Consider the following 72,089-nt stretch of genomic DNA (forward strand, 5'->3'; position numbering starts at 1 on the left):
CGAAATCAGAGGGCAGCACACGGTGCGATCGCGCGACCCTGCCCGTGAGCAATCTCCCAACTCATCTCTGCTATATTATTTTCTATGGGAGCCTTTCTCGGGACTGCCCGGGACGGCCGGGACGACCGCCATATCTTACCGTTTCCTAGCGTGGTGCGTTGCCGGTGTATTATAGGCGAATCTGAATTTCCTCCGGAAAAAGAGTTTCATTCGGATGCGCTGATGCGTGTGTTCCGGGGATAAAGAGATTGAGATGTCGCCACAACAATTGGTCTTGTTCACACTTTTACATTTGACAATCATTCACGTATTTACAATTCACATTAACAAAATTTTACTTACGATTTTGTCACCTAAAAGCGATATAAAAATCCCCTTAGTTACTTTTATATTATACATTTTGGAATGAGATTTTATTTAAGATCAGTTGTGGTTCGTTGTAACGTCCATTATTGTAAGAAATATGGCAAATATTCTGGAATGTTTACTGTACCTTTTTCAAAGTATTCTACATGAATATTCTCGCATGGATATTGTACTGGAGATGGCTGGAATAATGGTGAAATGTGCGAGATGTATTAGGTATTGAAAAAGTACTACTGATGTATATTTTAATCTTTTAAAGAAACATTTAACATACAGTATCACCCAATCATGTATTCACTGAAACTATAAAATATTAAATAAAAACAAAGCATAGCGTGATAACATTTTATTCCATATATCACACCTCGCTGTCGCATGAACTCCCGCTCTTTGCTATCGATATACATAACTACTGCACTGTGCTAAATGTTTAATTACAAGATTTATACAATTGTCGGAAAATTCGTTCGTTCGAATTTATTATGAAACATTCAGGTTCCTCGTAAATTCGGAACTTTCGTGCAATTTTCTTCTCCACGTCGTTCTTTTCTCGCCGATATGTTGAATTTTCGTACGTTGGGACGAAATACTCGTTTCACTTGGAAAACAGCAAGTTAATTAAAAAATACCGCGGTTGAGTTATCAGACTAAACAATTAATGTCTTTAAAAAGGTCTCAGGAAATTTATTATCAGTTCATCTTAAAACGTTCACCCTTACAGACGTTCTATATTCTGCTGAAATATAAAAAAATACTATTTTCGCAAAGTAACGACTGCTAAAGGTTCGAATTAAATATCCTTCTTGTAAAAAACGAATGTCTTCATAATCGAATTATTTCCGATGTCTATAGGCGCGCACACACCTGAACGCGACACGTACAGTGGCGGACATGAATGCCTCCCCTGCAAATACGGCATCGCCTGTGCAGGATGGGAGGGCATTGATGTCACTCACAAGGAAACATTCCCAAGTGACCGTCTCCGATCTTATTGATTTTCATATATGTTGAAGAACACAAAAATCTAAGAGACACGTGTATTTTTTATATCTGCAATCGTCCACATTTAAGGGGTGAAACATCCCCCTAAAGTTTGTCGAAAATTCGATTTTTATAATAATTTTCGTAGAAGCAGTTGAGGGATTTCGACGAAACTTGGTATAAACGTATTCTGTATAAGGACGGTGAAAACACAATATTTTTCAGCAATGCTACACCCCCCCAAGAGGGTGAACTACCCTTCAGGCGACATTTTTTTGTAATATCTATTAAACAAGCACTTCTACTTAAGTTCCACTTACGCGATGTGATTGCTCACAAAAAAATGAAGAAATACCCCTTAAATGTGGACCATTGCAGATATAAAAAAAACACGTGTCTCTTAGATTTTTGTGTTCTTCAACGTATATGAAAATCAATAAGATTGGGGGCGGACACTTGGGAATGTTTCCTTGTCAGTGTACGAGGTAAGGCGAGGCAGAACGAGCATACAAATGTGGATGAGCAATCGAGGCGCGGCAAATTGCCTCGGATTGGTTCGACTTATGATCCGGCAGTACAAATGTCATCTACAAAAATGCCTCGATTGTTGCCTCAAATAATCTAATTCGCAACCAAAAATCCAGGTACACATCAGAACACGAACCCGTACGAGGCATTCGTTTTGCCTCCCCTTGCCTCGTACGCGTTCACGTTCAGATGTGTACGCGCCTTACAAATTTAGGAAATGTTATCAACAGAGGAACGGTACGAACGTTTTATTACAATACAATCACAGCGTTTTATACATAAACGATTGAAGATGCGATTGATTCTGTGTAAGATTGATTTCGACCGGGCTCTATTGTTGAACGGAGTTCAGATAATTGTTACCTAGAAATCCATTCCTTGGAAGCAATATCAGAAGCGTATTAAATATGTATATGTATACCTACATGAATATGTACATAACATCATATAACTATGCGTATTTAAGTAACAAAGAGAAAGAATGCATTAATTTGGTTCTGTGACATTTTATGCACAATGTTATTGGCTATTAAATGAACCTTTTCCCACGAAGGAATTCTTTTCCCTCCGTACGAAGGGGTAAGAGTGTACTTGTACAATTGCCACCGAAAGCTTCAGTTTCGCTTAATCGATGTAAGAGAAGAAAATACTGCATGGGCGGCTAGTACTTTTGTCAAACCAACAATAAACAACATAAATTAATGCAAACTCTTCTCACATCATGCGTTGGTTCGACGACACAGAAGATAACCTTTTGATGACAACGGTACGCTATTAGATGTAATTGGGAACAATAAAAGTTGAAACGTTCCCACCGGTTGACCGGAGCGTAGATAATGATTGATTCATTGGCCTCGTAAATGTTGACAAAGTCGATGAAGAATTTGCTTCTATTTGAGTATAATGGTGCGTCTGCGGGAGTGTATGCCAGATTTCTTAATCCTGAAGTACATAAGATCTATTGGTATCGAAAAAAATCCGGAAGTGAAACCGTAATTCCGTTGTATCAAACCTATGGCTATATTATAATCGATCAGATCCTTTTACATCAAACCAAACTGAACCTGATCAGATCCGACTGAAACATGTTACTTCTTAGGCTGTGGCTATACTACAGGTGATCAGACCAGACCAGACCAGACCAGGTCAATTACAACAGAAACAAACGTATTACTTCTTATGACCATGGCTACATTAGGTCCATTAGATCAGATTACATTCGGGTGCAGTATAGCCACACCCATAAAAAGTAATACGTTTGTTCTGTCTGAAGTGATCTGGTCTGGTCTGGCATGATCTGCTCGGCTATAGCGTAGACTTTATATCTAGATGCGGCTACACTTTGTCTATCAGATTAAATCGGAAGCGAGATTCTGTACATCGCCGTCAATAGTATCGTTAGCCCATTGAAATAATAAAAATGATAAAAATACTACCGATAGCACATTTACAATCCTGTCCCAGATATGGTCAAAATGTAGCCACGTTTATAAGAAGTGTTTTTTTTTTTCCGGTAGAATCTAGGTTCGGTAGAATCGGGTTTAAGCTGAACAGATCTGATCGGCTGCGGTATAGCCATAGCCTTAGGTGTGCACTCATATTTAAAACTGTGTACTTGATTCCACCGACATTTGTTCGAGCCTGTTCGGTTGATGAGCCTTTCAATCTTTAATGACGTACATTTTGTCGTAGATTTATGAAATAGTAGTACATTATGTACTAGGAAGGTAAAATGAGTCCTTTTGCAATCAGCGTGAGCGAGCCGAAGACGAGCACTACGAGCACGTGATGCGCATGCGTGAATACAATTTCACGATGCCGGTTCAAAATCGAGTTCTAGCATCGTAGACACGAGCTCTAGAGGACTCGTGGTCCATGACATCGTATGAACTATGAACTGAAGAGTATGAACATCTCCCCGCTCATTTCTGCATAAAGTAATACAATACACAGCCTACACTCCGCAGACGTGGCACCGTGAGCTAAATAAAATAGAAAAAAAAAAAACAAAAAATGACAAATAATGCCACCAAAACGTATCTACAGCTCAACTTAAAGGATTGAGATTGACGATTGCACAGAGCTCTTCCGGCGAACGAAAGAACGTAGACGAGGCGCGAACGTGTCGGCACGCCAGACGCCTAATAAAAAGCCTAATCCTCCCAGACTCGGGAAGTGCCTCTCACAACGTGTGTAATTATAATACAAAATCGTGAGCCCCGCGTTGGCACTCTTCCGACTGGCCAAAGCCACCGTGTCGGCGACAAGTCCTGGCCAGAATCCGCGGGTAGCCTACGACAGTCGTGTGCGGCATTTCCTTGGAGGAGCGCCTCTGCCGTTTGACGGCGGCCGAAGGCGCCGATTCGTTTATATTACAAGGGGCGCTCGACTCGGGGTCGACGGGAACGAGGGCGACGCTCGAAGAGCGCGGGAAGCCCCGCACGCAGAAGACGAGGAGGCGTAGGAGAGGCTGATATGCACGGGTGGGGGGAGGGGGACTTTGGGTTCGTTTCCAGCAAGTTAAGTACGCGCCGCCACGCGCCGCTTCTTCCCCAGGCCGTACTACTAGGAGGCCGAGCTGTACCAGCCATTGGTGGCGGATTTGTTGGCGGTGGGGTGGTATAGGTGGAACCCGGGTCCAGCGGCCGGGTGGTGATAGAACTGGGCCTGCTCGCCGAGGCTGCTCGCGGCGTAGGCCGCGGCGGCGTCGAGGGCGCTGGGGTGGACCGCCGCCGAGTAGACCTGTGGCTTCAGAGGCAGGGGCTGGGCCGGCTCGTACTGATGGCGCAGCACCGGCTCGCCGTAAACGGAGCTCTCGTAGCTGCTGACCACGCTGGCCGAGTGCAACTGCTGCTGGTGCTGCTGCTTGTCGCGCGGCGACACGGACGAAGGCGGCGTCATGGCCGAGTGGTAGTCGACCGCGTAGCCGCCCGCAGCCGAGTAGGAGGAGACCAGGCTGGTGAAGGCGTCGGGCCCACTGCTGGCCGCGGGCCCGCCGCCTCCACCGGCGGCACCTTTCTGGTTATGTCCCGAAAGCACAAACTGATGCTCGCCGTAGGTCGAGGAACCCTCCGAGCCCGGAGGCGTCGGCAGGGGGCCGCTTTGCGCCCCCGTGTCTCCCCCGTAGTAGGTCCCGGTCCCCCCGGAAGTCCGTGCACCACTGGTTGCGATCCCGTGCACGTTAGCCCTGATGACGCTCTCGCGGTTCGCGTAGAGCTGCCGCAACAGCGCCGACGCCGGCAGAGGTGCACTCGCCGCCGACGACTGCTGCGGGTTCAAATGACCCAGGTGGTGGTGGGCGCCTATCCACTGGATAGTGCTCCGTTGTTGTTGCTGCTTCAGCAACGCGTCCGTGCTGAAGTCGGTCGGTTGATGCAGCACGGGGGAGTCGGGCTTGTTCATCGCGGCGCCCGGTAGGTGCTTCGACATCGCCTGCTCCAGGTCCTTCACGGAGGCCCCGGATACCTTGGACCCATCCGCGTTTCCTCCGTCGGCTTGATGCACCTTCGGGCTGGCCCTTAATACCTGTTCCGCCGGGGGTACGGAGTGGCTCGAAGACGCGGGACTCAGGGCGTGGCTTTTGCCCGAGGGAGCCTTCCCCGTTGTCTCTTCTTCGTCTTCCTCCTCCCCGGAACTGCTCTCATCTTCGGCCGCGAGCTTTCTCTTGTGACCCCGCAACTTTAGCGATAAAGAGTTGCCCGTTATCGCCGCGGATTGGGATTCCTGCTGCAGTTGCACTGCATTGTCGTGATGTCTACCCCCGCGAGGCTCGCCTTCCGATCCTGAGGTATCTTCTCTTTCCTCCGGTGGGGACCGATGAGGATGCTCTGGGTGCTGATTCGTCGGGCCGGAACTGCCTTGACCTTCTAAAATGTACAGAAACGTATCCAATTAAGAAGGTTTTCACCGAGAGAACCATTGATCATATTTTCCACTTGTAAACAAAGATAAATGAACTATGTATTATTATTAACCCTTTTAGTGCCGGAGGCCGATATATCGGCCCTCTGCGCCATCTGTGATCTCCAGGTCAACTAAATTTTCACTCCGAGACCTCGTATTACCATCGTTTTAGCATAGAAGCGCATACAACACTTTTTTTGCCTTTATTCCGTTCAAATGCGAGTTTATCGATTACCAGAGTGTTCTAAATGATCGTGAAATTGTCCGGACTCTTTCGTTTCTCATATCAGAGCCTTCGAAAATTGTATATTGATCGAAATATGAGAGCTCGACGCCATTTTGTTTCTGGTCTGGGCTGTGTTAAACATTTTTTTCCAATAATCCAAATTTTGATTGTGTCAGGACAATTCTTAGATGATCAGGTGTGTCAGATGTGTCAAAGTTTCGGACAGTTTGGTCTAATACCCTTGAAAAAAAGTGTTATATTCGAATCGACTGATTTGAAGGGGGTTTCACTTCACCATCAATTCATTTAAAGAGGAAGCATAAATAATTAGTTGTTCACGACGTTCCTCTAATAAAAATAAAAGTACGACCTACTTTTAATCTATTTGTATGGTGCACGTAGGTGCGGTCTAGTAACAATCCTTACCTCCTCTGTCAGCGTCCGGCGAGCCATTTTCAGGATCGTTGCCAGCGGTCTCTTCCCGCTTTACACCTGTCACCCCGTCCTCGAGTTGGCAGCAATCCATGATGAGGTTCTCGTATTCTCGGCCGCTATAAATAAACGAGTAGTGTAATAACTCCGTAAAGTCTGCGTTCGGGCGGAGAAAACTCCGTAACTACATTCTAACCGTTTGTCCAGATTAAATCCGCTGTCAAGCATTTCAAACGTGATAATCGGAAAGAACCTTGAGTCGAATATCCATAAAACTTATCCAGATATCCTCTGATACATGGCGTGTAAATTACATTTCTCATTGTCAGTCAAATATAGTACGGGTTCTTGACAGATACGTCTTATAAGTTGGTATTGCCATATAAGATAGTTAAAAATGTTGCGACCAACTTTGACGCACCTGATCACATAGTTGACGCAAATTATGTTCTGCTCTTCCGCATTCTTTGAAGTGCACACTACGGTGGCACAGGTCTGCATCCACGTGTACCCTCCGCTTTTGTTCATAAGCCGATAATAGTGCGTCAGTACTTGGCCCTTGTTAATTACTGCAACAGATTCGCAAAGATCAAATTAAATACTGCATGAAAATTAATTTGGAGAATTAGATTTCCACTCGTAAAAAGGGAACGCTAATAGAAGTAAACCTTGAGGATCTTCGATGACCGATATTTAAAAAGATGCAACTGTAAAGAGGAGCTGCGACACAATTTACGTTATTTAATGCACGCAATCTACATGTCTGGCAGTGAAATATCTGTCTAGCCTAGCGAATCAATTGCACCTGTTAAATGAATTCAGTTAAGCATTAATGTTTCTTGTATGGAACAAAAAAATCCGGGTGAGCGTTTCAGAGGGTGCAATTTCCGAAACCGGAAGACTCGAAGGAGTCATCGAGTACTCTTCAGCTTTTCCATTCTATTAGATCCTGGAAACGGTCTCGCGACCGCCAGACGAGTTTCCGAGGGACACCTAGGCAGAAAGAGGGTGGAGAATCCACACCCTTTCCGTTCTCTCCCCTGCTTCTGGCCGCCGCTCCGTGAAGGATGGAAGGAGTAAAGTACGGTGATGCGGAGTGGGAATGGGAGAGAAGGTAATAACTCGCTGGAGATGCCGCATCCGGCATTCCGTGTTCCTCTCTGCATACCAATTACCTAATCCTGGGGCTGTAAGCGTACCGTCACGCCGAATGCAAAGGCGCAGCACGTGACTAGTCAGATGCGGGAAACGACTCTCTCCCTCTCTCTCTTCTTTCTTTTTCTTCTTATATATATATCACCGTTCCTCGTCTCCTTCCTTGGATCTTAACGAGAAAACATTTTGCAGCGTACCGTATTTTCAAATCTCGCCCCAGGGAGAAGAAACCTCGTCGGGTACATCGGTTTAACGAAGCGTTAAGGTGAAGTGAAACCCCCTCCAAATCAGTCGATTCGAATACAACACTTTTTTTTAAGGGTATTAGACCAAACTGTCCGAAACTTTGACACATCTGACACACCTGATCATCTAAGAATTGTCCTGACACAATCAAAATTTGGATTATTGGAAAAAAAATGTTTAACACAGCCCAGACCAGAAACAAAATGGCGTCGAGCTCTCATATTTCGATCAATATACAATTTTCGAAGGCTCTCATATGAGAAACGAAAGGGTCAGGACAATTTCACGATCATTTAGAACACTCTGGTAATCGATAAACTCGCATTTGAACGGGATAAAGGCAAAAAAAGTGTTGTATGCGCTTCTATGCCAAAACGATGATAATGCGAGGTCTCGGAGTGAAAAATTAATCGACCTGGAAATCACAGATGGCGCAGGGGGTCCCTCTGCAGTCAATTAGGGCCCCAGAAAGCATGAAACCAGGGGATTTCTGAGGTTTCACTTCGATTTCTTTATAATTAATATACGAAAATGACAGGTGGAGTATGCCATTTGGTACAATACCCAATATAATTCGATACAGCTGTCAATATAAAAAAGAACTTCGGCAACGTAGGCATTTAGAAAAATCTTCTTTATCGATGTCGATGAAGTTCCTCGACGTGTTTCACTTCACCTTAAGCTGCAATCGAAAGGCACTCGCTGCGGACTTGTCATCGTGTAAATCATTGAGATTTGGACAGACTTCCGGCAATTAAAAACGGCAATTAAAGTTTAAATTATTTTGGACGCTGTTTTGAACTTCGGTTTGCTGACATTTCGAGGTTGCCGTACTGCGGGTCCTGTCCACGGCGCGTAACATTATGGGCTTTACATTTTTATTGTGCTGTTTAAGAGAAGATTTTAAACTTACGGTCGACGTGGGACTTTCGAAGGCGATGTGCATCTTCACCATGGCACAGCGCGTAAAGATTTTTCCCTGTTAACTCCTCTGCTGTGTAGTCCAGTAGTTCGGACACCCTGACAAATAAGAAATTTTATCATAACCATTACGATTGGTGATAGTTCAAGTAAATTGCGTATTTATAATTTACGAATTGAGAATATCTTAGGAATGTTTGTTGCCCTACAAAAACGTACGATTGAGTTGTGATATTTTGTGCTCGTTGGGCCATAATTTGAATAAGTGACTAGATGTGTGGTTACAAATTTTGTCATTACTTGTAGAATGGTCGATATGCAACATAAATATTCGACGTTTTTACTTACTTTGGCTCGCAGTAGGATATCCGGAAGTCAAAGCTGATGCGAGTGACGAACATGTCTGTTTCTAAACGGATTTCGTGGACGCTGGGCGGTGGAAGAGCTATCGCCAGGCCAACCATGCCCATCAAAGGGGGTGCAGACTTCCTCGTATGGTTAAACATGTACTGTGGCCTCAGTCGGCAAAGTAGTAGCACAACCTGTATTTGTTAAGAATACATTAACACAATTAATACTATAATAACCTAACAGTCTTAAGGAACTAATGAAAAAAAAAGGGAGTATCCTTAATTTACTTTTTACTCCTTTAGTTGCAATGAGTTTTTACAATGGTTCAACTGACATCCCCGTATATAAATTAGAGAAATATTATTTTAGAACACGCAGGGAAGAGTTGCCGATATCATACCGCCGCCTAAATATGAAACTTTTCGCCAAACTGGGTGTACCGAATCGTTTAAAGCTTCACAACGTAAATACGAAGGCTATAAGGAAGGTCCCAACACCCCTGAAATTTTAATTTTTGTTTATTTGTCTATCGATATTGCAAACATTACAAAAAATATTAAATTTCGTGGGTGTCAGGACCTCCCTTGTAGCCTTCATATTCACATTATAAAGTTTGAAGCGATTTGGTATATCCAGTTCAGAGAAAAATTTCATGAATAATTGATCTCGGGTGCCACTTTTACATCTCCTTAAGGTGAAGTGAAATCCCCTTCACATCAGTCGATTCGAATACAACACTTTTTTTTAAGGTTATTAGACCAAACTGTCCGAAACTTTGACACATCACTCCTGATCGTCTAAGAATTGTCCTGACACATTCAAAATTTGGATTTTTTGAAAAAATTGTTTAACTCAGCCCAGACCAGAACCAAAATGGCGTCGAACTCTCATATTTCGATCAATATTGATTGATATTGATACAAATGAATAAGAAATGATATTTTGTTGTTTAGGACTGATAACAATAATACTGTAAAAAGCGGTATGATATAGGCAACTCTTCCCTGTACACGTGTGATTATATATTGCATAAACCAGGATTTAATTAATTTTTGAGTAGGGTATTTTTCTTCATTTGCGTATGCCAGAGGTTGCCAAAGAGGGGCCAAGTAACTTCGTAAACTATTGAAGGAAATTTCCGTGACTGAATTACCATCTATTTGAACTTACTCGGTAGCCGGAAGACTTGAAATGGCAACCCCTCTTCGTTAATGTCGACTTCATGCGCACGCAAAACGCTCGGTCGTATCCCTTGTACAGAGCACTTGAAGTCAGAGACATTACCGATGAGACTAAAAAAAGGATAATGATTGAATTAAACATATGAGCTGCTTCAAAACTGTGAGCATACTTAAATATAACCTGTTGAACTTGCACACATATTTGGTAATACTTTCGCGTCCTTACGTTTTACCAACCCATCTGCAATTCCGCTTACATACAATTCATGTGGAAACAATTAAGTAATGATTCTTTAAACAGGACATAATTAGAATAATAATCCATGCCGATTTAGAAGCGAGTAACTAATTCCGTCTCGTAAACTTGGCTATTAAACTTCATTTCAAGTTTCCAAGGAACAAATATAAGTTCCTTAGACTGACAGGTGTTTTTAGAGCAAACATCGAGTCACAGATGGCGACGTTGGTCCTAAACAGTCGTTAGAATAATGAATTCGCGGGATTTCAACAGTTTTACATCGATCGCTTCATCATTACTTTACCGAAATGACATATGAAACGCTTCAGTTCGCATAATTATCAACGCCGACTGTAAATGACTTCGACATAAATATAAATGTCGGTAAGGTGACGCGCCAGTGTATGTTACAGCTTGAGTATTCAAAATGGCGTTACCACCAAAACAGGGGTGCAGATGAATTTTAATTGATCGACCTCGATTAAATTTCTCATTTCCTTCATAACATCTTAACGAATTGATTAGCCTCCAAGCAGGGAGACACCCATGCACAGTATTTCGTAACAAAGTTCATTACTCATAAAGTGGATTACGTTCTTAAACATTCTCCGAAAACGGGGTATGAGCCCGAACGGAGTACCCGCCGACATTTCTTTCCCGCTTTCCCCATACCCACCAGCTAAGCATCCACTTCCAAGCCAGGGTCACCGTCCACGTCGCCACGTTGCCGGGCGGCCGGCAACCGGAGGGAAAAGAATAGGTCAAGAACGAAGAGGGAGGAGCGTTCGCGGAAAGTGGCCGCGTGGACTCGGCCGGCGGGCGGGAGTTAGCGGCGGTGGCCGCTAGCGGTCGCGTCGAGCGGGCCGCCACCGCGCCTGGGCCGAATGCGGAACGCGCCGAGCGCCAGCGGCGGGTGCGGGTACGTGCCGCTTGGGCGCTGCCGTCGCGGAATAACAATCGGGAAGTCGCGGGCGCGCTGCATACCGTATGCGCCGCACGGCGCCTCCGCGGCAATTCCGGCGGCCCGGCCGTGAACTAACCGGTAGTAAGACGAGCTACCACCCTCTTTCGAGGAGTCGCGCTCCCCGTCACGGCCGCCCTCGCCTGGCGATGGCCCGCGGTGGTGGCCACGTGGGCCGCCCGACGCTCACGTCCGTCGACCACCTCACGTCCACCGTCTCGCGTGATCATACGCCACCTACCACCGCCTTCTTCCTTCCGCTTTCGGACTCGATCCCGACCGAGTGGAACACCCACGCGCTCCACTTCGAGCCTGGTCACGGTTTCCAGGTTACGCGTTCATTCAAGCCCGGCCCGGTGCCGCCGATTGCGTGCCCCCGGAGGGCGGCCTCGCGATATCAAGAGTCCGGGCTCCCTTGATCACCGGAACCTCTTACGCGGCCACGAGCTAGGGATTTACGTGAACCGACGCGCATACCCCTCGCCGAAGCGAACATGACGGACGTTGAGATTTCCCAGATAATGAACATATCAGCGCGATGCGGTGCTCGCGGCGGCTTGGCGAGAATTAACCTCTTCACCTACAATATCGCGTGAGAGACGTGGTATATCAATCGGGCCGAACGTGAACAAAACGTGTGAGAGACGTGGTATATCAATCGGGCTAAACGTATGAGACTTTGAACGTTCAGTCAAATCGTGAAATGGCCCGATGTATGACCGACATTTTTCTTGTCTATGGCACGCGCTATTGGAATTTAAATCCTAAAGCAAGGGGTTAAGGCGGGTTGAAACTGAATTGTTAACGGGTGAAGTTACCGTCTTCTTGGTTGTTCACTTTTGCGAAGCTATTGCAGGCAGTAGTTCAAATCTCGATATAGGATAACATGGTTGGTAAACACGATGGCGGTGTAGACTCTCGTGCATGTCTGAATTGTCCAAGTTTTATACGTATACCAATTAAATTACTATTTCCGTAGTCCATATGTGAGATATTCACGTGTAAGAGTGCTTTTGTGTACTCACATTGAGGTATAATGAAACGCTTACTTTATTGGTATATTTCCACAGTAAACGTTTTCACATGACGGGGAGACCAACTAAAACGGTTACTTAGGGTCTTAAGGGGATGTGAAAGTGACGAGAAGAGGAATTTATGAAACTTTTCTACGAATAGAATCTACCGAATGGTTTCAAACTTGAAAATGTGATTATAGAAGCCATAAAGATGGTCCTGACACCCATACAATTTTAATTCGTTAAAAATTTGTTTATAGATGTTTTCGAAATTTATTATTATAAAAAATGAAATTTCATGAGTTTCAGCACCTACCTTAGGCCTTCCATATTCACGTTGTAAAGTTTGAAACGATTCGATACACCCAGTTCGGAGTAAAGTTTCATGAACGATTGAGCTTTCGGATACCACTTTCATATTCCTTTTAGATCTGAAATTATAGTTTAGGGCAAATTTGCGATTTTTCTTTCCTCTCCTTCATGTATGGTATTTTAACCATTGTATGTTTCTAAGAACTCGCTAACTCTCTTTAGTAACAATAAATTGCAGTACTGCAGTTTTCGATTTTTACTCAAGTGTCAATTATAGCTCGCGTTTACAGTGAATGAAATTATTAATTTATGATAATTGCGATGTTCTCATTTAACGGTATAAGATATTTAAGAAGTTAACTATTCACAACGAGAAGAGTAAAATCTGTATTCAATCGGATCTCTATAACTCGCAATAATTTCCGGTCGACGATGGTTACGAATTTGGAGCAATAGCTCACGAATTGTAGGCAATTTTAGTTGCTTGCAACCGCCTCCGGAAGTTGTATGCAAATTCGATGTCCAACTATGGGCAGCCTGAATGCGCGAGGACGGTTGCGATCTGTTAATGTTCACGGTGACCATCGAATTGTCATACATACATGCTAGTTTCTCCCGATTGTGCGACCATCATGAATAATAACGAGGTTTCAGTGGCTACGAGATAACCCTTAACATAATAAACCAGAATATAGGATAAATTATTATTAAAAAAGAAAATACACAATGAAATCTAAATATGCCATTAAGCTTTCCATCATTTGTTGTAGAACATGCGATTTAAAAATAATAATTAAAGCCGAAAGTTAACCCGTCACGGCGGATTCGGTCGTGGAGCTGTATTACTTATACGGATAGCTCAGGCACCGTGTGCTAATACTTTATACGAATACATTTAATGCATGGTAATGAACGGGGCCATTATAGTTGCACGTTGTAAAAAAACCTTGGTCAGACGGAAGCCATTAAGGTGAAGTGAAACACCTTTCAAATCAGTCGATTTGAATACAACACTTTTTTGTAAGGGTGTTAGACCAAATTGTTCGAAACTTTGACACACCACTCCTGATCATCTAAGAATTGTCCTGACACATTCAAAATTTGGATTTTTCAAAAAAATGTTATAACTCAGCCCAGACCAGAACCAAAATGGCATCGAGCTCTTATATTTCGATCAATATACACTTATCGAAGGGTCTGATATAAGAATCGAAAGGGTCAGGACAATTTAGAACTCTTTGGTAATCAATAAACTCGCATTTGAACGGGATAAAGGCAAATAAAAGTGTTGTATGCGCTTGTATGCTAAAACGATGGTAGTACGAGGTCTCGGAGTGAAAATTTAATTGACCTGGAAATCACAGATGGCGCAGGGGGTCCCTCTGCAGTCAATTAGGGCGCCAGAAAGCATGAATCCAGAGGATTTCTGGAGTTTTACTTCGATTTCTTTATAATTATTGTATGAAAGCGACCGGTGGAGTATGCCATTTGGTACAATATCCAATATAACTCGATATAGCTGTCAATATAAAATCGAACGTCGACACGTAGGCATTTAGAAAAATCTTCTTTATCGACGTCGACCAAGTTCCTCGACGTGTTTCACTTCACCTTAAAGTGACGCTTCGAAACTAGCGTTAATAATAAACCTCGTTCATAAAGGGGAAAAGCGTTTTAGCGGGACAACGTTGTTGTATGAAAAATCGATATTTAATCATTAACATTAACGGGACATTACCGTCAGGATTTGCCGTGGAAGACGATCCGTGCTCTTCCGACGCAGCGGAACTAGGCGATGCGAGGCCGGAACTCGAAGATTGAGGACCGGAAGAACTGGTGGCTGAAGATAGTCCGAGGCCCAACTGTTCGGCAACCTCGGCGTGGTCTTGGTGGTGAACGTAGTCGAACACACTCGATCCAGTCATTTCTACCTGAAATGATTCAACATTGAACGGGTGCATCCTTCGGTTCAAACGTGCCATTCCTTCTTCCCCGTTCGAAAAAACCCCGGAATTTAATTTAAGGGATTTTTATTTAAGTACTAAGAGATTACACCGATTTTAAACAATACGGAAAGGTAATTCTTTTTCTAAGGCGATTAACTTGTAACTTACTAGACTGACTAGCGACTTACTTACTTAAGTACTAAGAGATTGCAACCATTCTAAACAATACAGAAAGTTAATTCTTTTTCTAAGGCGATTAACTTGTAACCATCAGTCAAAGATGAAACATTTCATTGAATGTAGATATTTCGTTCCGGGAATGGAGAACATATTTGAATTTTCTCTTTAAGTAAATTATTGTTTTACCTTATATGGTATACAATTTAATCCAGGGGGGGGGGGGCGGAGCTTATGGAAATTCCATCATTTTGCATAATCATTTGCGGTTGGGTTTTCGCATTCAAAAGGCGACTCGTCATTTAAGTACGGTCCACCTTTAATCTTAACACCCTGTACACCGTACTGCCCTCGTTTAATTAATTCAGCGATCACTTAGCAATTGTGATGCGTGCATTCTGATGTACGCCCTAATAATGCGCACACTCGGCAAAAGCAGGCATCGCCGAGGACGCTAGACTTCAAAACGGAAAACAATAGTTAGTCAATAACACGAGCGAAGGTTCTGAATACTCAATCGAAGCGGCTCAATCGGGAACAGAAAATGGTGCAAGAGAATCTCGAGCTATGTCATTTTGAGCGGCAGGATTAGCGACATTTTCATTGCATCCTTGCTGTCGTCCTTTCCCTCCCCCCCCCCAAAAAAAAAAAAACAATAGTCCATATATCCAGATAGTGTTTAACAGTAACAGAGAAATATACTTCATCCATATGTATCATCTAACCATTCTTAAAATTCTTCTTGAATAGAAGGCTCCGTTTATGAAAATTATATCTTTCGGGTCTGGGCTCAATTTCTCGTCCCGGAAATAGAATTACGGCCGAAAGATACAGTTCCTTGTAATTCCTGAACGTATTTTCGCAAATCTTAAGGTTCGGCAAATTCAAGCTGCTCTAGCAAGAGATATCGCAACTTACTTGCCCGTGGATCCGAGCTTTAACATTTTCCATCGCAACAACTACGCGGATACCATTCGGTATCCATATGAACGGATTTCGGAGTCACTAAATTCAATCCATACGCTAAGTACGAGCATATCCGTGGGAGCTGTAGGTATACCGACCGCCGACATTATTCTTGCATCGAGAAGTAACCGCGACACCTTAGTTACAAATGCCCGGTTAATTTCCAACAAAAGAACCTCCCTCCGTGATGTCTCATCATCCCTTCAAAAGTGAACTTTCGGCCGGCTCTCGAAACCTCGCGGAAAAGGTAGAGAGCGCATCCGTCTATCCGCCATGTTTGGGGCAGCGACGGCAGCAGTTTCCAGAATCTCCGAAACATCCTTCCAGAATCTCCATCATCATCCCTTCAAAAGTCAACTTTCGGCGGCTCTCGAAACCTCGCGGAAAAGGTAGAGAGCGCATCCGTCTATCCGCCATGTTTGTGGCAGCGACGGCAGCAGTTTCCAGAATCTCCGAAACATCCTTCCAGAATCTCCATCATCATCCCTTCAAAAGTCAATTTTCGGCCGGCTCTCGAAACCTCGCGGAAAAGGTGGAAAGCGCATCCAGTCTATCCGCCATGTTTGTGGCAGCGACGGCAGCAGTTTCCAGAATCTCCGAAACATCCTTCCAGAATCTCCATCATCATCCCTTCAAAAGTCAATTTTCGGCCGGCTCTCGAAACCTCGCGGAAAAGGTGGAAAGCGCATCCATCTATCCGTCATGTTTGTGGCAGCGACGGCAGCAGTTACCATAATCTCCGAAACACCCTTCCAGAATCTCCATCATCATCCCTTCAAAAGTGAACTTTCGGCGGCTCTCGAAACCTCGCGGAAAAGGTAGAGAGCGCATCCATCTATCCGCCATGTTTGTGGCAGCGACGGCAGCAGTTACCATAATCTCCGAAACACCCTTCCAGAATCTCCATGATCATCCCTTCAAAAGTCAACTTCCGGCCGGCCCTCGAAACCTGGCGGAAAAGGTAGAGAGCGCATCCATCTATCCGCCATGTTTGTGGCAGCGACGGCAGCAGTTTCCAGAATCTCCGAAACACCCTATTGATTGCCCCGAGGGTCTCGCGGAACCGAGTCGGTACCGGGCCCCCCGCCCCGCGTCCCGTCCCGCTCGGTGCCCGTCCACCTTCGGCGGGCTCGGCATTAGGAATGGCGAACACGCCGCCGTGCAGAGGCTACGTGAGCGGCATGCAACCACCCCCTCCCCTCCGCCCCCGCGCCCCGCGGCCGCCGGTCGTGCCGATGCCAGCAGCCAGTATGGCCGCCAACTCACCCAACCTTTTCCTCTTTTCCTCCCTTGACCTCCCCCCGTCGTCGCCGCCGCGACTCTCCTTGCCCTTCTGCGCCGCCTCCGCCCACACCTCCGGCTACCGATCCCCTCGCCTCCGCCCCAACGGCGGCGACCGGAGGGAGAGGGGGAGGGCTCGCATACGTGCCACCCCCTCGCGTGCACGCTGTCTTATGCGCCTCTCTCTCTCCCTGCACCCGGATCCGCACGGCTTCCGCGCCTCTGCGCATTCCCGCCCCTCCCGGCACTCCCACTCTCGCTCGGGGGTGGGACCGCGGATGACGTATAGAGAGACTCACCTGGGAGAGACCGAGGTAGATGGAGACCGTCTCGGAAATGTACAGGAATCGCCCGTCCGCCGCCACGGCCATCGCGAACCCGTCCAGAGACTGCAACAGGAAAGAGGTTGCTGGTCAGACCTCAGGGCTTGGCGGGGTCGCGGGTGACCAAGGGTATCTTTGGGAGATGGATGAAGTGGCGTGGGTCTTTTTGGCGGGTTGGGAGTCGAGGAGTAACGTATCGCCGAGATCGGGAGGCTTTGAAGATGGAACGGTAGAGTTATGTGGTACGGGGTGTACGTCGGCTGCGTTGTTTTATCAGTAAGACCGGAGACAATGCAGTTTAAAATGGTAGGAATAATACCTGGGATGTATTTTCTTGGAATTGAAATGATCTTATTGCCTGTGCGATGATTTTATGAAGTCGATTGCACGAAGTAACGCAAGAAAATGTAACGCCTGTGATCGATCCCATAAAAAGTTGCCGCAGAATTTGAAATCAGGGATCTTGGATCTTTTCTGATTTATCTAGGGAAGAGCTACTTGCGAAAATTATGATTCCGATCCTACGTGACCGAAACATCTCCTGTCGGTACAAATAACCTAAAACGCTTTTAATTTTGTGACTTAGGTACACAACGTGCAACGACAATCTAATGCGCGTGTTATACGGAATATGACGGTTTTTACGTGATACCGAGCAGCGGATGCGCCAGCAGATGATCATTTTTCATTGCAAAGTTTCACCGAAGAGATCTCTCGGCATTACATAAGAGAAAATCCCAGGATCGTACATCCCTAAAGTAGGACCGACTTCGATACGTGGCGTATCTCCTTGTACTACTTCGTGGTTTATAGTAGGGTCTCAAAATGGAACGAGATGCTTCGTTAGTTCAGACGTATGCACTAAATGAATGAACAAGAACGAGAGGTAAATGATTAGTTATATATTTGTTATAAAATGCGTTTTGATTGGTTATACGAAATAATAGGAACCAATTCCATAATGAATGGTAGAATGAATATTAGCTGCAATGGCGTGAAAGGCGAGATGACGGGCGCGTTTAGGCACACAGGGTACTCACCTGAAGAATGTGGGTACCTTGGTACTGCTCGAACATGTCCACGGCCAAGGATGCCGGGGACCTCACTCGGTTCGAACCTGCAATAAAATATACGCGTACGTCAGGGTCCATCGATTGAAATACACTTCCTAAGCATTAGACCATGTTCCGTAATGTATCATAGCCATCAATAAATGTATGCAAATCATAATGCATCGACCGCGTTTCATTATTTCAGACTCAATTACCGTTCATTATGACATTGCTAGATTAACAAGCCGCAAATGTACGATACTTTCGAAGCAAAAAGATCTTGAACATTAGATTCTATACCGCTCACGATATGGTTTCCCTTACGTTACATAATTGTATTGGAAACATTGTATGCAATTGTTTGATCTATGTCCAGAACGATCACACATAAAAGAAGAATCGGTGATTACGTCGTCTAACATGGGACATTGGTCTCGAGAACTCTAACCAGTTATAACTTCACAATTACTCTGCAAAGTATCTTATAAAGAGAGTACGTTCCGAATCAGTTCCAAAATATCCCACCAATCGCATAATTCTTTTCATTGTATATTTTCCCTTATATTGTAGATATATTTGCCCTGGGCATTGTACATCCAACTGTCCGATATTTCGCCCTACATCTAGGACACCCTGGACCAATAGAAATCGAAGACCACGTTTTCCACCGGCCATGGTCCTCCGAAATGTCCATCTTTCCTGTTTATCCTATTCCGACATGAATCACTCCGATCGGAAACAACCCCTTCGACCCTTTTCGGGGCATCTCGCCCCTTGCTTGGCAAACAAGACGGACTCCTTCGACCCCATAATAATAATCCCCCTACCTCGGATTCCCTTAATGAAAGACTTAGAAGATTCGATCGAACTCCGCGCTCCTCCTAATCTGGTAAGTCCGCCCGGATGAGGCTAAGGCCCCGGTCGCGGCCTTGGGGGTGCTGCGCCCCCGCAACGCCTTTCGGTCAACAAGTTTCGGATTCTGATATTTCTGCCATATACCGACCTAATCCCGCGTAATCTCATTCGAAACTCGGACCTTGACGAACCTTTGTTCCAGCACCAGTCCGAAGTGTGCCGAATGCGACACACCCCTGCACTGCTGGACCCATTGGAATCTATGCGACCTCTAAGCCCCATATGGATAGGATATTTGGGCACCGCTATTGATCCTTCAACCTTTCCCCCTTCGGGATGATAAACAAAATGTGACAGCACGCTAGTAGATTTTCAACCACCAGTTCACCATTTTCCTATAGGTCATCAGTAAAATCTACTTTTATGTCGCATATTGACTATAAATGTTTTAGCTTCGAAATAACGACTGAGTATATCTCCAAACAGTGCACCCTTATAGGTATCTAACTGGTCTGAAGAAGAATTTAAATTTCCTATCGAGGCTATATTTCTACAACTGTAGTAAAGATAAAGGCTCCTGGAATTTGACAAAGACCAATTCTTTAGGTCCTTCGTCAGGTTTGGGACCTGTACACGAAACAGAACGTGCTCTTCACGTTAAGGCGATATGAAATCATCAAAGTAGTTGACAAAATGAATAAAATGAAACGTCAAAATATTTATTAAACTTTTCTCCAAACTGGGCGCACCGAAACATTAGAAACTTTAACGCGTGATTATGGAGGCTCTAAGGAAAAACGCAATGCGCATAAAATTTCATTTTTCCGAAAAAAAAATGTGATTTTGGTACTAGTCTAGGCTAAAGAAAAAAAACATTTTTTGAGAAATGAAATTTCACGAGCGTTCTTCCTTAGAGCCTTCATAATGACGTACTAAAGTTTCAAATGATTCGGTGCACCCAGTTTGAAGAAAAATTTTATAAATATTTTGAGGTTTTACGTATATAAAATGACCCTTTCATATCAGCTTAAGATACTGTATTAATTTGGATTTGTAATTTCATAATGGTGAATTCATCTACTTTTAATCGGGAACTCACCCATGGCGGTTCATTTGACCCTTATATAACAATATAGGTTACTTAGTTGAACATCGAAGGTTTTTTTCTACATTTGTCTATCGATTTGGTTTTTAGAATTCGTTACGTTTTTTTTTTAAATTGTGATAAAAACAGTTAATAGAATTCTAATAAAATTAATGTATTGTGGAAAAGAAGTGTCTTGTAGCAGGATTCAATTTATAGACCTTAAAAAGGGTCTCGATTATTTAGCGATATTATTCAATGCCTTGTGAAATGAAGTGTAATTTTATTAATTAGACTGAAAAGAAATGTTTATTGTACGTAAGGTGTTTTTCTTATATATATATATGGGTTAAGCCATCAAATTTTCGATAAAACATAATTCGAAGCACCAACTGCTCCTGCTTCCCTTCGGGACCGATCGAGGGGGCTTTCCTTCTTACGAGGAAACAATGAGACGAAGGAAGGACCTGCGAAAGTTACTCGTGTCGTCCTGAAATTTGTATGTGTTTCGTCGGTCAGCTGCCCCCGTCCATAAATCCTCCCCTAACATCTCACACCCTCCCGCTGGCTATCACAATATTTTGATAAATATATAAAACATGTTTTATGGCGCGAGCTGCGACCCGTAACTCAGCGATATTTATTTTGGAAGGATAGAAAAATACCGGTGGTTAACTATTGGAGAGTCAGTCCATCCGAGGCCTTCGGTTATTACCCGAAAATCAATATAGATAACTATTCGGGACAACAAATTACAGGTATTTTATCTCGCAACCTCAAAGAAGATGTTTCATTTGATCGATTCATTTAGCTAGCACGTAACACGAACAAAATAGGACTTGCAAAAAACCCATAAATTCTCTATTCACCAACGCAATTGCTTAACTTAGAAAGTTGAAGTTATAAAATTAAATATCAGAAACAAAAAAAGCTCTTGTTCTATCCTTTACCATTGTCGTCGAAAAGAAATCTTTCCTTCGATCGTCTAAATAAATGGCTAAGGTAGCCAGAAATGGTAATTCGTCCAAGCACCCACTTCCTATTCGGGTCACTGACAAGACAAAGAAAGCAGTAAATATTATCAGGCAGGTTGCACCCTTAGCCTGATTTTGTCTATCGCCATCGTAGATAAGTAATTCTGCGCAAGTGATAACTTGGCCGTAAACCATAAGAAATGTCAGGTGCCGCATCTTCACCTTCGAAGGTTCGACGAGAGAGAACGAGAGAGGGCCGTATCATGGTCCATTATCACGCGGCCGTAACTCGGGACCCTCCTGGCGTGAACACTGTCCCGCCTCCGGCGGAGACAACAAATTCGGCCATTTTTCATTAAATCCTAGTCCCCGGAGTCCGTTATAGGGGCGCGGGAAGGCGCGATATTATATTATACTTCTCATATGTTGCAGCCGTCTCGCTTCCTCTTTTTCGGGAGGCCAGGAGAACGCGGGCAGATGGAGTCGAATCTTCCGACGGCCAGGGGTGACGTCGTGACGTCGCACCCTAGTAATCCCCGGGTGCGGGACTCCTGTGTGGCTGGCTTTCAACGATTTACGAGCCGGCACCCCACCTCGCAGCTTGCAACTTGTTTCGTCTTCCTTGCGAGGTCCGAGGTGTTCCGGAAGTGAGGACAAACCGGCCGGATACGTTCCGCTTCCGGCCGCGCCTTGGTCGCTCATTGCGAGGACCGAAGGAGGTAAGGAGAATAACCGATTCCAGACACTGAGAAAAAAAGCTCATTGAACCAAAGAAATATTTTGCTACTCCAAACAATTATTTCACTCGAATAAACTCAAATAAGTGGTCGTCATTCCAAAGAAACGTTGCATCCAATTCAGTCGAATTTATTTCAGCCAAATAATTATTCCTCAAAGTAAGGAAATATTTCTTTGGTTTAATGATTATTTCTTTTCAAGGTAATTGTCGTGAGTATCGTGTTTCGCGGTACCTAAATGAGAATAGGGTCTCCAACGACTTGATTCCTACATCGAACGCGCTTTAAGAATATTTAGAGGAAATTGTAATTGTAACGAATTGTAATCATAATCAACTAATGTTTTGGATTGTAACATATAAATCATATAAATCATTTCATTGCGATTGGATATAATCGCGTCTTTTTTTTTGTACTCGTTTCGTCTGAGGGTAACAGTGGAAGGAAAATAGGTATGTGTTACATAATGTCTAATTGCTTGGGCACATAGATAACAGTAATTGCAAGGTAATCCAGGGTGCTAATGCACGTTAAAATGGCGTCATTCGCGTAAATCCATCGGTTCCAACCTTCGTCACTACAATCAGAGTGAAACGTTATTGCACGTCCCAAAGGGATGGGGATCGAATTCCCGAATGTAATACTCGTATCTTCGATATGAAGATTAATCGTTCGGGATCATAAAGCTATATCGGTAGGGTAGGTGTAACACAATAGGTACACTCGTTTAGCAAGAGTCCTTCGTTACGAGGAACGTCAACGCCATGATTACGAAGCTCTCATGGGAAGAAAGAAATATTTTTAGAAGTAGAAACGTATATTTATTTCCCCTATTTACGTACGAAGTATATCACAAACAGCCCTTCAATACGATTGGATACGGGCAAAGGGTTTTTATTAATTTTCTTGTATGTCGTTTCTTTCCTTTCAGAAGAAAGTGCACGTTTCCTTTTTCTCTTACTCCTTCGTGAATGTTACGCTGTTTTACATTGATGGTCTATCAAATGGGCACTCAGGATTCTCAAAAGCCCATTCCAGGCCTCCATCATCCCCATGATAGCCACCCTCTCTTTAGTCCACCCCTTTTCCTGTCCCGCCGCGACATGGACGCGCGACATATGTTCCTCGGTCGTGCACTTTCATCGTCAACTCGATTTTAACGAGGATTTAAAACTTTCACGCCTTCTCTCAGGCATATCTCTGAAAAACGATTGAATTAAGTAAGTAATTAACATTTTTTTATCGTTTTAAGAGGATATGAAAGAGTCAGCTTATATATATCTGAGAAGTCAAATCCTTGGTGAAAGTGTTCTCCGAATTGGGTGTACCGATTCGTTTCAAATTTTTCACGGGAATATGGAGGCACTAAAGTAAAACCTGAAATTCATAAAATTTCATTTTACATGAGAAATTGATTTACTTATCATGGATTAGAACCAACATGGCGTGGTCCGTGCACGTTTTCGATGTTTTACACTTCTTGGAGGCTTAAAATCGAAAACGAAGAGTTTCAGGACCTAGCTCGAACAATTTAGAATACCGTTCACTTCACCTTAAAGCGGGTTTTTTGTGGCAATCATTTTTATGTCTCCAAACTCTTTGTCATACTGTTGCAAGGACATAAAAATGTTCTTTGCCCTAAAGTGATTCTTCGTTAACATTAACATTATTCGTGGATTTCGTTGTCCTACTCGTAACGGGGAATTCATTTTAAGCGCTCATTTAATTCATGTTTGCAGTTATGTTTCGAAAATATGTTGCCTGTAGTTTGGATAACATTTTATTTTTTTAACGCCGTACAGCTACTTACTCATTCAGGCCGAAAACTGGACGACGCGGGTTTGACGCAACGGTCTCATAATTCAGTCGATTAGTTCTTCAGAGCGAGCACGGAAGAATTATGTTAAATTTCGGCGAGTAAGTTGGAAGCCAGTTGTACAGAAGTGGGACAAGTTCCGTCACATTTATCCGGGGCGAGATCTACAAGGATCTCTACATTTCTTGACTCGTGTCCTTTTACTTTCCATGGATAATTCTCCGCCAAGACAAAAAACGTGAGAATTGCCCCGTACGAATGACTTTTGCGGACAAACATCGTATACTTCATGTTAATTATATGATTACACAAAAAGGGAAAGTGTAATAAATTCATGAAACATCAACTAGAGGTTTTATTCAACAACGGAATAAATACTAAATTTATAATATATTCACAGATGTATTTAATGTACATCCTCTTTAATTTCACAAGTTAGTTTAGAAAGTGTCCTATTGTGTGTCATAAAATTCTAAACTTGATCGCACATTTACAAACATTGCATACCAATGTTAATCTTCATGTCAAATTTATAATTTTAATAGAGAGAAATTTAACTGTTATCAATGAAAACAAATGTTTCTAATGTACCACCTGAAACGACGCGTCACGATACCGACATTTATATTTATAACAACAGCTGTGTTGTACTACATTGAGTATTTTACAGAGTGGCATGTTTCATATGTCATTTCAGTGGAACGGTTACAAAGGAATCGAAGGAAAACTCAAGAAATCCCCAAAAGTCCGAAAAACTCATGAATTCCTTGGATTCATGACTTTAATACTGTAATCGACTACAGCGCCATCTGCTGTACTTTCTCACGGAATATGCAAGAATTTTATTACACGCATTTATGAAACTTCTCTCACATAAATCTGCAATGTCCGATTACCCTAGTATTCTAAATTGTTATACCTAGGTCCTGAAAATCTTCGTTTTTTATTATGACCTTTCAAAAGGCATAAAATATGTTTTGATAACGCCGTTTTGGTTCTGACTTGAGATAAATGAAAAAAAAATTTGTTTAATTCAAATTCAGGACTTCCACATTCACGCGGTAAAGTCTTCAAGAATTCGATATACCCAGTTTGGAGAAAAGTATTATAAGTACTATAACGCCTCTGAGGCCATTTTCACCGCACCTTAAATTGTAAAAGATTCAAAAACATTTCTAAGATCGTGTGATATCATTTAAACGGTAAAAAATTATTCGTGGTTGTTAACCTTTTAATATAGTTACATTGGTAATATTATCATACTATAATACGTTGTACTCTCATTGTAGTTACAGTCCTTGTTTACATATATTGTTTCAATGCTGTTTTTCTCGGATGTATATATTATTATATATCAAATTGAAATTATTTATGAATGAGTTTATGAATAAATATGAATATATGAATATATTTATAAATACCCATGAACAGCAACCTCCTCGTGGTGGGCCTAGGGAATTGGTAGTTCGACTTGCATGGAAGTGCAAGAGAAACATCAATTCGGGAATGGCTGCTCGAAAGATTCTTTTAACTGCATATAATTTTTGTTAAATACATATTTTATTGATGACAATTGATTTAATACAAATAATTCGATCACAAAAATATGTGAAATATATATTTGGCGCGAAACTCTACCGAGTTTCTTAACATATAGCTCAATGTAATCTCCTCGATTCTAATACTCGACTGTAAACCACGGCATAGATCATATAAAATTCAAGAACCTACTCGTCCTTTGCTTAAACAAATTGAATGATACTAAAGGGACGATAATTAGAGTATTGGTAACAGTGATCCAGTTAAGCGTTGCTTAATTAATCAGGTATGTTTAGTTAATCCCGGTATTTCATTTGGCAGTCGAGTTGCCGAGGGGTGTCAGTGGTTCTCGCATCCTAACTTGAGAATTTCTGACATCGTCTCATAACATATACATGGAACAATGTATAACATATATAAATATATTAAATTCTGTTATTTCAGCAAAACGTTTTTCCTTTCATATCACATCAATGAGACAAAGTCAATCTATCTAGACATTAATCCGATTTTAATATATTTTGTTAAGATTGATAAAACCGAACGTTTGCGCACACTTAAGGTGTAGAGTATAGTCAATAATTTTCCTAATCACAACTTGTGTCGTGGAATTTTTTTACAAAGTGAATCGAGGGATGCTGGAGAATTGAGAACCACAGTTTGTAACCCTCGCTTTCGGTCCCCTCGTCGTTAACTAGCCTCCAACTATGTTAAACACTGGTTTAAAGTCCGTGCTTTCTCGTCTCGGCCCTTCCCAGGATTTCGAAAATCCCACACGTAGCCATTGGCGAAAAACTCGGATTTCCACCTGTGCATCGAAACAAACGAGACGGAAAAATATTCCTTGATCTCTGTCCACAACCCTTATTTCGTAATTTCCATTCACTTATGAAAAAAGGTATTCCATTCAAATGCATTTACCTTTACACGTGGCTTGCTTCGTAGACCGGAAATAAATTTTCATCGAATTTTGTTTACAATGGTATTACATGATCAAATAAAAATCAATAAAAATCAAATAACAATAAAAATAAAAAGAAACAAAAATATACATTTCGTACCGATGCTTAAATATACGTTCATTAAATTGGCAGGATAAAAAAGAATACGTATCTGGTAATGGCTATTACAGTAGTTTCTTCAATTTAATATGGAGGGTTTGTTTCTTAGCGAAATGCTGATCATCTCGCGGATTTACGAGTTATTTGCATTAATGGCAGGACGCTTGCTTGTTCATGCTCTTTAAACCTAAATTCAAGGGAAATTGTCGTTCCGAGTTACTTACGAGAAACGTGTGGTACCTGTACGTTTCACGGTTCTATTTCAGGAGGATTGCTAAAAAAAATAATCTGCTTTGCATTATGTCGTATTTTTTCTTTCTTATCCCTCATTCCAAAATATTGTAAATTTATTCTTTCTATTTTCCGTTCATTCTCCGCTTTATTTCTGACGTCCATTTTCGGGAGACATTTCCACTTTCGCAAAGTGCCTCGTTCAACATGCTGTTGGAGATATTTGCCATTTTTTGAAAGGTCATTTCACAATCATGGTCCTGTTGTCTTCGCTGACTCAACTTGCTCCGATTTCGCGAAAATATATGAAATATATGATGTCGGATACTCATACATGGGAATTACGCAGAGGTAAAATCGGTTGCAAGCCATGTTAAGGTGAAGTGAAACTCCCCTTCAAATCAGTCGATTCGAATACAACACTTTTTTTTAAGGGTATTAGACCAAACTGACCGAAACTTTGACACATCCCACCTGATCATCTAAGAATTGTCCTGACACATTCAACACTTTTGAATAATTACTCATTTTTCGGACAAACAGAATTCAATCTAGCTAATTTTATACGTAAGCTTTGTAACTTAAATAACATTAAATTGATAAGGACGGTAATACTGTTTTTATACCTCGGAGGGCAACAACGCTAAAATGGTCCTGTCGATAAAATAAAGATAAAAAAATAAAACTAGTGACTGACAAAACAGATTATTGTTCACTCGAGATTTTTTTCATTACGTACGACTTTTCTCATTAAAATCGACCTCGTTGATCCGGACAAACTCGTTTCATAAAATCCGGTTAATAAACAATTTTATAGTCATTTGTCTAGCGTAGGTACGTGTAGCAGGTAATCTCTAGACAGGCCATTTGACAACCTTGACACGAAGGTCCTCCTTAAATTGTTTTACCGTGATTACGTAAGATCGTACATTTGACGTATGTGAAGTACACGCCTAAGGTTAAAACATTATACATATCTGTTCGTGAAAAGTATGTAACTTAGAACAACTATATTATTTTAGTGAACGAGACTTGCAAAATCGAAAAACATTCTACGAGGTAAATGTGCCGAATAAGCGACGAAGAAATGAAAATCAATGATTCGCGAGGAAGAAAAAAGAGCGAATCGTTAATATTAATTAACCATTATACATATCTATTCGTGAAAAGTATATAATCTAGAATAACGATATTATTTTAGTGACCGAGATTTGCAAAATCGAAAAACATTCTACGAGGTAAATGTGCCGAATAAGCGACGAAGAAATGAAAATCAATGATTTGTGACGAGCGAATCGTTAATAATAATTAACCATTACATATATCTATTCGTGAAAAGTATATAACTTAGAACAACTATATTATTTTAGTGAACGTGACTTGCAAAATCAAAAAAAATTCTACGAGGTAAATGTGCCGAACAAGCAACGAAGAAATGAAAATCAATGATTCGTGAGGAAGAAAAAAGAGCGAATCGTTAGTATTAATTAACCATTATACATATCTATTCGTGAAAAGTATATAATCCAGAATAACGATATTATTTTAGTGAACGAGACTTGCAAAATCAAAAAAAATTCTACGAGGTAAATGTGCCGAACAAGCGGCGAAGAAATGAAAATCAATGATTCGCAATGAAGAAAAAAGAGCGAATCGTTACTCGCTTCGGGGCGTTCGGAGAATTTGACTTCGTTAAGTTGGGAAAAACTCGTTTCGAGGCGGACCGATTGGCAGACATTCGGACGAGGGTAGACATGTCGCACTATGGGTTCGGTTTGACGAGGAGTCGCGCCGGCAGTGCGCGGATGGTGCGTAATTCGATTTCGTTAGTTTAGTTACATCGGCGGCTGGTAACCCGAAGAGTGTGTTGGGGTTGCCGTGATTAGATTTACATGTGGGTAGTGATGGGGTACCTAAGCCTTTATACGTCCCTCGCACTTCTATCCGCAAATATTAACCGAATTCAACTCCCACCCCTGCTTCCTCTCGCCTTTTTCAATGGGATATTTTCATTCAAAAATGTCATCCATTTCATGAAAATCGTTAATTCATAGGTACGAACGACGTTATTTAAATGTCTAAAAGTGAACGTCGAATCCTTCTGGTTGGTAACAATACAGATAGTTAAATGTTTCATTCTGGAGTATTTATTTTTTAAAAGCGTCTCTTTTATACCTCATTTTTACTTAACAGCGATGATTTCATTTTTATATCTTATGGTACTTGCACAACTTGTTATACGAATCGGATTGTTAAAGTGTTGTGAAATGTACTACATTGATCGACTGGTACCACGTGCGAGAATAAAAGCACGATTTAGAGTTTTATTGTTAGAGTAATGGTTGTTTATAATAATAAAAAATGTAGTACTACTTTGATCGACTGGTACCACGTACGAGAATAAAAGCAGGATTTAGATCAGAATACAAAGACCGCTTTGGATTTTGGAGCATCCGTTCGGGGCATAATTTTTATATTCTTATTACATACTCTTTAATTATTCAATGGCCTCTAAACGTACAATAAGTAACATAATAGATGAGCTAAATTATAACAGATTAAAATTCGTTTCCTCATTACTTATCTTATTAACATAAACATGTATTTTATTGCCGTTTTTATAGTCTGTTGTACATTGTTTAGTTCATTATATTGTTAGAGTAATGGTTGTATATAATAATAAAAAATGTAGTACTACTTTGATCGACTGGTACCACGTATGAGAATAAAAGCAGGATTTATATCAGAATACAAAGACCGCTTTGGATTTTGGAGCATCCGTTCGGGACACTTTTGTTTCCGAGCCACTGACTTTGGACGTCCCCGATTTTGGTGAAATGAACCGCGGATAAAGGAAGCGACCGATCTTATCGCTCGATTATTGGCGACAATACTCTATTACTATGTATCTGCGAATCTTTTGCCGGACGCTTGGTCACTCGGTCATATATATACGGGATATCTCCGAGGACCATCTATTACTGGCCTGTTTACGCCTCTTTCCTAAGAATCTGTGATTCTGCTTTCCAGAATTCATTCATCTCCCCGGCATGATGCCTTTCTGAATCCTCCCTTGTGCACTGACGTAGAAAAAGCAATTTTAAATTAGAATTACAAAAAAAAAAAAGTGAAAAAAATTGACAGCCCTTCTTAAAACGTTTTCTTAATACACAAATTCACTGAACCATTTCTTATCATTTCCCAGACACGCGCAAGATTTCTTCGAGCGGTGTCAAGATCCTTGATGTTTATAAAAGAAAACTTTCTTAAGTTTTATGACTGGTCATTCGATTATTTACAGGATGATGTGGTAGATCTGACATTTCTTTCTCCTCCATTCTTTATTCGCAACGAGCGCGCTTACCCGCCATTTTGAAGGCGGCGCAAATGAGATTTGTTTTTTAGGGTATTATAACACCTTAGAGATATGAAGAAAGTAAAGTTCCGAGAGTTTCACGATTGGTCACTTGGCTATTTACAGAATGATGTGGTAGATCTAGGGTTTCTTCTAGATCCATTCAGTCGGTTGCCGAATCGATTACGTGATTGGACTTTAGTTTGGTATCGGGTAACCGAGAAGCCATTGGCCGGACAATATTTTCAAAAAAGTAGACATTAACGATAACTCGGTACTCTTAATTGTATTGTTTCCGAGGCCCTAATTGACTGCAGAGTGACCCCCTGCGCCATCCGTGATTTCCGTGTCAACTAAACTTTCACCCCGAGACCTCATATTACCATTGTTTAAGCATAGCTGCGCATAAGACACTTTTTTCCCCCTTTTTCCCGTTCAAATGCGAGTTTATCGATTATCAGAGTGTTCTAGATTATCGTGCAATTATCCTGACCCTTTCGTTTCTCATATCAGAGCCTTAATTATATATCGATTGAAATATGAGAGCTCGACGCCATTTTGGTTCTGGTCTGGGCTAAGTTAAAAGTTCTTTTCGAAAAATCCTAATCTTGAAAACGTCAGGATAATTCCTAGGGGCTCACGAGTCATGTGTCAAAGTATCAGACGGTTCGATCAATACCATTAAAAAAAAGTGTCTTATTTGAATCAACCGATTTGAGGGGTTTCACACCACCTTAAACGTGCAGTTGACTTTGTGGGGCACTAAGCTCGGAACACAAGGTACACGTCTTCCAATACACTCTTCCATACAACTCTGGATAACTCATAGGAAATACGTGAACGCGTCAATGGAATGTCACCGAAGTCACATCACGCTTGACTTCCTGTTGGTCCCATCCCCTAAGAACATTCGGTGAAGCGAAATATGCCAGTTACGTACCTACGAACGTCCTGCCCACCCGCTTCACATCAGGAACAACTCTCTCCCACCCGAGCTCTCTTCCCCGGAGTTAGAAGCTGATCTGTCAAAAAGCATCAGAGACAGGCGCGCCTCGAAAAACCCCACGGCAAACAGAGCCAATCGTCCATGAGATGAACATGCGTCAAAAGCACCGATAGTTGCAGCGGTTCCGTAACCGCAATGGAAACAAAAACGGAAACGTACTCCCGTATACGTATTTCCAGCGCTAGAAGTTCCTATCATGGTAATCACTTCTTGACGAACGAACTGAAGTTTGTTAATAATTCGAAATTCACAAACAAGTCAAAAGCACCGATAGTTGCAGCGGTTCCGTAACCGCAATGGAAACAAAAACGGAAACGTACTCCCGTATACGTATTTCCAGCTCTAGAAGTTCCTATCACTGTAAGTACTTCTTCATGAACGAGCTGAAGAAGTTTGTTAATAATTTGAAATTCACAAGCAAGTCAAAAGCACCGATAGTTGCAGCGGTTCCGTAACCGCAATGGAAACAAAAACGGAAACGTGCTCTCGTATACGTATTTCCAGCGCTAGAAGTTCCTATCATGGTAATCACTTCTTGACGAACAAACTGAAGAAGTTTGTTAATAATTCGAAATTCATAAGTAATTCAAAAGCACCGATAGTTGCAGTAGTTCCGTAACCGCAATGGAAACAAAAACGGAAACGTACTCCCGTATACGTATTTCCAGCGCTAGAAGTTCCTATCATGGTAATCACTTCTTGACGAACGAACTGAAGTTTGTTAATAATTCGAAATTCACAAACAAGTCAAAAGCACCGATAGTTGCAGCGGTTCCGTAACCGCAAACCGTTATCATTACGAGTGTCGTTTCTTTCCTGAAACACCGGCCACTTCTCATGCAACTTGCTATCAGGTATATATTTATGCATAACAGGTGTTTTACATAAAGTCTCTTGTAAGAACCCGTGAAGCTGATCCTCCGATCAATTATTCACAATTTTATAGAATTCCGAATTACGAACAAACTTATTTAGGCTCCCGTTCGTCAAGGAGTAATTACGACGGTAGGAATTTCCAGCGCTGCAAAAACGTGTACGGGAGCACGTTTCCGTTTTCGTTTCCATCGCGGTTACGGAACCGCTGCAACTATCGGTGCTTTCGAAAACGAAACTATTTTCTAAAAAGTGTTTCGTTTTCAAAATACTAGACCGTTTGCAGACTTTTATAACACCCTGTGTAAAAGAAAAAAAATAGTTTACTAATGTTTATTTTTTCTTCAACGCTGCAACTATCGGTGCTCTCGAAAGCGAAACTATTTTCTAAAAAGTGTTTCGTTTTCAAAATACTAGACCGTTTGCAGACTTTTATAACACCCTGTGTAAATGAAAAAAATAGTTTACTAATGTTTAGTTTCTCTTCAACGCTCAGCGCGTGACTGAGGAACAAGACCAAAGATTACTCGTTCCCTCGTTTGGGATTCTTCAATTGAACCCGCGGGTGTTACGGGCGGGATAAAGTGGAGCTTTTCTTTCCCCTTTCGGCATAGTTAGGCCAGTCGCCCCTTCCCAATCACGCGAATCCTTCCTGGAGGTCCTTCGATCATCACGAGCCCCGACCCAGCGTTCGGATCGACGACTAAGGAGGGTCTATCGTTTTCTCTTTTCCCGTAATTAAGTTACCGACCTACGCATTCCCGGCTTTTCCCCTCTTTTCTTCTACCATCATAATAAAAGCAAAGTCGACGCGGGATTGACGGATCTGCGACGCCCGATCGCTTCCTTTTTACGGAAAACGTCTCTTCTCGTGTCCCGCCAAATTTCATTTGTCTCGACTGAGTGTCTCTTGATGGCAACTGTCCTGTTTAACCGTTTAAGTGCGTACCTTTGATACCATTACTGCAATATCGCCAGCGTCTACTGGCTAGCGTTACCCTGATAATTTATATTTAAAGCTCACGTAACTATCTCCTTATCAGTCTACTATAAAATTATCTAAAACATGTTTTAATGACACAACAAAATGATATAAAACATGTTTTAAATCAACACAACAAAATTAAGGGAAATATTTTATACATAAGTAAGAACCCCCCTTATAAAGCTGGCCATTTGCGTGGATGTATTTCTTGTACCTCCTTTTTGCCTTAGGAAGACACGCGTTAACAATGTCAGGTCAGTCTCTCTTTTGTCAACGTCCTCTGTTTTCGTGAGGTTTTGGGCCTGCACTAGATCTTCCCCGTGCAAAAAAGAGGCTAAGAGGAAGGAAAGGTTCCCTCGTACCTTTGACGGATTTGTTGGGCGGCGGACCGTCGCGGTTCCAGGGAGGATCCCCGTGTCCCGAGAAGTCCCGGAGTTTGAGGTAGGAGATCGTTAGCCTTATGATGGAGGCTTTGTCCAGCTGGGTAGTTATGGCTTCGGGCAGGGGCAGCATTTTGGCCAGCTCGTAGAACTCGAAGTTCTCCTTGCCCCGCCGCGATCTCGCTGCGTCCCTGCTTTTCTCTTTCCGTAGCTCGAGGATACTGCAAGAACAAAGAGACGGTACGTTAGATAAGTCGGATAGATTAGGGATGTAGCTCTCGTGCGACGCGACCGAGGCTAAACGCTCGCCCGGGAAAGTCGAGGCCACGTCGACCTCCAGAAAATCGTTGAGCCAAAATGTGATTTTTTACCTTATTCACTAGTTTGATCGATTAGACGGTGTCAATGGTACATCGATTCTGTTTAGACAGGCGCAAAGATCACTTTCTCGTGAATTATTATAATGACTTTTGATAAGGGAGCTATGTCGATTTTGAGGGGAATAAATAAAAGATCGATCAAAAGTTAACCCATTCACTGCCAACTGCGAGATATCTTGTAGTAAGCGTATATACCAAGCTGACTCTAAAATTGCCTGGCAATAAATGGGTTAACCCTTTGAACAGGGAGCCATTTCGACGTATGGGCGAAATTCGTCTGACCGTGCAGGCAATATTGGACCAAACGTCGGGTGCCTTTAGGCGCTCTTAGTAGGCCAAGGGTTAATCTACTCAGAGTGATTTCGAAAAAATGTATGACCACCCGCGTTTATAAAACTTCATTTTTATTTTCTTTCAAGTTCACCCTTCTTGGTTAAGAAAAAGAAAAAGGAGAAAAGGTTTGGATTTTTGTACAATTGATTTTAGAATCTCTTGCGACTCAATTATCATACTCTAACATTTCGAGCATTTTCTCCCATCGATTAACAAACATAACCAGGAATAGGAGTACTTTCCCGGTAAAGCAATTTTTTTAATTGCCCACCACCCAATTCGTTATGATAGCGACGTTTCCTACATATTCTAGGCTACGAAGATCCTCCTTTGCTTACGTGTAACGTGTACGGTAAGTCTGACATTTTCTAAATTCGACGCAACGATTTCACGCGTGGAAACCGTCGGGCCAGGGTGGTTGAAATTGTAAAATATTAGGAATGCGCATCGGGTACGTACCCGCTGTAACGTACATACGGGAACGCAAGGCGTGGTCTCCCTCGCGATTACGAACAATTTACATTCCCCGTAGTTCGCCATCGCGATGTGAATGGTTGACCAAAATGAATACGGCGCACGTACGAAGCGCGAAGAATACGGCCCGTTATACCGCGGTACGTATGGAGTACGTTGACAAATCCATCGATGGTACCCCGGCGCGTAATGGTGCTAATTCCGCGAAAGGTAAGAGTACGTGCTACTTTTAGGTAACGACATGTTGCCACCGACTTCGTCGACTGCCGTCCGAATGTCGTTGTTTAACTTTTTACGACGGTTGACGCGATTAACGAAATAATTGACTCGTTGCAGGGAGGGATGGGTTTGTTTTCAAAGAACGGAGGCTTACAAACAGAATTACATACATTGCATCTACATCAGAGAGATAAGTCCAGCTTTTGTCAATAATGTAATGATTTTTTTTTCTTATTCTCCGCTTTTGATTTTGTATTACGGTAAAAGCCGATTAATAGTTTCTAGAAGTGGAACTACTGTCAATTTCTACGGTACTGACGTGGAGAATGGATTTCTCGTTACGGATCATTTGAGAATTATTCACTGTATATTTATTTACTGCCGTCCGAATGCCGTTGTATAACTTTTTACGACTAAACAATGCAGAAAAATCGTCCACTCTCGATGGCCTCGTTAAAGTTGACTTTACTCATTCAAGAGGTTGAAAAAACAACATTCATTGTCCAATTTGACACGCCAGGCTGAACATCGCAGATAATGACTAGGTCTGAGTTTCTTAATAATTAGCGGCGTTTACATAGAAACGGAGCACGATCAGGAGAGCATGTCCCCGGAATGATAGTCTTAAAGACCAGTCATATCCAACGATCAAGAGCAAGAAATCAATTTGTCGCGTTCAAAGGTACTAAATATATATACATATAAAAATGACGAATGTTCAATTTACGCATTCTCTCCACATCCACCCCCGCTCCTCTTTCCACGTCCTAACCTGCAAATTATTATTACCCGTTAAATCGTACGGAATCTTCCTCTCATCCATCAAAGGCGATAATTAACATTGCGAGGCGCTACCGTACGGCTCCTCCATTTCCGATTCAGAAGCAACGAGCCATCCGGACGGCAGGTGGGTCAGAAATAACGGCGCGATAACGAGGACGGGTATCGATGATAACGGGTCCGCGCATTAGCAGCGTCAATTGCGCGCAAGTGCGCGTGGATGGGCGTACCCGCAAGTGGGCGTTGTACGCAACCGCATAAACAGCATGCGGCACCCGGTGCAGCTATCGAGCCCCGTGTTTACCGAGCGCGCATGCAGATGCAACGCGGAACATCGGCACGGCGTCTACGCGGCCACGCCCCCGTACTATCCGCCCTCTGGCGGCGGGTCTTGCAACTAAACGCAGGCCAATTAACTGTTGACTCGCATTAATCAAAAGTCGCGGCGGAGCCGGGGGTCGTTAGCCTTCCGTTGAGGGAGACCCAACGAACTTACCCACCCCTGAGAGTCGACCGACCCCCACGAAAGGTTTGTTCGTTTTGCCTCCACTTTCTGCACATTTACGAAAAGTGTACACTTTGGCGTTCGTATTGACGAAAGTGACGCACACGTCGCTGGTCGTTTTGCGAGGGCATCTACCCCGAGTGTACACTTTCTTTACCCTTTCTACCATCGATCCCGTGCGAGGGCAAGATGTTATAAAAGGGTAGGCCGGAAATTCGGCGGCAAATTTCAAAATTGAAAAGACCAACAAACAGGAAGATACAAAGCTTGTCCCAAGATCTCAACGTGATATAAATAGAAATAAGGATTAATACATTTTCTTCGTGTGTAGGACGATTTAGCAGCGCGATCTAGTGACTGGGTTACGAATTATCACGCTATCCGAAATTAAGGCTCTATCCGATATTATGCCATAATTTGGATTGCAGTACTGATGATTCTTACAAAATCTATTTCACTGAAGCTAAGTAATTTCTTCAGGAAGAAACATTTAAATTGTCGGAAATTTTAATTTCGCCTAGAAAGTTAACTCGCAATGTGTAGAGTAGTGCATTTTACGGCAAAAACTATAATTATGAAATTAAACCAGAAATGCCCCAGGTAATTGGTTAGCTAGAAAGATATGTTTTTGTTTCTGCGGTGTTGAGAAAGATAATGTTTATTTGACAATTGAGATGTTAAAGGGGATACAAAAGTTTGAAGGCGCGTGGATATTAGTTACATGTCGGATGTTTGCGGTGATTGATTTTTTGATGAGCAAGAGAACGAAAGTGGAGTTATGGAGAAATTGGGGAAGTGGTTGCTGAATTACGTCGCGGATTCAAGAAGATCGAGATTGGTTGGGCGGTTTAAAAGTTGATTTTGGATGTGAGGCGTAATCCAGGACGCAGTGGGTATCCATTTTGGTAGCAGGCCACTGGTGACGGGTTTTGAGAAGTCTTATGAAAGTAATCCGGAAAAAGCCGTGCCGTGACTTTAGAAACTCCTTCCTATCCCCGGGGACTTTTAAGAAGAGCCTGGTGTCGTAGTATTTCTGGAAGTACGATTCCGATCTAGGACCTCTGTGGCCTCTGATGTACGATAGAGCGAGATGACGTTTTCGGGTCATCCCAGCGGCGACGTAGTGCGCGGTTGATTGATTTAGTATCTCGAGCAAAAATGTGTACCAAAATAAATAACAATGGTACACGAAACAAGAGCATTCAAAGTAGACTCATTTAAAAAAGTTACACATTTGTTAGATTTGAATATATTTAACTTGTTTTATTCGTGTCTTCAGAAAACCACATACCCGGTATCTGGAACTTTTTAAAAAATGAATGTTGACAAAATTAACAATGTAGATGTATGTCAACCGAAATACATATTTGCAGCACCAGGATACGCAATCGCATGGTTACGATTAAGGGATAGTTCTTAATGCGGAAAAACGAGGTAGTACCATTAAACGCTCCGCTTGAGCCGAAGGGGTTAAAAACAAGATGGGTTTTTATTGAGCCACCATTACGCCTAACGACTGTAAAACGGCGATGTTCTCGAGCCATCTTTCGACGTGCCCCTTCGTCGGGGATGGCCATAGAAACTCTGGAGTACCATGGTTAACCCATTATGGGAATCTCCCCACGGAAAAGATGCCAGTCGTAAAGACTACGACAGAAAGGAGGAGAAAAGACCCCTCTTTCTCCTTAACTTTCTCCCTGTACATTCGACATGTACCGGACGTGTCTTGCAAGTACGTTTAAATAAATATTAAACTCGCGACATTCGATATGGTGGCACTGCATCGTCAAATGCATTTTCGCAGTACTTAAAAAATTGACCACCGTGTGCATAACACCGAGTTTAAGGGTATGTGAAAGTGGCATCCGAAAGCTCAATCGTTCATAAAACTTTTCTACGAACTGGGTGTCTCAAATCGTCTCATACTTTAAAACGTGAATATGGAGAACCTAAAGTAGATCCTGAAACTCGCGAAATTTCATTTTTTATAAACTATTTTTAAAATATCTATAAACAAATCTGAAAAGAATTGAAATTTCATGAGTTTCAGGACCTTTCTTATCGTCTCCCTATTTACATTGTAACGTTTCAAACTATTCGGTAAACCGAGTTGGGAGAAAAATATTATAAACGAAACCTCTTCGACGCCACTTTCACATCACCTTAAGTAAGGAAATTTTGTGATATAAACTCTATTTGCATAATTTCTTCCTATTGCAAATCAGTGGAATACTCCCGTTTCCTGGATTTCGGTTGTTTAACGGTTAAGAGAAATTGTGGTGAATCGTTGTCGTGCTTTTCACGACATTTTTGTAGAAGTACTCGAACGATATCAGAATTTACGAATGCCAACCCTCGGAGCAGAGCAATATTTTCGTCATTGAAGAGGGGCGCAACTGGGTACTACACCCCTAACTCGAGAGACCCCGTACCCCTAACGTCGTCTCCTGTTCCTGCGGCAGTCCCTGGGGACCAATGTTCCGTTGGTCGCTTTATTCCAGGACTCTCGAGGGCGAGCTAGTAATCGACTTGAAAAGAGTTGAAAAGCCGCGGCTCTCTTCGAATGGCTTCAATTACGGAAAGTTTCGCGGCGTTTGGCATACCGCGCCCCGGCGTTTCTTCCTCCTTTGCCATTCTTGCTCCATCCGGAGTCACTTCGATTAATGCTCCGGGGAGTTCTTGGTAGTTTCAAGAGGCCATCTTCAAAGGAATCGCAAACCTCGCAATGACCCATGAGAAAGGAATTTATGCGATATCAATTATCATTTCATCTAAAAAAAAAAAAAAAATGAAAGTTATACGATATTAATTATTTTCTCTTACGAAGAGCAAATGAAGACTTGTAATTTTCCCAGTAATATCTGATTGACATGGCTCGAGTAAATGCTCATGAGGCTCGATTGAAATTTTCTTTTTATTTTTCCGATTGGACTGATAGGTTGATTAAGTTTGAATTGAACTTCTATGAAATTTTAATTCAACCGGCATGCAGAGGTTATATTTTATGCACAAGAACTTACATTAGGAAGGCATTTTCAATGCCGGAGAGGACTTTTGACCAAATAAAATTTGGATTAAATGTTGATGTAAAAATGCTCACGAATCAGTGCGAGAGAATGTCGCGGGAAAAAGTTTCGCGAGAGCAGTTAAACGTTTTGTCATGGATACGGCTAATCCTGTAAGTGACGAATGTCTCAGCCTGCGAAACGGAATCGCAGCGATACGGCCCCTCGTTCCCGTCCCTCTCCGTTGTAATGGTCCCACGGGAAATCCGACTCTTGGGCTGGCAACGCAAATCTCTGAAAATCGCGGATAGGTACTAAAAACCTTGCGGGTAAGGCAATCCTTAATCGTATTACCGAGGCTTCGATCGAGAGCACCATGTGCCTCGGAAAATACATCGTCGCCCGGGTAGGTCGAAAAAGAGCCCCTTTATGTGGACTGCAGAGAAATAAATATTATTATACTTAGAGTGGTGAGAACATATTGCGACTTCGATTGGCAGTACATAATGCCAGACGTTGTGATTGCTTCGATATCCATCAGTGTTTTTCTGCATCATTAATTGCTAATAGCTTCATCAATTTGGATTCGTTAAGGTGAAGTGAAACACGTCGAGGAACTTGATCGACGTCGATAAAGAACATTTTTCTAAATGCCTACGTTGCCGACATTCGTTTTTACATTGACAGCTGTGTCGAATTATACTGGGTATTGTACCAAATGGCATACTCTACCTGTCGTTTTCGTATAATAATTATAAAGAAATCGAAGTAAAACTCCAGAAATCCTCTGGATTCATGCTTTCTGGGGCCCTAATTGACTGCAGAGGAACCCCCTGCGCCATTTGTAATTTCCAGATCAATTAAATTTTCACTCCGAGTCCTCGTATTACTATCATTTTGGCATAGAAGCGCATACAACACTTTTTTAGTCTTTATTCCGTTCAAATGCGAGCTTATCGATTACCAGAGTGTTCTAAATTGTCGTGAAATTGTCCTGACCCTTTCGATTCTTATATCGGAGCCTTCGATAATTGTATATTTATCGAAATATGAGAGCTCGACGCCATTTTGGTTCTGGTCTGGGCTGAGTTAACAAATTTAAAAAAAAATCCAAATTTTGAATGTGTCAGGACAATTCTTAGATGATCGGGAGTGACGTGTCAAAATTTCGGACAATTTGGTCTATACCCTTAAAAAAAGTGTTGTATTCGAATCGACTGATTTGAAGGGGGTTTCACTTCACCTTAAGATGTCTGCACACTGTTAAAAAGATCCGCTCGAAATACAGTATACATGTAGGCATATGCAATTGTATGTATTTTAAGAAAAGCGCGTTGCGATACATTTATTAACATTTGTACTTTCTTTCCTCGTCTTACTGTTTTATTTAAAATTCGGAATTCTTTTCTTCGAATTCTCCCGTAGGAATATCGTTCTTTGAAATGTAGGATGTATACATTTATTTGGTTCTCATATCGAGTACCACGATTTGTGGTTATACCATAAATTTCTGTTCGAAAGTGTTCGAAATGTCGAAACTTTTTTGACAGCGGTGTCACGTGTTTTCAATTTTTTTTTTAAATTTCAGGTATACAAGTTGTCTTGTGAAATTACTACTTTTACTTGGCAAATGTTTCTTAAACGATGCTTTCTCATTGGCCAATAGCGAATTCATCGAATGTGTCACCGAACAATAAATATTCAGTATTAAAATGGTCATAGAAACGGAATGCCACGCCTGGTAAGGATTTCATTTACGTCAGTTCTCCCTTCCTTCGCGGAAAGAAACGCGTCTTATCAAAAGTATTTTCAATGCTATTTGCACGACTATTGTTTATAAAATTCTTCAAAATACAAGGAATCGTATGGGCCTTCTCGCCCCTACCATTTCCAAAATTCGCTTAAACAAATTTGAACAACCCTACATCGAGAAAAAAGATTAGTTGACAGTAACAAATATACATTGTTACCTGAATCACATATCATTACAAGAAACAATTATTTTGTTGAGCTGAAAAATTGTTGTAGTGGATTTAAACGAATGATTCGATTGGAATGTGCAGTTCTACCAATCGATTACGCGATTGCCTCAAATCAGAAAAAAGTGATTCAATCACCTACATTTTTGGTATAAGTGATACGCTAATGTTATTATACAAAATGAGTAAGTAAACGAAACATTTGTAGCGTTGAACGAAAGATCAGATTATTAACAGTGATGAGAGGAACCACCGCGACGATATTTCGCAAATGAAAGGAAAAGATGTAAGAATGCTGTCAGTAACACAGGAACATAATACATCTAAGAACATCCATAATCCCAAAAGTCGGTTTTTCATGCATAAATAATCACTATAGATCCAATCCAGCTGAGCATTCGTTCAACATTACAGTTATTTTGCTTCAACCTTTAGAAAATATTGATCCGTTAAATCAGATTGTCCATCGAACCAAATGTCTATTATCAGACACCACTTCACCTTCGTTTGATTGAGTAAAACAATTTCTTTTCCTCAATTTGACATTTCTTCGGGGGGGTATGATCGCAGAATTTAGTTGCCGCAACGCATATTTCTTTTCCGTTAACCACCTTCGTTTTTCAGGGTAAGTATTCGGATTCGTTACATTAAGTTTTTCGATCAACAATTAAAATACGTATCATTGACATTGATTACGATATTCCGTGATCAAGTAATCGAAAGAATGTCTCTTAATCGACATTCACGTGTAATCGATATCTCCCTGCGGGCAATCCAATCGAAATCGGCGATCGGTCCCTTTGAACATAGTCAAGCCCCCCGGTGAAAATCGCCATTATTTCGGGGGGTCAAACGAGGGGCTGCCGTAAACCGCGAGGAATTTCCAAGTCCCCCTATTTCGAAGCAGCCCAATCCACGGGGGTGAATTCGGTCCAGGGTGGGCGAGGGAGGGAGTTGACCCGTGATTAGAGGTCGTGCCGGCCGATGTTGATTGCGCCAAGATAAAAAGGGCGAGAAGGTGCGGGGGAGAAGGGGCGAGGTCGGTCGACGTTTCCTTCCCTTTTTCGAGCTTTCCGCCCTTCCGGCTCGCGCGGGTCCCTCGGGACCCCGGGGCCCCCTGTGGGCCTGCCCCGGCGCGATCGGCGCCTTGGCTCTTCCCTCTCCCTCCTTCGGGCGCGAAAATGGAATTAAGCCGAACTTTCGGTAAAATTGGTTGAAATTGGGCAACGCGAGCCGTGTGTGGGGGCCCGCGTCGGAAAAGATCCCGCGGGAGGCCGCCCCCGACCGGACTCCTGCGAGTCCTTCCCGGCCGTATTCGAAGAGGGACCACACACACCCCGGGTGCGTGCCGGAGTGTTGGTAACGCCCTGGACAAACGAGGATCGTCGTGTTAGGGGGTGCCGAGTGTCGGTCATCAATAATTCAGCAGCGGACTATGACGACGTTACCCCGCCCCTCCCGCCTGCCCCCTGACGGGCCAACACCTCCGCGGAAAAGGCTGGGTCCAACCACCCCCTCGACCCCCAAGCCGGGCCGCACTTTGCTCAATAATGATTTTCGCTTATCCCGAAGACACGAGGAATTCCCGCGAAGACGGGGAGGGCTTCCTTCGGGATGCGCCGCGCGTTCCGGCCGGCTTCGCTCCTAGCGCTCGCATAATCGACCACCGGGTCGATTATTCACCCCCGGGGGTGCCGATGCATCTTTTATGCCGCGGATCGGCCCGCAGTTCCCCAGGAGGTGACGAGAGGCCGAGGTGTAAGTTGCCTGGACTCGCTCTTGGGGTACTTAGGTCCCTGACGTCCCTTGGGGTAACTTCGAATGGATTATGCGGTCGAGCCTCGGGGGAAAGTTTTAAAAACACGCGAGTGGTGCCCGGAGACACGAATTTGGCTAGGTTCCTTCAATTTCGACGTACGACCGATGTAGGTGGATGCAAGGGTAGGATGCAAGTAGGTGGATGCAAGGGTGGATGCAAGTAGGTGGACGCGTTGCTTAATTTCACCGTTTTTGGTTTACGATGGGTGGCGTCATTGTAAATGTAATGGATCCGGGAGAATACGATTATTCTTGAATATTTGGAATGCTATTTGGCACGGATTGTTTCCGTTTGCTCAAAATGATGCCCCTTCCGTGCAAAGCAGCTCGGTGACGCGTCCCTCGCGGCATTTAGCTTCTGCAAACAAATGATTCCCTGTCAACGATCCCTTATTCCTAATGGAAGGGAGGGTGCAAATGAGCAATAACTGGAAGACTGCCGATTCCCTGTACCATATAATGACCCGCCATATGCTTTCATTGCTGTTTAGCTCGACACATCCCCCCGTCAGTTTTCCCGACCTAATCATGCACCCTGACATATTAAGGGAATACTGCTCATAACTAGACGGGAACTGCTCCGGGATGAAAAATAACATGGTAGTCATTAATCTCCCAGCTAACTCGGAGCTGCAGGTCCGAACCATATTTACGGAATTCAGTAAATTCTGTTTCTCGACGCTATTTTGCCCTCTAAAATCTGCACTCCATCTTTAGGGTATAGTATATCGTATGTCACGGTGTAACCGTGTAAGTTACATTTCTTAGCTACCCTAACTTTCCCCACGAGTAACGTATTAAATAAATGTGGATCATCGTGGCAGCTCGCTGCGTAAAACCAATTTTGAGGAAACTTGAGGAGCCCAACGTCAGCCGTCAGGGAATTGCCGATTACTTTTGACGATACCCTGATTCCGTAAAGATTCGGCGCCGTAAACTCTATGTTATAAACCTATAAGTACCCGGACTACTTGTAAGTCAACATTAACCACCCCACTTGGGGGTGCGCGTGGGTTGGCACCCTTGAATTTAATACCGCATTTTTATAGCGGGCAGGGGCCTTCAGGAATTGGTTCGAAAGCGTTTCCCGAAGGCTTTCCCGACAATCAATGGGTAACTTCTCCCCTCCCCCCGACTAAGTACCCGTGGCTCTGAGCTTTCCCGATCTTCTCCCCCGGAACGATGACGTTGGCGCGGAAAATTCTCGGCGGAAAATTCTAATGCGCGCCGCGACTCGGCACCATCGGCTAATTCAATTAAAGAACCGACTCGGTGGTCCAGGGGTGCCACCTGAGGGCATGTCCCTTCCCATTCGGTCAGGGGTGCCTATCCGTGTGCCGGGGTTGCGTCCGTGTAAGTCGATATGGCGGAGGAACGTGAGCTGGAGAAAGACCAAGCGCGCCCGGCGAAAATTCCCTCTCGTCCCTGTTCCCAGGAGAGCCGTAGCCTGGCGCTACAATACAATGCTCCTAATGTTACGGCTCCAGTTTCGACATAATTTTCTTTCCTCGGCCCTTTCGGCTATCGGCGAAGAGCTGACCGAATCGCCGGGACTCCGGCGCGGGCTCCGCTATTTCCTGCCCGCTCGATAATGGCCCCCGAGAAAATGCCCCTAAATACCGTGGCTTTCGGCTTCGAGACCGAGGGATATCCGTCATTTCCGTCGATTTTTATAGTTTTCACCGAAATATCGTTTTTCTGAAAACAGTGAAGGCTCGTGACTCTGCGGAAAGGTGAGGCCGAAAAACAAAAACCGGCAAACTTCTACGATGCGTCTTGTTCTTTGTGTGAACTGCCTTCAGTACCGTAATGTACTGTTTATGACAATGTAAACGCGACACATTTACATCGATTTTTGGCTCAGGCAAATTAATCTCCCCGACGATCTATGAATCCACTGGCCGAGCCACTGTCTAGGATGGCTCTGAAATAATTTTAGGTGAAGTGAAACCCCCTTCAAATCAGTCGATTCGAATACGACACTTTTATTTAAGGGTATTAGACCAAACTGTCCGAAACTTTGACACATCACTCCTGATCATATAAGAATTGTCCTGACACATTCAAAAGTTGGATTTTTGGAAAAAATTTGTTAACTCAGCCCAGACCAGAAACAAAATGGCGTCGAGCTCTCATATTTCGATCAATATACAATTATCGAAGGCTCTGATATGAGAAACGAAAGGGTCAGGACAATTTTACGACAATTTAGAACACTCTGGTAATCGATAAACTCGTATTTGAACGGGATAAAGGCAAAAAAAGTGTTGTATGCGCTTCTATGCCAAAAGGATGAGAATACGAGGTCTCGGAGTGAAAACTTAATTGACCTGGAGATCATAGATGGCACAGGGGGTCTCTCTGCAGTCAATTAGGGCCCCAGAAAGCACGAATCCAAAGGATTTCTGGAGCTTTACTTCGATTTCTTTATAATTATTGTACGAAAACAACAGGTGGAGTACGCCATTTGGTACAATACCCAATATAATTCGATACAGCTGTCAATATAAAAACGAACGTCGGCAACGTAGCCATTTAGAAAAATCTTCTTTATCGACGTCGATCAAGTTCCTCGATGTGTTTCACTTCACCTTAAGGTGAAGAAACCCCCTTTTCAAATCAATTGATACGAATAAGATACTTTTTTTTTAAAAGTATTGGTTGCCTTTGTTTAATGCGGTTATGGAATTGTTTCATCCAGCGTTATTTGTCAAATTTTAACGCCGATCATGAATGGCTACATTCCACGGTTGTTGGTCATCCTCGAAGAGACTACGGTACCGATGTGTCGCCACCGAGGAATCGTGTACGCCGTTTATGTCTCGTCGCCGACGTAATGTCGCGGTGCTGTTACGCCAGCGTCGCCGGCAAAGGAAACGTTACTTCCGGCGGTAGCTCGATAATACGTCCGACGAAAAAGAAGCCGGGAACCGGTCGGTGGAAGTCAAAACTCGAACCGGCACATAATAGGACCCGTTAACGAAAACCGGAAGACCGACTTTTATAACTTTCGCGAGCCATGTCGAGAATTAAGTTGAACTTTCGTGCCGATCAGTTCTTTCTCTTCAAGAATCATTGTCTTCGCTCCATGGTGTTTACGACTGCACCGAGTTTGGTACGGTTTACCCGTAGATCATTATTTTCCATATTTACCTTCCACGACGTAAAAATTAAATTCGTCTCGTTCCTTTAGACTTTTTACGCTCTAAAAAATACCTTCTGAAAGGGCAATCATTTCTAACATCGTTTGCGTAGTTTACGCCGTTTTTATTCCTCGAGTAAAATGAAAGCAATGCGTCTACGTAGTTTTACGAGAGGCAAAGGGTAAACAGACGTGGAATACGCGGAGTTTTACGCGTTTACTCGCGTTCTGATGTGCCTCGCTAACCTCGAGGCTCACTTATCTGACGACTCCGATCTGTGGCTGTTTTTCGTGAATGCGACGACAGGCCGCAGCATTTTAGAGCAGAATCCCGGGCTTGCAATCTGCCCGATTCGACGATATCAAAAACAACCAAATCGTGATTTGACATAATGCAATAATAAGACTATCCTTTCCCATTGCAAAAATTCTACCCCTTCTCGGTACACTAAGCGATAACCACTTTACCAAGTGCGTCAATTATTATGAAATTAAAAGATTCCCGGGTTTGCAATCTGCCCGATTCGACGATATCAAAAACAACCAAATCGTGATTTGACACAATGAAACAATAAGACTATCCTTTCCCATTTCAAAAATTCTACCCCTTCTCGGTACCCTAAGCGATAACCACTTTATCAAGTGCGTCAATTATTATAAAATTAAAAGATTCCCGAGTTTGCAATCTGCCCGATTCGACGATATCAAAAACAACCAAATCGTGATTTGACATAATGCAATAATAAGACTATCCTTTCCCATTTCAAAAATTCTACCCCTTCTCGGTACACTAAGCGATAAACTACTTACCAAGTGCGTCAATTATTATAAAAACAAAACAAAAGATTCCCGGGTTTGCAATCTGCCCGATTCGACGAAATCAAAAACAACCAAATCGTGATTTGACATAACGAAACAATAAGATTATCCTCTCCCATTGCAAAAACTCCACCCCTTCTCGGTACCCTAAGCTCTAATCACTTTACCAAGTGCGTCGATTACTAAAAGAACAAAACTGACATGCACGCAAAATTATGTTTCAATCCGAGTAACGAACGAGAACCTAACCAGATTGAAAATTGTCGCACTTCCGCCGTGAAACGACCCGATCCGTTCTCCACCCCGAAAACCGTTCTCCACGTCGCGGTCCCGTCGCGGTCCCGTCGCGCGACGGTCCGACTTCCGTTAGAGCCCCGATATTCCGTATTCGTGGGGGCGCATGCGCCCAAGAAAGTATGGAAATGTTCTCTCGAGCGGGCCGGTTGGAATTTCAATGTAGCGAGGCATCACGGGGAAAGAAGTCCGCGGGCCGCCCGGGCGCATCCGCCGATGTAAATCACCGGCCGGTCCGGTGCACCGAGGGAGTCGCCGCCGCGGAAGCGCGGCTGGAAAAGAGACGCGGGCTGCTCGGGAGAGAGATGGAAGCGGCTAGGAAATCCTGGAAGCCCGAAGGCGCGGGGGAGGCCGCGAGCCGGGAGGGGATCTCTCGATGACGCGCAGATAAGGGAGGGCTTAAGGCGGACGTGATGGGCCTGCCGATGGGCCGCGAGCCCGCGGAGAGCCTGAGAACTTTCGGCGCGGCCGCGAGAGGGTGCGCCGCTCGCGAGCGGCCAGCCCGCCCCCGGCACGTCCGACGGCCTGTATCCGGACATTCTCACGTCTCGACTTCCGGGGACGTGAGCCTCGAATCGGCGGCCCCTGCGCCTAACTTAGCGCGCGCGCCCCCCGTGGTCACTGATCTCCCGGTCGACCCACGTCCCGCGCGTTATTCGCCGCGCCCTTGAGGAGGCGCGACCCTCGCTAAGGCCGCCCGGACCGAGTCAACGTGCACTCGACACCGGGCCGATGGATGCAAAGGGGGGTCGCGGGGACGGAAACTCGATCCTAGAAATCTGCAGGAAGGTTTCGATTCCCGGAGAAGGAAGGGTACGGAGTCTGACGCTGAAAGTGTCCATGTTACAGTGAAACACCGAAATCTGGAGAATGTCAACATTCACATAGTCGCTTCGTGTATGTCCGAAATATTTGCTAAATACCCTTATTTCTGACTTACACCGGTAAATGTTGACATTCACTGGAGAGGGTCCGAATGTACAGCAATGTAATGAAATATTCGATCTTTCACCGACGTATTTGGTATCTGTTGACATTCTCCGGTGAAAGTCGACATTCTCCAATTTCGGTCATTCACGGTAACATCCAGACTTGGACCGAGGGGGGTGATAAGGAGGGTTTGTCGGAGCTGCCCAAGGATTAGTTCTGGGGATGGAGAGAAACGCAAAGAACGCGGCGATGCCTAGGTACATCGGGAGTGATAAAATTAATTGCGCCCGATGCACCTCCTAACGTAAATCATGGCCGACCTCGCGCTACCTCTTCTTCCAATTTAAAGTCCCCCGACCCGAGAACCCAATTCGCTCTTCGCGAGGGATCCCGCACGGTGGATAAGAAGGCGTCACGTCCGATCGCTATTATAGAGACAATCCGGATGTCCCGATGTCCCTGGGTGGCTGGGCGAGGAAAAGTTGGAGGAAAGAGAGGAAAATCAGGGAAAGGAAGAGAGAGAGAGAGGTCAACCGGGATAGTAACGACTGGCGCTGCCCGAGAGGGGGTGGGTAAAGAAAAAAGAACCGGTGGGTGGGATGTGGGTGGTGACGTTGACGGCTCCCAGGGTTGCCCCGTCAGCGTCAGCGATCCTGTGATCGCGTTGGGTTTACTGCGGCGTCGTGACGTACTCATCTGCACCGCCGACGTCCCGACGACGTCCCTTCGGCCATATACCACCTTGCCCATCACCACCCCCATTATCCACTCGCGGTGACAGAGCTCTCCGGGGACGGAACCGTTGCCGCGCCCGACTTATTTCTCAGGCTCCCCTCGCGCGGTCCGGCAAACATTCTTTTTCTTTATTTACTCGTTTCTTTGACGCAAGAGTATTTTGACAGTTTGACTACGCTCGCCGAGGCAGCTTTCACCGAATATTTTCATTTTAATTTTGGTCGACTCGGACGGAATTCGAGTAATATCGATAAGGCAGGCTTTATTAATGGTCGTGGAAGATTTAAGATGATGTACAAGGCGCTGAGAAATTTAATCGACATCGATAATAGAAAATTCATCTGTACCCCTTTTTGGTGGTAATGACGCTTTGAAGAATCAAGTGGTAGCTTAAACTGGCACTCCATTTTACCAATATTTATGTTTATGTTGAAGTCTTTTACAGTCTATGTTGAGAATTATACGAACTGAAGCGTTCCATATGTCATTTCGGTAAAGTAATGATGAAGAGATCGACGTAAAACTGTTGAAATACCGTGAATTCATTATTCTAACGACTGTTTAAGGCCAACGTTGCCATCTGTGACGTTTAACTGCAACTCAATTTTTGCTATAAAGACACGTGTTAGTCCCGAGATAAGCCAGCATTCTCTTGCAATCGTTGGTGAAAGGATTTTCCATATTTTCCCATCTGACTCTGTAATATTCCATTTCTACGGTATTCTAAATTGTTTGAGCTACGTCCTGAAACTCTTTATTTTCGATTCTAAGCCTCCAAGAAGCGTAAAACATCGAAAAAGTGCACGGACCACGCCATGTTGGTTCTAGTCCATGGTAAGTAAATCAATTTTGGATGAAAAATAAAATTTCATGAGTTTCGGGACCTACTTTAGGGCCTTCATATTCACGTGGTAAAATTTCGAAACGAATCTGTACCCCCAATTCGGAGAATACTTTCTCCAACGATTTGACTTCTCAGATATATATAGACTGACTCTTGCATATCACCTTAAGAGGAAGTCCTTGATATGGGTGAAATCTATTCATGGTTAGAAAATGTTTTAGTAATCAACGATCGAAGGGTCAAATTTCCGAGGAAAGAAAGGTCTGAACAATGAAATGTTTTAAAAATAAGAATCGTACCAAAAAGAATCCTATTAACATTCGACCATATTTCTCCAGAATCGAATCCATTCAAGTACTCTCTTGCTTCGTAACGACGAGTTACACTCTCTCAAATAACAAGTAAAATATGCGTGTCCGTTGAGAAATTCGTAACAAATTATACAAAAGTCTACATTTCTGCTGAAAATCCATTTTCATCGGTGATCGATTCTGAAAAAAAGTATCGTAGGGCAGTATTTACAATTGGTCCTTTCGATACGCCGGAACGATTTTCGGCGATATTTCGAATATCCGGCCAAGTCCCCCGAAGTTCCCTCAATTTGACTCCAGAGAAATCAAGGGACCCGCCAGTGGGCCATTCGAATGACTTAATGCCTCTGTGGCTTCCGCCCGAGTACGTCCCTGTGGAAATTGGTTGACCATCGTCCTGCCCATTACTCCTCCGAGGATGGTCAACGTACAAACCGGCCGCTTATCCCGATGACCGCAATGATTCTTATCTCTTCCTCTTAAACTCCGCTACTTGTGGCCGAAGTAGCAGGACATTCTCGAGGGTGCATTTTAAATAAGTTACTAAATTGCGGATCTGTGCAATAATTTTACGCCGATTTATAGGCAGTTAGGGGTTATAAGAACGTCCTTCCGTAACAAGGATGTATGCTGTATTAAGGTGAAGTGAAACACATCGAGCCACTTGATCGACGTCGATACAGAAGATTTTTCTACATGCCTACGTTGCCGACGTTCGTTTTTATATTGACAGCTGTCTCGAATTATATTGAATATTATACCAAATGGCATACTCTACCTGTCGAAGAACTTTTTTGCCAACTCATCGAGTTCTACCGATTTTAGACCTTTCGTAAGACTCATCCTGTATATGCGTAAGTATGCCGAATAACATGTATTTGTCTTAAACGATGAAGTATAGACGATAAATTATATAGTTTCAAAGACATATCAATTGTGAAAATACTCTGTCGTAATCCAGCGATATATTTAACCATTAAAGACCTAAGTAATTAAAGTTTACGTAAATTTCGACAGTAATGATATTCTGCAAAATGTTATTGATAGGAAGTAGATTCTACTATTAACGAGGTAATTAGCCACCTATTTTTTTTTTTTTTTCTTTCGTTTCACTTATGGGGACTATAGTTTGCTCGAGGGTTTGCGTGCCACGGTATCTTGATGCTCGTAGCAGGGGAATGATAAAAAAAGACCCTTCGCACCCTCCCTAATGTAATTATTTAAAGGCGACTTTATGCAATGAATTTGCTCAAGCAATTAATATCACGCCTGATGATGCCTTAAATTGAAGCGATATATCTCAGGTTGACATTATCTCCTTTCGTGCTAAAAATGTCTGGTTAACCAATAATTACTAGAGGAATTGCATTGTGTTTTTCACACCACTGTTATCGATCCGATCTTAGTTATATTAGGTTAACCCATACATTCGTGCCATTCAAATGTTCTAAATTTTAACATAATATTTTTTCGAAGCAAGGAATCGAAAAACTGGCCGAACGGTAGAAATAAGTTGAAAACAATAAACGAAAAATATATATACATTATTAATTAATATTGTTCAATTTTACTTTTCAAAGTACATTTTGTTGAATACAAAAAGGCACGGATTCATGGGACTACCCAATACAAAACCAGAAATGACTGCATTTGATATCTAATTATAATTAACTCAATTCTCTCAAGGAAATTCGCCCGATTGTCAACAAAGAATTGTCAAATATTCACACGTGCTTTTTTAATACTTTTATAATAAATTTATAAGATATATCATTTGAAGTAATTCTTCAATTTGCTACCACTTAAGACATCGAATAACCTTATTCACATAGATACATATGTATAAATCCACACATACATATATACGTATGTGAATGAGGTTCTACACATATATATATATATATATACACCGTGAAAAGATACACAGATAAAATAACATTAAGCAACAACGAACGTTTAAATTGATAAATGCATTCTGCACTCGTGAAAATAGTTATTAATTAAATTCAATTTCATTCCGTACTTTCCCCATTGTATATCCAGCCATTATTGATATATATATATATTACATTTATCGTAAATAAACAGTAGCCACAAAATTTTCCATAAGAACTTCGAAGTTAAGGCGTTTCCTTTCACGGTGCACGCTGAAAATGCAAGTAGTAACGACCGCGTCGAGTCAGCCAATGCCGAGGGGCCCGCCAAACGGGCCGCGGCGCGCCGAGCTTAGAATTAGAAGCAATAATTACTAACAAGTACGTATAAATGTAATAAGAGAAATATATAAGAAGAACAACATGCCCTGGCTCGAGGAGAGGACCCTGACTCTGTTTGTACGGGACACAGAGGTCCGCCGGTACGAACCAGGAGTGCGTGAACGCGGGGTTGATGTTGAGCGTCCCGGTGGTCCCGTGATGGGTTCCACCGACCCCGACCCCGACCCCGGCAACTCCGACCCCGACCGGGCTTTGCCGCTGAAAGCCCCCGTAGTCCATGGCCACCTGATAGGGCAGCATCTCTTCCACCGAGCGCGACCCCTTTGCACGATAAGTCCCTCCCTCAAACGGTCCTCCTAATTTCGCCTTCCTTCTCCCTTTCTCTCTCTCTCTCTCTCGTTTGCCTCTATTATCCACCCTCTCCTCCTCGTTCGATCTCTCCTCTTGGTGGGTAGGTGAACGCGTCCCACCCGCGGCACTTCACCCGCGGGATGGCGCGGACGACGGTCCACGACCGGCCGCGATACCGTCCAGCGAGGGCGCGACCATCGCGCCCCCCCGATCGCCCGCGAGGGCCGACTGAACCGCGCGCCGGCTATCCGCTCGGCATGACCTCGCACCGAGACCGAATAATTCGGAACGATTCGTCCGGCCGGCAGACCACTCGCGGAATTCACGGATATGGCCGGACTCGAGGTCGATTCGCCCTCCGGTCCCGAGAACTCGTGGGCCGCTTGCGGCTGCGGGTCCGCGGCGAGCGCGGCGTCGCGACGGGACAGCGTCGAGACGTCGTAGCGAGCGGAACGTGACTGTAGGTTGGCGCCGGCTCGTGGCTCCTCTCTCCTACGCGACTAACCGGGCCACTTCGGGAAGCTCCGGGGGCAGATCGGCCGAGTCGGGGAGGGGGTGGGCGGCGCCGCCCTCCGTCCAACTGCCGTCTCGGCGACGTCGCCCGCCCGGGCGCCGCGACGCCGCCCAGTCCGAGCGAGCGCCGTCCGCCTCCTGGCTCCGCCCACGACGCCGCCCGACCCGACCACGAGGCGCCCCGCCGCTTTTGACGTCGACCACGTGCGCGCACTTGCCCGGCCCGCGCGACCTTGCCGCTGCTAGGAGCGCTACCTTACCGACCGATCGCGACCCTCGATTACGGATCTCATGGATCGCGCTAACTGGGTGAAGCGTCGCGCGAACCAGCCCATTGAACCGCTTAAAGCCGATATCGAATTGACGCGACTAAAGGAAATCTTACTCCGAGAGACGCGCCTTTTTCAGTCTTATCTTAGAGTCTTTTGTCGGCTTTCCTTGTTAGCATTGATTTTCTATTATGTACAGGTATGTCCCGAGGCGATATTCACGTTATATATTTATATTAAGATTTGTAGATTCTTGTCATTTTTACTCAAACGAACGGTACTTGTTAATGATTCTCTTATGATAAGGTGAATTCGATTCGAGTTAATCCTGAGGAAGCTGGCGGGTTTTTGTTGTTTTTTGTAGGATGCCTGAAATCCGTGATATTGACGGCGTTAAATAATTTAGTCGCGTTCATCGTGGAGGACCAGCGACAATGTTTCATTCGTAAGTGCAATGAGATATGCTGTGCATAATCTTTTCCCAGGTATAAGTTAGGAATTTCGTTGCATATTTCTCTTGGAAATGGTTAGAGCCCTTATGTGGAAATATCGCGACTCGAGTCCGTGACCGCTGGAGTGGAGTGGAAGTCGAGTGAAATTTAAGCGATTTGATGGCCGCGAGTTACGAACCCCCAATCGTACCGATAGAATCGATTAAGGCTAACTTTACTCCTACTGCTCATCGATAAATGTAATAGCCGCCGTAAATACCGCGTTATGTGAAATCGTGCCAGTGCGCGGCCTCCATAACTACTTTAAAGGCTTTTCGCATCGATTCGGATGAAATGCAACATCATTCATAATTTACAATTTACAATCTTTGCGACCTAACCCTTAAATGGAAATTCCGTCGTTTTGACCACGTGTCATCATATCGTACATTCGCACTTAACCTACGTAATCTGGCACTTTACCGTACTCTCACGTAAGTAATTGCGATTAATAATAGTCGAAAGTATCAACTGTTTCTCGAAGAGCCATTTATATTTTTTTATGTATTTATGATACGACAATGTTGGATCAAAATGACTCAATTGCCGTTGAAAAGGTAACCTTACCCACTTGTTCTCATTTCAATACTTATATCCTTATTACCCGTTCGGCGCAATTTACAGTTCCAAGTTATAATTTCTAAAGCAACACACCTTTAATTATTGTACGAAAACAACCTGTGGAGTATGCCATTTGGTACAATACCCAATATAATTCGACCCCGCTGTCAATATAAAATCGAACGTCGGCAACGTAGGCATTTAGAAAAATCTTCTTCATCGACGTTGATCAAGTTCCTCGACGTGTTTCACTTCACCTTAACCCCACATCAGAAACGGTTGCAACGCGTTTCCTTACATCGATCGAAAATGGGGCAAGAAGAAGTTCGCAAAAGCGTCGGATTAATCGATCGGTCGTACCCTGGTGGACGCGAATGCTTTCCCGTCATACCCCGGCAGCACGATGTCCTTAGGGAAGGCATTCGTGACCGCCAGGGTACAAGTGGCAGCGCATCTGGGTCCCCGAGTCGAATTCGAAGGTCATGTCAGGCCACTGAACCCCCTTGGATAAGTCGAGCCCAACCTGACTCGAAGGATCGGCCAACAACAACCCTTCGTCACGGGTTAGCCGAGAAGGCTACGCCAATGCCTTCGCCGAGGCGGCTCTCCCTGGAATACCGGAGGCCCCGCCATATCATGGCGCGGCCCGAAATGAGCTGACAAGTTTTTTCCCCGGACCGACTCGTCGCGGATCGACGAGAAGAACAAGGTGCCAAATGTACCCTGACCGATCGGACGATCAGCCGATCCCGACCGGTCACGCTGCCCCTCGGTTCACCTTACGTTACGACTAACAAGGAAACCTCGCCACTCGGACTCGAGGTTTTGTCATTATAATTGGGTGCGAACTTGGGACCGCCCGTGTATAAACTATTTTATTCATTAACCCTTTAATTACGACACCGCGCCGAAAGGGTGCACGTTGCGCCTCGGCAATTTTCGGTGTTGGACTTACCTCTTTCACCTGAGCATGTCTCCTTGACATCCTTTGTGTGTGTAAACTTTTCTAAATGTTGAGTAACAACTGTTCTGTCGTATCGTTCCATTATTAAATTTCCAAATAGAAGTCTATCCCTAAACTTTGAAGAAATTGAAATTTATCCCAATGGCCGAACTGCCCAATATGAATTAGTAAGCGCACACCCTGTCTTTTATTTTTACGGTGGTTTCGTTATAACACGTTCTCTTTCTTTAGCTCAGTTTTACCCTCGCACATGCTCTCTTCCTCTTTTCAAAAATCCCCGGCAATTCGTTCGGTTTACCTTTTCAATTCATTGCAATAGTTTGATTAAGTGACTACATGGATGACTTTGGAAAAAATGAACTTCAGGAGTAGAGGTTAGAAAACCTACAACAATCGTTCCAAGGTAAGCTTTACATAAAACAAATATTTACCGTTTTCAATGTATTATATCCGTAGTGATTTCCCGAGTTCCCGACAGGAAAGGATACCGTTTACAATCATACTTTTTACACGCAGCAACAGCAACATACATATATGTTGACGTTTGTCAATGGTAGTTTTTACACGAGCTGACTGTAATATACACATGTCGCCATTGTATTTTCTAGCTACCCCAACGGTAATAAATGCGTTGCCGCATGTTACTTTCTACATGTATCAACGGTAAAGGGTACACCAGCGAACATTATCATATATACGTGTTATGTGGTAACTATCGCTTCAGTTGACGAGTTTATGCTGTCACGATTGTAAATATAACTGTCGTATCGTTATAACTGTAATCATTCTTTGTAATAATGTGTATTACAATGAAATTGTACATTCGACATTTTTAGCAGAGTAATCATTACTGTGTATAACTGCTGTCCTTATATTTCCCAGCGGTTGCTGTTACATCTATCCCAATTGTAGTAATTATAACAACTTTTTTCTCTCCGTGTGATCCGGAAAAGAGTTGATTAATCGACAAGAAGAGCGGGGAAAAAGGTTTCACCGTGAAACCGAACGGAGCGGCATGTAAGTGAATAATTTTAGGGAGAGGTCATTCTTTACCGGTGTACTCGTAACGCCGGAAAATTGAAAATTCTCTCTGCCCCGCCTTTTTCCGCCAGTGGCCCTTGGATTAACGGAGGAGCCGCATCGGTGCAGCTTGGTCGATGCAACCGGTGAGCGCAGTTCGCGCGATTAGCATGCAACCCTTGGCACGGAGGAATCCTTATTGTATCATTGCACGTGAGAGTAATGCACAAATATGAGCGCCTACCGGCCCGTACCTCGGGAGCTTCCGAGCCGGCGATAACTCCGCTATACGTACACGCGATCATACATATGCAAGCTTCGTACTTCTTTGCTTGTTTCCAGCCAGGCCACTCTCTCGACGTTGTTGTGACCCGTCGAGATTCTCTGCGGCCAACTCGAGGGTACCGAGGGAAACATGCACTAGTGCCCGTTGCACCTGCAACTTTGTATTTCACTTATGCGCCAGTTTCGTTGCACGGCTTTCGAGTGGTAACCGCGAAACGGAAGGATTAAATCGTACACCTGAGCGATAAAATGAAAATCAAAATAAATAAGTGTACCTTAGTCCCTGCGATGAGAAAAAAAAAAAATTTCATTCAACCAATGAATACTTTCCTTGAATAGTCCCAAAGAAATATCTCGTTAATTTAAAGACTTACTCGACTCAAATCAACTGAAATAAATTGAATGCAACGTTTCTTCGGAATTCTGACAATTCATTTGAGTTTATTTTAATGAATTAATTATTCCGCGAATTAACTAAGTATTTCTTTGGGACTGTTGGAAGCAATATTTAATTGGTTCAATGAATATTTTTCTTAGTGCACGCCGAAGAGTGAATTTTCCTGATTATATTAAACTTGCACTTACACCTACGTGTACGAACGCGTGAAGAAAAGGTAAAACGAGTTCAAGACTCGTATCATTGAAATGGGTATTAACACCTCCGTAAGTCGTAATCGAGCAAGATTTACCCGGGATCGCAAACGTAAGAGCTTATAAGACCGATAAGAAATCTATAAATAGCGTTCCGGGTGAACGAGTGTTCGATTAACAATTGCAATAATCGCAAGCCCGCGCGATACGAGCGGAGGGATCGAACTCTCGGAACGCGTTCCAGGCGCAGTCTCGAGGTAATCGGACTCCTCGATACCTCGATAAGATCGCATTTGCGTCGGCGTAGCGATGCCTATCTAACCCTTTCTGCGGCCATGTATCAGCGCGCGCATAAACGTCGGCCGGCGGGTAAAGAAGGGCCCATAAAACCCGCCCTCGCGGACGCGATAAGAGTTATCTGCGTCCTCTAATTGAAAGTTAATTGGTCCGGCAGTTAGAGCGGGGCGGAGGACCCGACGTTTTCCAGCCTAGGGCGGCAATTCGGCAAGGCGCGGCGCAACGTAGTTACAATAACGGGAGCCACCTTCCCGCCGCCCTACCTCGGGGGCTGCACGACCGCCGCCGCCGCCGCCGCCGCGCGACTCGCGTGCCCGCCCCGCGCGCGCCTTATATATACCCGCCGCCCCTCCCCCTCGCCCCGGCCCGCGCGCCCCACGTGCGAGTCATAAACTGGCCCTCTTAGCTCGACTAATCCGAACTACCCCGCAAACACGTAGGTAACCGCGACACGATAGGACGCGAGATAAGGATCCGGACTATACGGCGGCCGAGTATCCCGCCGGTGCGTCCTCGAGGACGCCAATTTACAGACCGGGCTCCCGCAGCTGCGCGACTCCGCTGTCAAACGACGATAGGGACCCGCGATAGGGCTCGATACTGCCGCCGTTCCACCCGCTTAGGGTTACCCGGGGATAGGGCCGAGCGCGAGGTCGCTTATTCGCGTTCATGCAACTCCAGCTTTCGTATTAAGAGCACGTGAGATTCTCATGGTCTCGAGGGGCGCAAGGTGGCTTCTGGGGGGTGGTGTGGCGTTTTGCCGGATTTTTAAAATAAATTTTTGAAATTTTCTCACTACGATCGGAGTCAGATCGATGTATTTGAATCCGTAGTACATTCACGGCATTGTTCTCGGGACTTACTTTATTATGGAAATAGGAAGTCTATTGTCAATCTTTACGTATAGGTGGTTGTCCCTGCAACGATTCGCACCCCAACGACATTTCGACATCACGTAGGGATTCACCCAATTTCGAGCGATTTGCCTGGAATTTCGATCTACCCCGAGTTTTGGGGGCGAAGTAAGAGATGGTTCCGCTCCTCGGAAGCAAGTAGCGCTCTGGCTGGGAAAGAAAAAAGAAGAAAGGGAGGAAGGGAGAGGGCGCGCGGTCGCTCGCCTCCGTATTCTCGTCAGGGTTGAAAGCGGGGCGAAAGTATGAGGGGGTTGCCGTAAACGTATGCGGCCTCCTGTAATTCTTCAAATTACGTCGCAGACATTTCCGACCTCGTTCCTCTAACAAACTGCGAGGCCGACTTCCTTCTGGCGGCTTGAGTTGATTCTCTCTTCCAACCCTCTGCTCCCGTCAAAAGGGGATGCGCCTGCGCCACCAACGAGAAATCGAGCTCTAGGCGGGGGTGTCCCCGTAGAAAGGAGTTGGACAATCATAATAATCAACGTGCGATTCACGTTTATTGTCAGCGATTATTACCTTGCACCCTCGTGCGAAATTAAGCGTCGCCACCCGACACGAAGCGCGAGAGGGAGGGGAAAAGAGAGCGAGAGAAAGGCCGGCAATAAATAATAACAACCAAATGAATTATCGCACCGCGGCGTGAAATAAATAGAGTTTAAGCTAAGGAAAGTTTTCCCTGATAGCAAGAGGGGGTGCCTCCTCCGGAGATAAACTCGGTAAAATATTCCGCGGGGTGGAAACACTCGTCGGCGACCACATCTCGCCATGCTACTCGCCGTGTTAAGGGTAAAGTCGTTATGTCGAGTGTTTTGTGCAAAATTGTGACTTTTAATCTTCTGCGCGTACTTCATCACAGAACGAGTCCACATAAGGACCGAAAGAACGATTCACAGGGTACGTTCATATATTATAAGTGTTTTTAAATTATGCCTCTGTATAGCTTCTTGTATGATGAAAAATGGTCGGTATCATCTTATCTTTACATAATATTCATATTTAATTTTAACGTCTTTTAAGGATCGCAGAGAGTGTTTAAGTACTCTTCGCAGATATGACGAACGTCTTCATCGTTCGCGTCGATCAGGAATGAAAAAAAAAAGAGAGTAAAAAAGGAAAATGCGTCACATGAACGAGGAGTAACAGATGACGAGGCAGGATTTTCATAGAAAACAAGAAAAGAAAAAAACTGTCAACGAGATCTCGTAGCACGTGGAGCTGTCAGGAATGGGTCCCGCCCTCGGTTAGGCCGTCGAGTATCACGAGAGCTATTATAATTACGTTTGTCTTCCAATTATGGCTGTCGTCGAGGAAGATTAGTGGGAAAAAGTCCCCCTTCCCGAGGCTCGGGCAGATATTGGTGTAATTTTTTTTCAACGTCAAAGAAGGAACGCACCCCAGATACGACGAGACCCACCCCCTTAGTCGACGAGGTCGAGGAGCACCCCTCCGGCATCGCTTAATTATTCGTTGCCAGCTCCGCTCACCACGGAGGAGAAAAAAAAAAAAAGGAGGAAAGAAAGGAGCCGATCGTCGTATCTCTGTTTCGACGTCCTCGTGGACGTCGCTGTCGTCGGGGCGATGCCAAATTGTCCTAAAGGGACTATTTGTCTAGACCAGCTGGCCGACCTCCATCACCGTCTCCATTTGTCGAGGTGTAGGGAAAGGCCTCCGGTTGTTGACAGTGCGACAGTGATTGGCGCTCTTTGCTAAGAAACACAGAGGAGTGTCTGACAGAAAGAGAAAGAGGTGTGCCAATAATCGAAGACACGTCGCTGCGCTGACATTTCGATCGGGCGATCGATTTCATGACAATAGCATTGAATTTCGGCTTAACGGATGGGAAAGGAATCGGTAAAGATCAATCATTGGTCAATTTTCCTCCGCCTAAAAATAAATCCCACAAAATAACTTGTTTGTATTAAGAGGATGTGAAAGTGGCATCTTATGGGTCAATCGTTTATGAAACTTTTCTCCGAATTGGGTGTACCAATTTGTTTCAAATTTTACCACATGAATAAGGAGACCCTAAGGTAGGTTTTGAAACTCGTGAAATTTCATTTGTTATTAAAATTATTGAAAATAGCTATAAACAAATTAATTTAAAATTGAAATTTCATGGGTTTCAGGATTTTCCTTATAGGCTCCATATTCACATTGTCAAGTTTCACATCGCCTTAAGGTGGAGAATAACAGAACTTAAAAAAAAAAAAATTATGCTCCACAAATAAATATTTCATATTAATCTTCGTTTTTTTAAACTTATCAGAAACGCTCATCATTTACTGCAGTACTTTTGGTTTTTTTTACTGATATTGTAGAGAAATAATTCCAATAGAGAATCCCTGGGCTTTAGTTGCATTCTTGGCTTCGAACTTGGGATTTAAAAGTATATCTCCACGATCTTCAATGTCCTTAAAAATGGGAATGCTTTTAAGCCTTGCAACCTTGGTAAGTTTATTGGAATAGCTTAACAAACAGCAAAAAGAGTTAGACATTATATGACATATTTGCTGAGATAACCCTAATAGCACAAAATATTTCTCCTATATTTTCTATATATTTAACGAATATCGTACATTTTGTAAATATTTAGCAGACATTTGAAATAAAATTGAAAATTCATGGGCTTCAGGACCTTCTTCTAAGCCTCCATATTCACATTGTCAAGTTTGAGACTATTCGGTACACCCACTTCGGAAAAAAGTTTCATAAACGATGCCTCTTTGATGCCACTTTCGTATCACCTTAAGTTATAAGCATAAACATACATATTCACAGGTAGTTCCCGCTTTTATGAATTAACCGGTTCCCGGCGACCATTTATAAATAGAGAATTCATAACGTGTGCCACGCAAAATTTAAAATCAAAATTCCGATTAAGAAAATATGGAAAGATAATGTCTTCCTGTAATTCAAAGGCCAAACGTTCTTTTAAGTTTTCTTTGAACCGGAAATATATGTGATGCATTCACAGGGCTGGATGCTGATCACATTCTGTAGATTATGAACAAAATACTTTTCCGAAAGTATAGGGTTAAGGTGAAGTGAAACACGTGGAGGAACTTAATCGACGTTGATAAAGAAGATTTTTCTAAATGCCTACGTTGCCTCGTTCATTTTTATATCGACAGCTGTATCGATTTATATTGGGTATTGTACCAAATGGCATACTCCACCTGTCGTTTTCGTACAATAAGTATAAAGAGATCGGAGTAAAGCTCTAGAAATCCTCTGGATTCATGCTTTCTGGGGCCCTAATTAACTGCAGAGGGACTCCCTGCGCCATCTGTGATTTCCACGTCAATTAATTTTTCACTCCGAGACCTCGTATTCCCATCGTTCTGGCATAGAAGCGCATACAACACTTTTTTTGCCTTTATCCCGTTCAAATGCGAGTTTATCGATTACCAGAGTGTTCTAAATTGTCATGAAATTGTCCTGACCCTTTCGATTCTCATATCGGAGCCTTCGATAATTGTATATCGATTGAAATATGAGAGCTCGACGCTATTTTGGTTCTGGTCTGGGCTGAGTTAAAAAATAAAAAAAAAAAAATCGAAATTTTGAACGTATTAGGACAATTCTTAGATGATCAGGAGTGACGTGTCAAAGTTTCGGACAGTATGGTCTAATACCCTTAAAAAAAAGTGTTGTATTCGAATCGACTGATTTGAAGGGGGTTTCACTTCACCTTAAGTATAGTAGCGGGTATGCAGAGACTCTTGTTTTCGAAGCTTGAGGAACAAGTGTGCATTGCAGGTCTCGGGGTGGCACTTTCCTCCTCTATTAAGGACGCTGTTTCCAATCGGGGGGCACTCAAGTGCATAGGTATTCACGACGCATTCATAGAGAAACCTATCCTAATTGTAATGCCACTCGGTCGCTGGCTGCTCACCCACGATCCGTAGACACAGCAGTCAAAAGCAAACAATCAACCTGTCAATTCAACTAATCCCCTTTCCCTGCCGGAGCTCGAGGTAAAGACCAGTATTGTCTGTAAAAAACGGAAGCGTGCCGATGCCTTCAAGACAGACTGGAGTTGGCTTCTACGAATCTAGGAGGTGACTCCCAACGCCTGTCCCCTCCTTCTCCAGCCCTAGAAAAGGGAGTCTCACTTTTGCTTTCTATCTGAAAATGTTCCCTTCAACCGGTAGTATCTTTGGTTTAAAGGGTTGATAACGTCAAAGGTGAAAAATGTATCATCATCAATATTGGCGTCTCCGATATGGTGCCTCCAGGCAGTTGTCAAAATTCCGTATCACCGACAAGGGTCGAATAATTTTGCATGCATTATCGTGATATCGAAGATTCTCGGGTCTTACTGAATTTCTTATTAGCGAGATTAAATTTATACTACTGGCAGACCTGGCAAGATTTCATTCTTTCTTTACGGAATTTTAGTCATTTGTTATCTCGTTAAGGTAATGTGAAAGTGGCGTCGAAGAGGTTTTGTTTATAAAATTTTTCTTCCAACTCAGTTTACCGAATAGTTTGAAACTTTACAACGTGAATAGGGAGACTATAAGGAAGATCCTGAAACTCATGAAATTTCAATTCTTTTCAAATTTGTTTATAGGTATTTTAAAAATAGTTTATAAACAATGAAATTTCACGAGTTTCAGGACCTATCTTAGGGTCTCCGTATTCACGTTTTAAAGTATGAAACGATTTGAGTCTCCCAGTTCGTAGAAAAATTTTATGAACGATTGAGCTTTCGGATGCCACTTTCACATCCCCTTAAGAGATTGAAATTACTGTCGAGGAATCGATCATAAATAAAGGTATCTGATATTCTTAACTGGAGAGAATTTTTACGGCTCAGATTTAATTATTTCAAAAGTATTGCATTCGATTTTATGTACACGCGTTTGTCGGAGTCTCAAAATATTAAGTTTTTCTATGTACAAGGCAAGTACGCCTTTAAAAAGTGTGTCGCTATTTTGCAACATGTTCCTAATTTAATGGCATACAGTAGAGGGTGTACAGGGGTAAGTTGGGGCACGTGAGCTCCTGCGTGGGCGTAGCTGTATAAGTGAAGGCGTCAGGGGAATCCGAGGGCAAGGGGAATACAATGGGGAGCATTTTAGGCTGAAATCTGGCCGATCGGCCGAGTCTCGCAGTTGATTAGACTCTATTTACTGGAGGCAAGTTTAGTGGCTCTCTCCCTTTTCCCTTTACCCGGTTCCACCCCCGTTGTGGCCAATCAACCACCATAGACGGGCACGCGCCACGGAGGGCGCTCTCGTCGATGCCGACCGCCTCCTCGGGTCTCGAATTGTTTTCTTTAGCCCCTGACATTTCCGAAATCGTAAATAAATTAAACGAGCTCAAAGAAACTTCGCGGGAAAGAAATGAAATTTAACTTCTAAACATCTGAAGAGATATCTGGTTTCCCGCAATCGCGTAACTCTCCCTAATGTCGGGGAGAAAGGCTTTAAAGTCTTGTCGATTCCCTTTTGTAATTACAATCCAATAATTTATTGCATTTCAAAAAATCGGGAGTTTAATGAGCAACATCATTTGATCATGTTTTGTTAAGATGTGCGTTTGGATGTCGCTTTATCGAGACAACATTTTCTGCTTTTCCGATGGAATACGATTACCCTTAAGGATCCTTTTCGCCTGTGACGTCCAGGGAATACGAGCCTTACGGATTCTTCCTCCTGCACTTGTCACTCGATGTCCGAGGGTTTTTCATGCGTAACGATCGATGGGTTTGTAAATGAAGTTGCGCATTCTTTCGGGGAATCGTACATCACCCGAAGGGAGTGTGGCATTCCGGAAATGCGTTAGGCGAGTAGAAAGAAATAAGGAAAGGGAAAGAAGGACCGTGGGCAAATGTATCGGACTCGTGGCACGGGATGGCGGCGAAGACGATAGAAACCTTCGGAGCTGGGGAGCGAAATAACGGGGTTCGACCCTATCGGCGGAGCAATCAAATCCCCCTTCGCGAACACACTGGTATTCATTGAACTTTAAAATCAAATAATGCCGATTAAAATAACAATGCGCGTCCCCGTCGACCGGGTTAAACATTGTTTCGCACAAAGCTCACCCCGCCCACCTTTTCGCATTACCATACGGGATCGGGTTACTGCAATTGGGTTACCCACCTACGTTGCTACCTACACCCTCCTGAGCACCTCGGCTAATTTGGCCGTCTCTACTCTAGGTAGACTCGCGAATCAGTCATCTATTTGTTAATTATCCGCCCTTAAGAGAACGCGACCCCTTGCGCGATCTAAGCGAGACCCGAGATGAATTGGAACGAGGCTGTGCATCCTTCTCAGGTTTACGAGGCAGGAGAGAGATGAAACATCTCTGGTATACCTGTCATGAAATATCAAAACTTGAATTGCCCATTTTTTCCCTACCTGTCATTTATCCCATCGCGAACCGTTTTCCGAAAAGCAAAGTCACTGGAATTTAGAATTTAGGACGAGGAACGTTTTGACGAATTAAACGAATTTCCGAGGATGAGCAGTTCTGGATGCCACTGCATAATCTCGTTGGCCTTTCATCGCACGAATGGTGTATAACAATTGTCGACTCACGAGTTATCAGGAATAGCCAATGTACGGGTTTTCGAACGAGATCGTTTTCGATTGATTTCGAATCCGGGGAATTGGAGAAACTCGGGGAACGGTCGTTCGAAAAGTCTACGGACGAAACGAGATTCGGTATCAAATCGACAGTCCCTTACGGCGTTTGCGCGGCAGGAATTACGGAGTGCCGAGGAAAATTGGATTTCGCTCGGGCCGATCGTGGGCGCCTCGTCGGGGCTGATTAGACCACGAGAGGGTTCCCGGAGTCTTCGGCGTCATTTGAGATACGGCAACCGTAATATTTCGAGGCGAAGGAATGCTCGATGATGTTCTCTGGAGAGCCGAGAGGGAGCGTTTGGGCAGCCACCCTGTCCTAGGAAGACCAAGGGGCAGAATTTCAATGGGGTCGAATCCGGGTCATCGGCGGTTCGCGGAGATCGATGCACATTAGCATGTTCAGTGAAAGAAAAAGCGCATCAAGCTTTAACTGTATCTTGTACTTCTCTGCGTGCCAAAATGACTTCCTTTCGAATACATGCGATCGTTTAATTTAAAAAAGTAGAAAGGGAATTAACGTCTAGTGCTCTTACAAAAGGTGCTCTTCAACGGATTTCATATTGCTCGATTCTCTTATCCCGTTAATGGAAATGTAATGAAAAAAAAAAAACAAACTAAAATCATTGAAAGATACACGGGAAAAAAAGAATGGGGGAGGAGAGTCACAATTGTGGTTATCCTGACCCTATTGCAAGGCAACATACGGGACAACCTTGGGAGGATGTTGCATTAACTAGTATAACATAGTAAAAAGAACAAAGCAAGTACTTTACCATTTAGTCAATGTGACTACAAGGTACAAGTTGTTCCAACATTGTGCATAGTTGTGAATATAAAGGACGTGCTTGTGTGGTTTTACTTCCCATGATATTTAATACTGTCCCTATAGTAATTGTAACCAAATTATTTTTTCCCGTGTATAACCCTGCCACTGAAATCTTGGCAGATTCACAAAAGCGCGACTACGAGTCGTCCAAGCAAAGAGGCGGTATGAGAAAGGAGGTGCTTGTGTGGCTTTACTTCCCACGATATTTTAACTATGTCCCTATAGTAATTGTAACCAAATTATTTTTTTCCGTGTATATAACCCTGGCATCGAAATCTTGGCAGATTCACAAAAGCGTGTGTACGAGTCGTCCGAGCAAAGGGGCGGCATGGGAACGGAGGCGCTTGTGTGGTTTTACTTCCCACAATATTTAATCCTGTCCCTATAGGAATTGTAACCAAATCATTTTTTCTCGTGTATAACCCTGGCACTGAAATCTTGGAAGATTCACAAAAGCGCGTCTACGAGTCGTCCAAGCAATGGGGCGGTATGGGAAAGGAGGTGCTTGTGTGGTTTTACTTCCCACAATATTTAATCCTGTCCCTATAGGAATTGTAACCAAATCATTTTTTCTCGTGTATAACCCTGGCACTGAAATCTTGGAAGATTCACAAAAGCGTGTGTACGAGTCGTCCGAGCCAAGGGGTGGTACGGGAACGGGGGCGTTTCGTAAGAAGTCGGATGACCACGTGAAACATCGTTGCATAAAACCGGCTGACGTAGTGCGGTAAAAAGGGACGGCAATGCGGTGTGAAATAGCCAATTGCTCACTGCAGTATCCTCGGCTCGCTGGGCCGGCTTATGCAATTTGGCTCGACACGTAGTAAAAACGCAGGATTCGGCGCCATGGCAAGAACAGGGATAGGCCGCGGATAGGACGGGGGGAAATAAAGAGTTCGCGGATAAATCACCGGAGAAAGTTCCATTCCCGGAGTGGAAAGGTTCGACCTCTTGTGCCGAGGTATAAATATACACGCGTATACGTGTACGTATACACATGTATGCACGTACACCCTCGGCCACCAGGAAATAGTTTTCTGGCATCGGGAAATCGTTTCGCGATCGATCGATCACCGACCGAATACCAATGGCGAATTCTTTCGCGTATTTCTTGTCTCGGATAAAAATGGCCGCGTATGCAAATGCGATATCTATTGCGCCGATACCGAGCGGATGGCTTTCAATTAAATTATGTCGACCTTGCTTCGACTAGGAACTGAGAAAGGAAAAGAAGAAAAGTAGTAATTTCTTAGAATTCCGAATAAATGTGGAAAAAGGATTTCCGCCGCGTTGAAGTCTAAAAGCCTTTCCTGCTGGAAAAGCATGGAGCCTGTGGTTTTCCGAAAAACGTGAAACGAGGATCTCGTCGCCGCGGTCGTAAATCTCGGAAGATGGGCCCGAGGGTGAAGAGAGAGGCGGAGGAAAAGGCGGGAAAGGGAGGAAGAGAAGAGGATAGGGAAGGAACGACACGAGGAGACTATCGGTCACAATGGCGTCGGTGATCCGACTCGGTGATGACAACCGGATGCGACGAGGAGAGAGCCCGATACGAACTCGCGAGGCTCCTCGGTTCGCGGCCCATTAGCATGCGGCCTGCGAGCGTACATATTTTGGAGGGTCCTCGCGAAGAATACCAATAATCCGCTGCCAGTGGATTCCAATAAAACGCGGTCGATTTGTTTATGAGCCTGTTCATCGAGGGGATGTGCGCGTGCGCCGTCCGGTCAGGTGCGCCCCTGACAAGGCCCGAATGGTCCTCATCGGGCCCGAATTCAAATCGGTCTTAATCTTCCGTCATTAAAGGGGCTCCCAATTAAATTTCCGTTAAATGCATTTTCACCTTATCGTTTCTACATTACCTTTCAAGGATCTACGGAACTCCTGGAAACCTTTTTAAATGCGTTAAGGTGAAGTGAAACACGTCGAGGAACTTGATACAGGTCGATAAAGAAGATTTTTCTAAATGCTTACGTTGCCGACGTTCGTTTTTATATTGACCGCTGTGTCGAATTATATTGGGTATTGTACCGAATGGCATACTCCACCTGTCGTTTTCGTACAATAATTATAAAGAAATTGAAGTAAAACTCCAGAAATCCTCTGGATTCATGCTCTCTGGGGCCTTAATTGACTGCAGAGGGACCCCCTGTGGCATCTGTGATTTCCAGGTCAATTAAATTTTCACTCCGAGACATCGTATTCCCATCGTTTTAGCATAGAAGCGTATACAACACTTTTTTTGCTATTATCCCGTTCAAATGCGAGTTTATCGATTACCAGAGTGTTCTAAATTGTTGTAAAATTGTCCTGACCCTTCCGATTCTCATATCAGAGCCTTAGATAATTGTATATTAATCGAAATATGAGAGCTCGACGCCATTTTCATTCTGGTCTGGGCCGAGTTAAACAATTTTTTTTTTAAATCGAACTTTTGAATGTGTCATGACAATTCTTAGATGATCAGGAGTGACGTGTCAAAGTTTCGGACAGTATGGTCTAATACCCTTAAAAAAAAGTGTTGTCTTCGAATCGACTGATTTGAAGGGGGTATCACTTCACCTTAAATAGAAGAAATATAATGTCAATGCCGGGAAAAGTCCAGATTTCTTTTTAAATCCCGATATATGTAAATTGAAGGGAAGTACTTAGGCTGAGCGACGAGTGTCCGATGGCTCGTGAATTTACATCCAATTCGACCCGATCGCGAGGGGACGTCTGCTTTCTCCTTGACACTTTCCCCAGACGAATGCGGCCGAAAATTCGGGGTCAGAATGGAACACGAGCAATGCATTTTACAAATGCTTTCTTAATTCATATTGATAGTTTGTCCACAAGAGGAATTGGAAAATCTGGGGTCTTGAGCGTGCTCTTTCGAATTTTCTCACGTTATAAGAAGTAGCCGAGAATTCTACGAAATGATATACTTAATAAAGATATTGTTCTTACAATGGCAGAGACATATTCTTTTCGAGCGACGGCTGTCAATTAACTTGCTGTGTTTGACAGTCTTTTAGCAGTTGCGTTGCTTGAAGACTAATATGTAACATACAGGGGGGAAGCGTTTTTCATGTTTTCACATTTTTAATCCTTGCGATCTACAACAATTTGTATCCTATTATCATTAACGTATGTACTAACAAATCTCCGATAATTGTCAGAATCCTTATTCGATTATGCTTTATACCCCCTCTTACTTCCAGTAAATATAAGAAGATCGTATCGAGTTAAAAAGAAATCCAAAAGTTCACGACGTTTTTCGATAGCAAAGATCCAGCCAACCGGTGCAACGTCCGAGGTCTCCAAAGTGAATCGTCGCAGTGAGGGATAACATAAGAAACAATTGCAATAAATTCACCGAGACTTTTCCGCGCGGAGGTCCCGCTGCCGCAATAAATCAGATCGAACTCGCGGTGCGTGACAATGGCCTCCTCGTATGATCCAATATACGCTTATAAGCAAGAAAATTGATCGCCAGTCAGACGATAATAACTTCGGGAAAAGGTATAAAGAGCACGTCAGACGTCGTCGGAGCGTTCGCAGTCTGAGTTAAGGTGAAGTGAAACCCCCTTCAAATCAGTCGATTCAAATGCAACACTTTTTTTTAAGGGTATTAGACCAAACTGTCCGAAACTTTGACACATCACTCCTAGTCATCTAAAAATTGTCCTGACACATTCAAAATTTGGATATTTTGACAAAATTTGTTAACTCAGCCCAGACCAGAACCAAAATGGCGTCGAGCTCTCATATTTCGATCAATATACAATTATCGAAGGCTCTGATATGAGAATCGAAAGGATCAAGACAATTTGACGACAACTTAGAACCCTCTGGTAATCGATAAACTCGCATTTGAACGTAATAAGGGCAAAAAAAGTGTTGCATGCGCTTCTATGCTAAAATGATGGGAATACGAGGTCTCGGAGTGAAAATTTAATTGACCTGGAAATCACAGATGGCGCAGGGGGTCCCTCTGCAGTCAATTAGGGCCGCAGAAAGCATGAATCCAGAGGATTTCTGGAGTTTTACTTCGATTTCTTTATAATTATTGTACGAAAATGACAGGTGGAGTATGCCATTTGATACAATACCCAATATAATTCGGTACAGTTGTCAATATAAAAACGAACGTCGGCAACGTAGGCATTTAGAAAAATCCTCTTTGTCGACGTCGGTCAAGTTCCTCGACGTGTTTCATTTCACCTTAACGAGGGTGGATAGTGATAAGGTCATTTTCGAGAACGGCCCATTTCGAGGTGTCATGTCGTCGGTGCCGTAACTTTTTTTTCCCGTTCCTTTCTCTTCTCTTCTTAGGTCGAAAATAACGGATTCTCCGAGCGCCGGGCTTCGAGGAGATGACCGAGATAATTGTTAAATTATGATTTTCGCGGAGGCATCGGGGACCGGATCGTAACTAACAGGACTGTCGGAAGGGCGGAGGTAGTGACGGAGGTGCTGCGAGATGCGACACCAGCCCCTGAAAAAGGAGGGTTGTTAGAGCCGTGTTTTCAGCCCCGCGACACGGAATCGGTTTGTTTACCACGCCAGATAACATCGTCCTAGATCTCCGAACTCTGATCGTTGAGGAGTGATCCTGAAGAGACCGGCGACTCGAAGTCTCTTACTTGGAGATCAGGAAGGTAATCTTGACATTTTTGCAAAACCAGAACACACCTTTACATCTTCACCTAAATGTTACCATTTTGTACAATACCCAGATATAGTACTCGTTAAGGTGAAGTGAAACCCCCGTCCAATCAGTCGATTCAAATAAGATACTTTTTTTTAAAGGGTATTGGATCGAACCGTCTGAAACTTTGACACATGACTCTTGAGCACCTAGGAATTATCCAGACACTTTCAATGTTTGGATTTTTGAAAAAAATTTTTTTTCTTAGCCCAGACCAAAACGCAAATGGAGTGATATTTCGAACAATATACAATTATTGAAGACGCTAATATGAGAAATGAAAGTGTCAGGACAATTGTACGACAATTTAGAACACTCTGGTAATCGAAAACTAAGGAGTAAAGTTGAAAATGGCGTACAAACGGCGTACAATGGCGTACAAATGTGCAATTCCATAAATTCTAAAGAAATATCCCGTTTCAGGATTCGTTCTCACGACGCAGCTCGACCCTGGTCGGGCGTTCTTGCGACGCTGCTTAGAGGATAACCCTAATTAAGGAACAAATGATACAAATTTAATCTCATCAAAATCATGTAAAGCATGTCAAAATTCGATTCGCAGCAACGAATTTGGATCGCTTCGACGTCGTAATCGTTTTAAATGTGCAATTCCATAAATTCTAAAGAAATATCCCGTTTCAGGATTCGTTCTCACGACGCAGCTCGATCCTGGTCCAGAAACTCTAAGCGGCGTCGCGCGTTCTTGCGACGCCTAACTATCGTCGCCTCCGTCGAACAGAGCGGAACGATGGTTCGGCGAAGGGGGAAGAGAGGGGAAAGAAATAGCGCAAAAAGGTGTTTTGCAATTGGCGAACTGTCGACCACAACCGAGTTGCCTTCCTCGAGACGTCGGAAGGCGTCGCTGTGATGTGTCTATTAGGAGCTGCGGTGCCCGGGAAGGCTTCCATCAGACCCGACAGGAAATCGGGAATCACCGATTCCACGACCTACAGTCCGGCTGATGTTGCAGCCGGACGGTGTAAAGTTGCCTGCATTATGTGCATTGAATGCGTACTTCGGTATTTCCTGAAGATGTGCATGTACATCGGCATGCGGACGATGATTGCTCCGATTCCTCGTTACATCGTCCAGCGATGCATCCAGCCGCAAACCGCATCGAGTCTCGGACGATGTCTGTACACTGCGAATACCGATGTCTTCCGATACGAATTGTTGTACATACTTATGTACATGGAATTTGTATACGATATACCAATGTAATTAAACGGTGAAACGTTCATTACCCATTAATTCCTCAAAAATTAAAATACAGAAATAACCCTACCCAGTGTTGCCCCATTTCTATCGGTATTTACTGCGGAGTTGGTATTTCTATAATCATTAAACAGTAAATCGTGAAGTTACAATTACGGGTAAAATACGTCGATTTCACAGTTAAGACAGGAAATTAAATTGGAAATTTCTATAGCGTTTATTAAAGAAATGGATGTCCAGGAGCGAGGTGGCTTTTAT

General features: G+C 43.6%; 1 protein-coding gene across 1 annotated transcript; it reads right to left on the minus strand.

Moving 5' to 3' along the window:
- Positions 1–1,750: 1,750 nt before the first annotated feature.
- Positions 1,751–33,632, minus strand: LOC105695862 (protein trachealess). The gene is made up of 10 exons (XM_023432285.1): positions 33,441–33,632; positions 18,551–18,627; positions 17,487–17,576; positions 14,556–14,748; positions 10,280–10,401; positions 9,107–9,300; positions 8,751–8,857; positions 6,858–7,005; positions 6,431–6,555; positions 1,751–5,741 (listed from the first exon to the last, which is right to left on the minus strand). The coding sequence occupies exons 1-10, from the start codon at positions 33,589–33,591 to the stop codon at positions 4,441–4,443; spliced, it is 2,508 nt and encodes an 835-aa protein (XP_023288053.1). The 5' UTR covers positions 33,592–33,632; the 3' UTR covers positions 1,751–4,440.
- Between the last annotated feature and the right edge of the window lie 38,457 nt (positions 33,633–72,089).

Source organism: Orussus abietinus, unplaced genomic scaffold (genome assembly GCF_000612105.2).
Source record: "Orussus abietinus isolate OABI.00-Male unplaced genomic scaffold, Oabi_2.0 scaffold36, whole genome shotgun sequence".
Taxonomy (NCBI): Eukaryota; Metazoa; Arthropoda; class Insecta; order Hymenoptera; family Orussidae; genus Orussus; species Orussus abietinus.

Bases quoted from the DNA above. Each gene is read 5' to 3' on its own strand.
- LOC105695862 (XM_023432285.1), bottom strand. From the start codon at position 33,591: ATGCTGCCCCTGCCCGAAGCCATAACTACCCAGCTGGACAAAGCCTCC. The intron at 6,556-6,857 runs GTGCGTCAAAGT...GTTTATTTATAG, and splicing joins TGCGTCAACTATGTGATCAG to CGGCCGAGAATACGAGAACC. The intron at 5,742-6,430 runs GTAAGGATTGTT...TGTACATTTTAG, and splicing joins GCCGGACGCTGACAGAGGAG to AAGGTCAAGGCAGTTCCGGC.